Source organism: Mus musculus, chromosome 8 (genome assembly GCF_000001635.26).
Source record: "Mus musculus strain C57BL/6J chromosome 8, GRCm38.p6 C57BL/6J".
Classification (NCBI taxonomy): Eukaryota; Metazoa; Chordata; class Mammalia; order Rodentia; family Muridae; genus Mus; species Mus musculus.
The window spans coordinates 34,073,699-34,144,113 of record NC_000074.6 but is presented as its reverse complement, the minus strand read 5'-3'; the positions used below and the strand labels follow the sequence as shown (position 1 = coordinate 34,144,113).

Sequence of the window (70,415 nt, the reverse complement as noted above, 5' to 3'; positions counted from 1 at the left end):
CCTCTCCCTGCATTCCTTGACTATTGCCCAGTTGCCACCTCTTCAGAGACACCCCGTCAGTAACCTGCCTTCCCACCCCTTACCCTACCTGCTTGTGGTCATCACTGGACATTTGTTCTTTAAGTCTTTAACTTCCTTCAGAGTTCATGTTTACTGAGCAAACAGAATGTCCCATCTCACTTTCTCAGCAAGTCCTTTGTTAAGTGTTTATTGAGCACCTACTGTATGGCAGGCCCTACACAAAATCTGGAGGATACGGAATTCATCCTTTAAGGGTTTCTATCTTTGTGGGAGACCATAAGTAAGGTCCATGGACATAAATCGTGTTCTGGGAACAGAGAGCAGTTCAGAAAGTGAAAGTGCACAGTGAGCAGGCTGAAGGCACCTCAGGAGGACCCGCAGCAGCTTCACCGTTGACACAGCCTGGTTGCTTACATGCTGGCTTGCTTCCTTGCTTGCTTGTTTTTGAGACAGGGTCTCAAGTAACCCAGGCTAGCCTTAAACTCCAGTTCAGTATATAGCCAAAGCTGGCCTTAAACTCCTGATCCTCCCTGCTTCCACCTCCCAGCTGCTAGAATTCCCAGAGTGCACCGCCACACCCCACCCTTGTTGATCATTTTATGGACTAGCAAGATGGCCCATCAGCTTGTGCACACAGATAGCATACTGTAAATAAAATGTGATAACTTTAAAGAGCTATTTCATTCTCCCACTAGAACGTGAGCACCATAAAGGTAAAAGCTTTGATTTTCTTTCCTCCCCGTTGCTCAGTCTTCGGTAGCAGGAACCATGTGACACACATTCAGTGCTCAGTGTGTTGTGTGAATAAATAAACACAAGTGGGGGTTGAATCCAGAGCCTCAAGCACTGTCCCCCTGAGTTAGCCCTTAGCCCCTCCGTAACAGTAGTAACTACAGTGACAGAGTTGGTGTGGTTGTGAGGAGCGGGTGCTTGAGTTGCCGTCTGAAGAGAACGAGTCCTCGCTGGAAGAGAGACAGAGCAGGGTAGGAACACTGGAGCTCGAGGGAGCCGGTGAGATCCCTGCTGAGTCCTCGGTCTCTGCTGTGTGTTTGGCTTCAATCAGTATTTCCCGAATGAATGAATGAATGAATGAATGTCACCCTGCGGTAGGGTGACAAACGTGCACAGAAGCCCTGTAGGTGACACAGCTGCTGGCTTCCAGAGAAGGAAAGAGGGCGATGTAGGATGTCACAACTATTGCCTGTGCGGCGGAGTCAAGGGCTGTAGACAGGACTGAGAGAACCAGGAGGGAAGCTTCGTGTACTCCTGTGGTTACTGCATCCCCTGTAAGCCTCAAGTGCTCTGTTTGCTGTTTAAAATGAAATAAACATTCCCTTGACTTCCCCCCACTGTTCCTGGAAATATCAACTGTAATGACGTTAAGAAACAAGCATGCTGTGATCTTGGTGACCTGACTGACTCTTGTTGTATTCAGCACTCCAGCTGACACCGTGCTTGCCATGACAGTGTCAGCGGCCATCTTGTCAGTAGTAGTACTCAACGTCTGACTCCTGTGACACTAATTTTGGTTTCTGTTCTGTAGTTGGTTTTTTTTTTGTTTGTTTTTTTTTTAACCTGGTAAATTTTAGACCCTCACATAGCTTTGGGTTTTAACTTTTCTGTTAAGGTTATATACCATAGCAGGTATTTTTTTAAGCCGGCGAAGTGGCTCAGTGAGTAAGGAAAGATGTTTACCGCTAACTAAGCCTAATGATCCAAGCTCAGCCCCCAGAACTCACATGGGGGAAGAGAGCATCTCCTGCAAGCCATGATGCTCTGACCTCCTCCTGCACACACCTGAAGTCAATAAATCTAAATCATAAGTGTAACAAATCTTACCAACAAGGCTGTGTGGAAGTCGAACTGATCACGTTTCTATCGGTTGATATCTAGGTCATTGATTATATACATAATAAAGTTGTTTCTCAGTTTGAAGTATACCAGCCACGTCTGGGAAGCTTCCAAGGTGGATCTTGAGGTAGGAGGCATCTTCCTTCTGTGCTGTGGTAAGACAGTGGTACCAGGACCACACCAGGCTGCACTGTCACCCTACAGATCGCCTAGAATTTAGGGAATCGGGCGCAAAGCCACTGTGTCTCTGTAAACTGTTGAAAGACTAACAATAACTACAGGCAGGTCGATACTGTGAAGTCTCTTTCATTTCCTTAAAAAACAATCATAAGGCAGGTTGGGTATCTGAGTTTGCGGCTAACCTGATCTACATAGCAAAGTCCAGCTACACGGTGCGATCCTGTCTAAAAATATTTAAAACAAACAAACAAAAACATATCATAAATAAACTACACATAGTCTCGGGCAGCTTTCCGTTCAGTTTTGTGCTTTTGTGTTTCTGTTTCCATGAGACTTTTCTGCCCCTTCTCCCTTCCCCTCTTCATGGGAATATTGAGTGGTATTGCGTGTTGGTCCTGGAGGTCGGAAGACAATTTAGAGTGATCTTCTCCTGTCACTTCTATATGGATTCCAGGAATTGAAGTGGCTTTGGGGCATCAGCTTAGTGCTTGACTCGTGTATGGACTAAATACAGTGTTGGGGCGGGGGACATTAACTCTCTGTGCCTTAATAGTTCTGAGAAATGGAACCAGAAATGGTGCGTGTTAGCAGTCAGTCAAGACTGATGGGCGGGTTAAATGTTCCCTATTGGGAGCGATTGGGTGTGGTCAGCTTGTGGATTTCCTAGGATTTAGGAATATTGTACGTAATAGGTACTTGGGATGCAGAGCACATGTTCCAGAGAAGGTTTCACTGTGTATCCCTGGCTAGCCTGGAACTCGCTGTGTAGACCAGAGAAGCACCTGCCCCTGCCTCCCTAGAGATGGGATTAAAGGCGCACAACACCAGGCCTGGCTGACATCCCACACGTCAGAGCCTTTCCGGGGATTAAGGAGGGTGTTCAACCTCTAACACATGTTTTGGAGGTGCCATAGAAACTAATTCTGAAACTGTGTAGTTGGCAGTTTTGAAGACCGCTCACATTTGTTTTGCTTTTTGAGATGAGTCTTACCCTGTAGACTGATCTTTAGTTTGTATTAACCCTCCTGCCTCAGCCTCTGAGGGCTGAGATTAACAGGCTGCTACTCCCAATGTGGGATGATTCACTTCTAACAACTTGAATTTTGAGGGGAGGCGGAGTTTCTCACTTGTGGGATTCCAGGTCCCGCTCAGACTGCTGTGCGTGTGAACAGAGACGGCACTGTGGCGGCCTGACTGATCTCTGGGGGTTTTGTTTGTTTTGCAGCTTTAATTAGTTTGTCCTTTGGAGGAGCGATCGGGCTGATGTTCCTGATGCTTGGATGTGCCCTTCCGATATACAAGTACGTCATTTCCTTTTCTTTTTGAATGTTTAAAGGGAACATTCTTCTACTAAGGTTTTTAACATGCTCTGTTTCCTACTACTATACAAGAAGCGGAGAGAAAGGTTAATTCACCAACATAGACCTTTTCCGAAGATCATCACTTAAAGTTGATTTGTAAAGACACTAGGATGCTCAGGCAGAGAGCTTTTTGTGCCCTGCTTCTGCAATGAGCTGGTGGCAGAAACTCAGCCCTGCTGCCCATGATCCACCGAAGAAGCATCCTCTGCAGAAGGAAACCCCGGCAGCTTCCGAGCACAGCTGCAGGTGGTTGCTGTCCGTAGCCTGGGGAGAACTTTCTACTGAGACATCGTCTCGCTAGGTAGCCCAGGCTGGCCTCACACACAGTCAGCTCGCTCCAGCCTCTCAAGTTCTAGAATTCCAGGGATCCGTCACTGTGCCCAGTATAGAAAACCTTTTAAATTAATATTTAAGGAACTTTGTTTTCAATAGACAAATGGGTAGAAGTGGAGCACAAGTCGCAGAGAGAATTGTGCCGCTAATAAGCACGTGAAAACACACTGAATCCCACTCCACACTACCCGAAATCCACTGGTGAAGATAAAGGAGGTGGGCGGGTGCTGCTGGGTGCCGGCAGGTGGGGACTAAGTCAGGCTGGGGTTTATAAAGGGAGGAGTTGCCATTTCTTGGAACTAGATTGCTTGTGCCCTGTAGCTCCTCGACCTGGCCCTCCCCTTCTTAGAAATCCCCACACAAATCCACTTACAAAGGCTTACGATGGTACCGTAGTTGGGTAAGAGCATTGCTGTTCACAGTTGCCCAGGGAATAGTGAAATGGAAATAATAGCAAAATATGTAATATTTCATATATAACATATATTATAGCAAAGATGGAAAACTGATGATGACATCATAAATGCCCAAACCAAAGCTAAATTATGGAGCGAGAGATGGTGTAGTGGATCGAGCACTTGCAATAGAGACATGAGGACCTGAGTTCAAATCTCAAGACCCCATGTGGTGCAAAATGAAAACAAAAAGGAAAAGAATCTTTGAAAGAAAGAAAGAAAGAAAGAAAGAAAGAAAGAAAGAAAGAAAGAAAGAAAGAAAGAAAGAAAACATAACAGATAGCTCTAGCAAGTCTCCACTGTATACATAATTAAGCTTGTCAACCAAAAAAGACCATTCATTTCTTATAAGTTGTTTAATAGACTGTTGAAACCTTGACAGAGATATGGACAGAGCTTCCCAGTCCCCTTCACACAGCTTCCTCCGCTGAACTTGTCAAAGCCGGCAAGTGACGTCAGCACAGCACAGCTACCGACAGAGTAGAAACTATGGTTTTAATACCGTCTTCTGTTACATCCTACACGTAGATTTCAGTAAGAGCAATCGTGGATACTGTGACATTACTAGAAGGCAGGATGTAAAGGTTTTTGTGTAAATAGTCTTAAGTATGCCTTCTTATATGCTAAAGCAAATCTTGGGGGGAGGGGCCTCAATTTATAAAGCATTTTGTCAGTAGCCATTTTTAATATTGTGCCATAATTGAACACAGGACGAGCTGACTACGCTTCTCACGAGAGCTCGCGGCTTTGTTTCCAAGCGCAGCTTGTTTGCTACCTTGTGATAGTCCCCTGCTCTACAGCAGGAGCATGGTTAGGGTGTTGAAAGGTGACGCGTCTGACTGCTCTGCCACTGACTCCGCTCTCTTTTCCAGCCAATACTGGCCCCTCTTCGTTCTCTTCTTTTACATCCTCTCGCCCATCCCGTACTGCATAGCCAGAAGATTAGTGGATGACACGGACGCCATGAGCAACGCGTGTAAGGAGCTTGCCATATTCCTCACCACAGGCATCGTCGTCTCGGCTTTTGGACTCCCTGTTGTGTTTGCCAGAGCACATCTGGTAAGTGGCCATACTCTACGAATGCTTTTATAGCAGACTGTCCACTCTCTTCTGTTTTGCTATGTGAAAGAGAGGTGGCAGCATTAGGGTGGAGAGGACGGATTAAAGCCTCGGCTTTCCGTCTCTTCTTGCTGTCAGACTGAAACTGTTGGAAGACATGGCTGGGCTCCGCAGCAGAAAGGGCACAGTAACTGTGCTGTGCATCCTCCGGCCAGCCTGTCCTGTAAAGCCCGAACCGGTGGTTCTCAGCCTTCCTAGTGCTGGGACCCTCCAACACGGTTCCTTATGTTGTGGTGACCCCAACCATAAAAATAGTTTGTTGTTGCTACTTCATAACTGTAAGCTTGCTTATGATGATCATAATGTAGATATCTGACATGTAGGGTATCTGATATGCCACCTGGTTGAGAGCCTCTGACCTAAAGCACAGATGTGTGAGACACTTATCCTCTGAGCCTGGGAAAGTGTGAAAGAGGAGAAAGGGCAGACTTGTACCCAGAATCACCCTCAGCTCTGGAAAGGTGGGGAGAAGGGCTGAGACTAGCCACACGTCAAGTGTGGTACAGGCATTTGCCTCCTCTGCCCCCGTCAGAGAAAGTACAAGTATGTCTCCCTCACTGGTACTTAGAGTTCAACTTCTGCTCCAAACAAGATTTTAGACTCCCTAAGCAAAACTTCCTTTGTAAGTAGTAATTACACAATCCCATGCGGTGCTGGCGACACGGGGCAGGGTGCATCCTAAACACACAGGACCCTGGGGTGGGACTGCAGAGAGAGCCGAAGCAAGCTACAGTGGCCGTTCTCGAAGGCGAGCTTGTTCCTGAGTGATTTATCACCTCCTACGATCAATCAATAGTAAATAAAAACACATACAGGGTGTGGAGTGTTGTGCTGTGAAGGTCACCCAAGCCACATTGCTTAGGATGGTGATTGACTGATGCACAGAGATGGATTTGCTGTTCCTCGTTGCCTTCACGTCGCGTGTCTGCTGAATGTGTCTCTCTTCCTGCCGTAGATCGAGTGGGGAGCTTGCGCACTTGTTCTCACGGGAAACACAGTCATCTTCGCGACTATTCTAGGCTTCTTCCTGGTCTTTGGAAGCAACGACGACTTCAGCTGGCAGCAGTGGTGAGGAGCTGCTGAACTGTAGTCACGTTGGACTTCTGTCGTCTGCCGGCCACCCGTGCACAGGAGAAGGGGCCGTGATGCTGAGCTGTTGGCGAGCCTCTGGGGTGTCCTAGTTGCTTCCTTCTCACTGTTGTTCGCCTCCTGTTTCCATGGGGACTTGCTGAAGATTAAAAGGATTTTCTCATTTGGAAAAGCTTGGCTGGTTTCCCACTTCTCTAGACTGCTTTCCATGGTGTCCTGCTGAATCTAAAATCCTTACATGTTTTCCCTGTTCAGTTGTTTTAAAATCAGTATGCAATGTTACCCATTTTTAAGATGTAATAGCCATTTGCATTGGTTTAGGAATTCAGAACTTCTGGCTGTATTATGGGCTAAAGTATATATTTTCTCTAAAAATCAGTTAATCTCCATTATTAAAAAAAAAAGTATACATGAGTAAGTTTTCATTCAGTCAGGATGACATCACTCCAGGTGAATGCAAACCTTCAGAGCGTTGACATACCTTATCTACTATTTACTCAGTGAAAGATAGCTGCATTTATACCTCAGGGGGGCCGACTGATACTGCCCATGCCCTCCAGAAGGGTTGCTGGTTTTACTAGTGGACAGGTGTTTTGTGAATTGAAAACTATTTTGTGGAATTGCTATAAAAGAGTGCTTTTCTCCTCAACTGTTAGAAGAATTTATGTTAGACTTTAAGGTACAAGTGTAAAAACAAGTTCCGGGATCCAGTTTCTATCCGTGTGTGTTATGGTCAAAGCAAGCGAGTAGCTGTGTGGGAAAAAGCAACATTGGCTTCCCACTGTCTGCGTGCCGTTTCCATCCTTAGTGACAGGTCTGAGCTCTGTCACCTCTCATGGTTTGGAGGGTGAAAGGGACATGCATGGGACAGTTGTGTGTTTGCAGTGTAGATATTCAAAAGCTTCCCTCTGCTTCCTCCTTTTAACTTATTTGTACATTGTATATATTAAGTAAAAGAACTTTTCAAATATAGTTTAATAACGTTTAGAAATGTTTGACTACTAGGAAACCAATTGCTATGCCATACATGCAGAGTGCCCCTCCCCCACAAGGCCTTGACATGATTCACAAGTGACTTGTTAGTCTTGCAGGTAATCCAGGAACGTGCAGTTGTAGGACTTAGACCACCGTAAGAGTAGTCTCCCAACCTTACAGCGTATGTACTTGAAAAGCACTTAAGGCAGGTTTGCTGTAAACCTCTCAGTTGTCGCGGTTTGGTTTCATCGTGATGGATCCGCTGTCGTGAGTAAGGTATTTATTGTATGAATTCATACAGAGTAGCCAAATCCAGCTGTGTCACCTCTTCAAACACAGCCCTGACCAAAATCTTCTCAGTGACCAGGCATGACCAAATCGTAGCGGTCATTGGCATCTTCAGTTCTCAGTCCTTTCCTTACCCAAGAGCTGATTTTGAAAATGTTCTCATTGATCCAGCAGTATTTTTTGTGAGGACACTTGTATGTCTCTCCAGTGTGCTTATATAAAAAGAAGTGTTCTGCCTTTAGCTGAAAAAATGAGTAACCATGACAACTGTCTTTTGTTGTTGTTTTTTTTCCTACAGTTTATTTCTCAAAAAAACAAAACAAAACAAAAAAAAAACCTGGAACATGCACCAAGTTTGTTCAGCTTTTACTAAAGATGTCTACAGCCGCGGTTTTTATTTTGTTTCTGTTTGCCCTGACCCATGTTTTATTACTATGGTGGTGAGGTGGGAAGCGTTATGAAATGTCCAAATGCGGCCATGCCATTTGTGGGTTAGACCAGCAGTGGCTTGTTGAGTAATGATGACAGAGACTCGCCGGCGGTGTGCGCATGGTCAGAACCCTCTCTGGGATCAAGAATGGAGCAGGAGGTTTTGTCTCTGGTCCTCCCTGCCCTCTGCTCCTTCACAAGCGAAGTGCTGAGCGCTTGGCCATAGACTCCTTTCTAACAGCTGCATATTCTTTCTGGGTACTAACTAATCTTAGCAGCAGCATTGCGTGTCTGACATGACACTGGCTTGCCAATCCCATCTCTGGTTTCTAGGCTAGCTACTTAAGAGTATTTTCATGAGTATGCGCCAACACATTGTCGTCCTACCGTGGAGAGAGAGAAAACTTTTGATGACAAAACAATAAAGATTTTAAATATCCATTTTAGCTTGTGGGTGTTTTCATAATAAAAGTTAAGCCGCTGAAGTGCACTAAGAAGGGGACACTGAGCTATGTGGTGACAAACGCCCTCGCCTCAGAACATGAGAAGCCGAGGCAAGAGGATCAAGAGTCTAAGCCTACTTGGGGCTGCATGAGACCCTGTCTAAAGAATCAAATCTAGGAAGATGCTAGAAAGCAAGCACACTAGCAAGTCAAGTCTGCAGGAGGAAAGAGAAACCATGGCAACAGTACAGCTCTGAGGCTCTGATCCTGAGTGGTGATGCACAGGCCTGAACCAGGCCGCATTTACAGTGAGTTCCAAGAGTCTCGGAAATGTCAGCTGACCAGTGCCTCATCTTGCGAAGTTCAGGTTACTGTTGCTAGCCTGTGCTGTAGACCCCAGGATTTGTGGAGACAACTATTGGTGAGATGTTCAGATTCCTATTTCTTCCATACAGGCTTGTGTTGTCCCTTCGTGAGGTGCAGGGACCTGTCTGAAGAATTGTGTTGGCTCGGGGTGTGGCTGTGTGTAGGGCACTTCCTCACGTAACCCAATCCAAGGAAATTAAGTAAGTTGCATTGAAAATGGCAGCTGGCTCTGGCTTTGCTTTAACCATTCGACAAAAGGAGTAAGGAGAGCATATACGTGCTCTTTTTTGTAACAGTTTGCTTTCTTGTTGGTAATTAAGGAGTATGGGGGAGGCACTAACGACCTGATTTTACTCTGTGGGACCCCCAGAGATTAAACCAACTCCTCCAAGTTGTCCTCTGAGATCCACACCCCTGCTGTGGTGCACAGATATGTTCACACGCACAAAAAATAATTTGTAAAACATATCACAGGCCATCAGAATGGCACAGCTAGTGAAGACTGACAAGCTGAGTTCACTCTGCAAGACCAACATGGCGGGAATGAACTGGGGGCCGGAGAGATGGCTCAGAGTTTAGGAGCACTTACTGCTCCTGCAGAGGAGTTGGGTTCAGTTCCCAGCATTCATTCGATGGTTCATAATAATTCATACAGTCTATAAAAACAGCTCCCACCCCCTCTCTTGCTCCCATATGTTCCGGCACCCAAGCAACGTACACGCATAACTGCAGGCAAAACTCACACTCATAAACCTTAGACAAAAAAACCTCAGGGAGATAACCAACTCTCAAACTGTCTTCTGATTGCCAAACGTTTGCTATTATGACAATAACCCCACATACAACAATAATAAAATTTAAAAAGAATTCATCTCCCGTTTTTAAATGACCATAGCCTGTATTTGGGGAGAGATTATGTTTCCGGTGCCTTAAAATTAACCCTAGCACTCCTTAATTAAATTGGTTCCTAAGTTGCTAGTGTATACTTTGAAAGGAAGGGGAAACACTGTTGGGGGAAACTGGCGTAATCAAATGCTCTGACTCCGCTACAAAACACTGCACAGGTCCCGCTGCCACCCATGGGTTTGCGTCTCTCACCTCCCGTGCAAGCAAACTGCCTTGTGAACAGTGTGCTTCCTGCTGAAAGGGCTCTTACAAATGGAGTCCTTAACTGTCCAGATAATCTAAGATTGTGAGCAGTAAGAGCAGGCTGCAGAACACCAGCAGAAGCCTGTAATTACTCTTCCTACGCTTTAAGTAGGAGATGGATCTGTGCTTGGCCCTCACAGACCTTAATTTCTGGCTCACTAAGTAGCTCCTCGCCATTTGCCTTTAGTTACAAAGTGTTCAGGGTTGAAGGTTTAGTTTTTCCAATTACAGTAATTTGTGTGTGTGTGTGTGTGTGTGTGTGTGTGTGTGTTCGTGTGTTCGTGCGAGCCATGACGTCTAAGTGGAGGCCAGAGGACAACTTGGGAGAGTTGGTCTCTCCTTTCACCCTGAGGGTCCCAGGGACTGAACTCCAGTCATCAGGCATGGTAGGTAGCACTCCCACCAGCTCGATGGCTGTGAAGTTTATAACTATTTTAATTTTCCTCAAGAGTATTTATTTTAATTACACTCACGGGTATGTCAGTGTGAGGGATGGGGCTCACATGAACCATGAGTGTGGCTGCCTGCAGAGGCCTGAAGAAGGTATCAGCTTCCCTGGACCTGGACTTCTGAGGTGTTACAGGAGCTGGGAATTGAACTGGGTCTTCTTCAGGAAGAGTCTTCAGTCTTAGCCGCTGAGCCCATCTGTCCTGGCCTCTAAAAATTTTTTTTTCTTGGTTTGTTTTTGTTGTCCTGGGAATTGAACCCATAGCCTTATGCTTTTGCTAAGCAAGTACTCTGCCACTGAGCTAAGTCCCAAGTCCACTGAAATTTATTGGTATGAGAAAATAACTGTCCTGTTTTGCTTCCAGACTCCTGAAGATAATTTGAAACTATCCTTGGGTTTAGAACCACATAATCTAGTTTAAAAAAAAAAAAAACAACAACAACAACAACCAGATGGTTGTTAAACTTTTAAGTTCCATGGAAATATTGGGGTGGAATAAAATCCATACATGAGAGGTCAAGTCCACAAAACCTTTCTTTTTTCAGTTAACTCTGTGTTCTTGTTTGTGTTTAGTTGCCACACTACTAATGGGTGAGATGCTAATCTTAGAAGTCAGTAGCATAGTTAATGCCACGAGAGAGACACTTTGTTCCAGCTTAGAGTCGTAGAAGCTGTTACATAGGATGAAATAGGAACGAACAATCCTGGGTGCTTCCATGAATTTGGTGTTGTTAGGAGATTTATCTATTTCTATTCTCTGTGCACAGCTGTTTTGCCTGTGTGTCCCTCTGTATACCATGTGCCTGTAGTGCCTGTGGGGGCCAGAAAGAGACTGTCAGATCCCCTGAAACTGAAGTTACAGACTATTGTGAACCTCTATGTGGGTGCTGGGAACTGAATTTGGGTCCTTTTCAAGAACAGCATATTGTTTGTTTGTTTGTTTGTTTGTTTGTTTGTTTGTTTTTGAGACAGGGTCTCTGTATGTATCCCCACTGCCCTGGAACTCTGCATGTAGAATCTCCCTCACAAGTACTGGAGTTAACAGCCTGCACCAGCATGGCAGACTGACAGTAAGTACCCTCAACCACAGAGCCATCTCTCCAGCCCACCCTGCGACCATTAAGACCATTGCTCTTTAATAATTGAGTTACAATGTGCTTAGCATTTAATATGGAAACATGTTTCTCGTGGCAGATGACCACTGCATAATATCATGAAAATGTAGCCGTGGCATAAAATAATCATGGATTTCTGAACTGCCTCCCCCCAAATAGAACAGATGTTAAAGATCTGAGTCATTTTTTAAAAACTGCCCTCAGTTAAAGCAGCCTCTTGGGATTACATTAAGATAAGTAGACTGGCTTTTGTCATGATCTGATCATCTGCGAGAGGCTCAGTCAGTGAAGAGTTTGCTGTATTTTCATGGACTTGGGTGGACACCCAGAACCCACATAAAAACCCAGGTAGCCTGTGAGTGCCAGTACTTAGAGGCAGGTCCCAGCACTGGCTAGCCAGCCTAGTCAAAACTGAGTTCCAAGTTCAAGAAACTCTCATCTCAAAAAATAAGGTAGAGAGTGACTGAGGAAGAAACCTGAGATAGACCTGTGGCCTCTATGTGCCCAAGCACCCACACACAAACATGTTATTACATACATGGACACATAACAAGCATACATACAAAGCATCTGTGAGAGCTAGTTACCAACAGTGAGAACGGAGGACACTGGAGAGGGATGTGTTACTGAGCCATACATCCTATTAGAACTGGCATTTGTCACCAATATAATGGAAGAGTAATTCCTTTCAAGTCTATTGCTCAGAACAGTAATTGCCAAGTAGTCTGGGGTTGTTAATGTCTGTAATCCCAGGGCTGGGAAGGCTTCAGCAGGAAGATTCCAAATCTGAGGACAGCCTGAATTACAAGTAGCTGTGAAAAAATGTAACTATAAACTATAACCACCACCATGTCTAAACCCCTCTATCTCCTACAGATGCTATCGTCCGCCTTGCTGCAGACCTTCACCAGACAGAGCAATGGTCTTGACTGATGCTTTAACCTTTTATGTATTATCATTGTGTGTGTGTGTGTGTGTGTGTCTGTGTCTGTGTCTGTGTCTGTGTCTGTGTCTGTGTCTGTGTGGTCCGTATATACTACAGCACATATGTGTAAGCCAAAGGAGCCCTTTAGGGAGTCAGTTCTCAGTTTCTAACTTGAACTGTTTCTAGAATCAAATTCCTTACCCCCTTTCTCCCTCCCTCCTCTTTCTCTTCCTCCTCCTCCTCCTCCTCCTCCTCTGTTCCCCCTCCTCTTCTTCCTCCTCCTCTTCTTTCTCCTCCTGTTCCTCCTCCCTCTCTTTCTCTTCTTTCCAAATAGTTGTTTGTTTGCCAAATATGTTTTAAATTTTTATTTACTATTACTGTGTGTGTGCATAATGGGAGGAGGGTGCACATGCCACCTAGTTCATGTCTCCACAGAGGAGGATTTTGTGGTCATCGTTACTTCATCCCTTTGAGTGGGTTCCAGGAATCGAACTCTGGTCATCAGTCTTTCCAGGCAAGCACTTTTCACTAAGCCACCTTGTTGACCCACCAGAGTATTTTAACTTTTATTGACTGATTTTTAAAAACCGTTAACATTTCCTCAGAACATTTCTCTAATTGTCAGAAGTACTCAGAGGAAATTATATATTTTTATTATATATATTTTATATTATATATTTTATATTATATATATTTTATTATATATAATTTTATATATATACAGAGAGAGAGAGAGAAGTTTTAATGACATCCTGAAAGATTTTTCATAAGCTGAATGCATTCATATAGGCACCTCCCCAGAAGCACCTCCATACAAAATACTCATTTTTAATAATCTGTAACGGTCAACCAGAACTTACTTGATGTTATTGTTTTAAATGCTATTGTTAACTTCCCCAGGTGTCCTTATTTTCTGTAAATAACACTGCAAGGATGATTAAATTTCTTGCCACATAGCGTGTCCTACACTGTACACCCTCTCTCAGAGCCAGCCAAAGGATGGTCATTACAATGACAGGTCTGTAGATCCTTTAACATTCCTTGCCCATCACCCTTTTCCTCTCAACCACTTCCAACTGAGGGAAATCCTGTGCCCACTTTGGCTCTACTGGGCTGTTGAGCATTGAGAGAAAGTATAGAAAACATCTCTGCGTAAGACTAGACAGATCCACTCCATCTCTGCTCATCAGAGCCTTCATTAGTTGCTGGGTGATACTCTCTATGCTAAGATTTGTTGGATCAATGTGAGTTAGTTTCAAGGGCCTATACTTTTCTAGATGACCTATAAGTAACTCGCCCTCCTCTCTCTAACACCGTGTGTGTGTGTGTGTGTGTGTGTGTGTGTGTGTGTGTGTGTGTGTGTGTGTGTGTGTGTGTGTGTGTTGGAGACTGAACCCAGGGCCTGGCCCATGTTAAGCATGTGCTCCACGCCTGAACAGCAGCCAGTCCCTATACAATGTCTTTTATAGTGGAATAGACGTCATTTCCGGTAAGCAGATTCTTTTAGTTAGCACACAGACATTCTTATTTGCACAAGTGCATGTTTCTTTCAGCATATGCCAGGATGAATTATAACTAGTAAGCTGGACAAGCTGATGGCACACGTAAACTCAGCTCTCAGAAGATAATAACAGGAGGACTGTGGTTTGAGTCTAGACTGGGCTGCATGCTGTGATGCTTTCTCAAAATAGCCAAAAGGAGTAAAGAGAATATAAGTTGACAAAAACGATTTAAAGAAACACCCGGCTAACGAGATGATTCAGTAGGTAAAGTGCTTACGGTGCAAACATCAGGACCTGAGTTTGTCATTTGCTCCCACATGAAAGCAGGGCACATGAATTCCTGCACTGGGGAAGCAGAGGCAAGTGGATCCCTGGGTTTGCTGGCCAGCCATTCTAGCTGAGTCCCTGAGCTCCAGGTTCAGGGAGGGACCGCTTCTTAGATATAAGGCAGAGTGCCGGGCAGTGGTGGCGTGTGCCTTTAATCCCAGCACTTGGGAGGCAGAGGCAGGTGGATTTCTGAGTTCAAGGCCAGCCTGGTCCACAGAGTGAGTTCCAGGACAGCCAGGGCTATACAGAAAAACCCTGTCTCAAAAAAAACAAAAAAAAAAAAAAAAAAAGAAAGGAAGGAAGGAAGGAAAGAAGGAAGGAAGGAAGGTGTGACGGTTTGTATATCCTTGGACCAGGGAGTGTCACCATCTGAAGGTGTGGCCTTGTTGGAATAGGTGTGACCTGGTTGGAATGGGTGTGTCACTGTGGGTGTGGGTATAAGATCCTCACCCTAGTTGCCTGGAAGTCAGTCTTACACTAGCAGCCTTTGGATGAAGACATAGAACTCTCAGCTCCTTCTGTGCCATGCCTGCCTGGATACTCCATGCTCCCACCTTGATGATAATGGACTGAACCTCTGAACCTGTAAGCCAGCACCAATTAAATGTTGTTTTTTATAAGACTTGCCTTGGTCATGGTGTCTGTTCACAGCAGTAAAACCCTAACTAAGACAGAAGGAAAGAAAGAAAGAAGGCAGAGAACAATTGAAGAAAACACTCAGCACTCATACATATCCCTGTGTGTACACACACACTCATATACACACACATTCATATACACACATGCATACACACATAGGCACATATACACACATGCACATATACACATGTACACACATATACACATGCATACATACATATACACATATACACACATATACGCATATATACATGCATACATACAAACATACACACATGCACATATACACACATACACACATGCATACACATATACACATACGCATGTATACATGCATACATACAAACATATACACACATATACATACATACATACACACACATGCATACACATCACACATACACACAGGCATACATACACATGCATACACACACACATATACATACACATAATTTTTTTTTCTGTTTTTGTTTTCAAGTCAGAGTTTCTCTGTGTAGCTCTGGCTATCGTGGAACTCCCTCTGCAGACCAGGCTGGCCTTAATTGAGATCCACCTGACTCTGCCTCTCAAGTACTGGGATTCAAGGTGTGTGCTACCACCCCTGACAATTTGGTTTGTAGTTTTTGTTTGTTTTGCGTTTGTTGTTTTTTTTTTCCTTAAAGAAAAAGAGTTATTATATATAGTCCAGATGCCCACAGATGTGCCATTCCTTCTGGGCTAAGTTGGAGGTTCTGATGTGTGTTAAACATAAGGACAGTGTGTTGGGGAAAGGACAGTGTGTTGGGGAAAGGAAGGACAGCTGCCTTGCAGTTCCACAGAGACAGTGTTTGCCTCCTGTGTCTGTCTCTTCCTTTGTTATACCCTAACCCTCTAAGTTCGTAGTTTCCAAGTGTTACATGATGTCCTAGGATTTCTGTCACTGCGACAAAACACTCCCCACCCCACCCCCACCCCCACCCCAAAAACCTGGAGAGGAACTTTACTGACTGAGGGAAGCCAAGATTGGAAGTCAAGACAGGAATGGAGAGGCAGGAGATGAAGCAGAGACCATGAAGGAGTGCTACTTTCCAGGCTGTTCCCATGGCTTGTTCAGCCGGCTTTCTTATATAGCTCAGGGCCGTCTGACTTCCCCACACCAATCATTCCTCTAGAAAATGCAGCGCAGACATGGCCACACTCCATCCAGTCCGATAGGGATAACTCCTCAACTGAGATTCCCCTCTCTTCTCCAGGTGACTACTTTGTATCAAGTTGAGAAAACTAGTCAATACAGATTTGGATATATATATATATATATATATATATATATATATTCCAAATTTCCAACTCCAGACCTGCATGGATTAAATGCAGTAGTGATTGACTTCATGTCACAAATAATGCCTTGGTGTCACATTAGGAAAAGAAATAAATGCACTTCCTCTTGGAGTCGCTTAACCAAGCGGGAGTTGGATTTGGATACTCTGTTGCGCTCCATTTCTTCTGTCCTTTGTCTGCCCCATCAGCCTGTATCTGTGCCTGTCCCTGTGTGTTTGCCTATTTTGTCTGCTTCTGTTGTATGTCTGTGTGTCCAGCCCTAACAAAGGGCTTTGCATGTGTGGAAGGAATGTGACAATTTGCAGAAATCTCTAACAGAGCTTAGAAGAAGTCACTGGCTCCAACTTGTTGGGAACAACCAAAAGAAACTTACTCTAAGTACTACTGTTTCAGACTCCATTTAATCATAGGGAGAAACTAAACTAGGACCTACGGGAGCTGGGGACTTCCCAAAAGCTGAACAGCTTCTGTTGTAAGTTCACAGTTGTCTGAGTCCAGACATCTCAGGGTCAACTTTTCCATCTTGCAGGCAGGGTCAAAGTTCTTGTTCCCAGCCCCAGGAACCAACTCCTATCCCTACTGATGGACACTCCCTTGTTCAACTTATGTTAAAATATGATTGGTCAATACCAGAGCCCACACTACTTCCCCCTTGCTTTATGGTTTCATCCTTTAAATATGCTATACAAGGTCCCTTCAGGGTCATAATTAGCTCCTGAGTCTGTTCTTCAGCCCTGATAGATCAAGAGCAGCTTGATTACCATAAACTTTTGACATCTGCATTGACCTGATGTTTGAGTAATATTGGCTGTAGGTTGGATTTAAGCGGACCCCACAACAAAACTGATCTCAACTGAACCAGACAACAAACATCATTGTTTATCAACCAATATATGGATTATTTCAACCTTTATAGTACATTTTAGGAAGTTGCTTTCAATTTCTGTATTTACTGCTGTGGTACTTTGAATAAAAATGTTCCCCATAGGCCCATAGGGTGTGGAACTATTAGGAGGCATGGCCTTGTTGGAGTAAGTGTGGCCTTATTGTAGAAAGTGTGTCACTAGGGGTGGGCTTTGAGATTTCAGAAACTCAAGCCAGACCCAGTGTCATCTTGCTTCCTCTGCCTATGGATCCAGATATAGAACTCTCAACTCCTTCTCCAGCGCCATGTCTGCCTGCATGCCGCCATGCTTCCTGCCATGATGATAATGGACTAAACCTCTGAACCCATAATCCCACCCCCAATTAAATGCTTGTCTTTATAAGAGTTGCCATGGTTTTTCATAGCAATAGAAACCCTAAAGACAGCTGCTTTTAGCAAATGATATACATGCATTATCTGGGTCAAGGGCATGTAAGGGTACATAACATAAGATTACAACTTTTTATTAGCTTAGCTTGTAAAAGATGTTTACATAGGAAGTCCAAGGCAAGTAAGGTTTGTTCTCTGAAAGGCAGGTTAAATAAACAGCACAAGTACAGAGCAGGATAGCCGACTTTAGTCTTCAGTGACCTCAAGGTGTAGTATTAGCTCGGCTGTGAGGTCCAGCAGAAAGTCCAGTCTTGTAGGGTGCTAAGAGTTGTTTTCAGAACTGAGATGATTACATAGACTAAATTTTTCAAGCTATGGCAAGGGCTGAGTATCTAGTTTGTTATAGCATGGTTGAGTTTGTCAGTTTTGCTTCCTGTCAGGCATACTTTTTGTTTTCTGGTCTGAGTCTCTGTTTGACCCTCTGCAAGGTCAAAGGCTATGTAGTAGCCACCAGCCTCAGACTTGCAGATTTTCCTGTCTAGGATTCCAGAGTCCTGGGATTTCAGTGTTGTGCCACCTTGCCTGACTTATTAGGGTTGAATGTTTCCTAGAGGTATGTGTGTTGGAGGCCTGGTCCCCAGGGTGGCAGTGTTGACAGACAGCAAAACCTTTAAGAGATGGACCCCCAATGGAGTCCTGTCACTCAAAGAGTTGAAGATAGTTTTCATGAGATGTATTTTTCCTAAGAGGAGTGTTAAAGAAAATAATATTGGTCCAGACAGCTCTCTGGTTTACTCCAAGATTTGAGCCATTGTCCCTGTTCGCACTTCTGCTATGATGTGACAGCATCCACCATCAGGGATCAACAGAAGCCAAACCATCAGACTTTGCACTTCTAACTCTGAGACCTAAATAAACATCCTTTCCTTCATAAGTCTGCCTGTCTCTAACATTTCATTATGGCAATAAGAAGTCATTCATACCAGATTGCAATACTTCACATCCCAGAATCAACTGGGCCCAATGGGTACTAAGCATTTAATTTCTGTGCATATAACATCTTCATGCGGTTCACAGTAGTTTGATGTTTTGGTTTTGTTTTTTAAATCTGGTAGTGAGGCTCAAACCCCAGCCCTCCCATCTGCTGGGCAGACACTCACTGAATCACGCCCTCTACTCACACCTGATGTTTTTATATCCAGGCTCATTTCAACCTCACTTCCACATCTAGAGAAGTCCCTGTGCTTCTCCAATTTGTACCTCAGTAACAATAGAATAGCTTGTTAATGCACAAGTCTTAATTACTGTTCCCCTGCTGTAATGAGACACCACGGCCACAGAAACTTTTATAAAGGAAATCATTTAATTGGGGCTGACTTATAATTCCAGGGGTTTAGTCCATTATCATCATGGCAGGAAGCATGGCGGCATGCAGGCAGACATGGTGCTGGAGGAGCTAAGAGTTCTATATCCAGATCGGCAAGCTACAGGGAAAGACGCTAAACTAGGACTGGGCTTTTGAAACTTCAAAGCCTAGTGACACACTTCCTCCGATGAAGCCACACCTCCTAGTCCTTTCAAGTAGTGTCACCCTCTAAGCATTTAAATATATAAACATATGGGAGCCATTACTATTCAAACCACCACAGAAGAGAAACACATCTCTGTGGCCAGCCATCAGGTTTATCCATCCAATACTTAAAAACTTTCACTATGAATAGTTTTAAATACATTATTCATCAAGGCATCTTCTGGCATTTCCTAAGCAGTATTTAATGGCTAGGTGAGATGAAGGGCAGGGAAAGATTTCAGTTACGTTTGTCTTTTCTCTCCGCTAACAGAAAAAGCAAAAGACCGTACATCACAGGGAAGAGACTGTTGTAAGAACAGCACAGTTGGCAGAGAGAGGAAAGGCTCCGGCCCTCCACCGCCAGCATGATGTAGGCAATGATGAGTTGGGTATGAGCCCAAGTGAGGGCTCTATAAAGCAGCCGCAGGGGCCAGGATCTGATACATACGTTGGCAAAAGTGTGAATCAGATAATCGGCTTTCACCATTACAGACCAGCACAGGAAGCCGAACACCTGACCTGGGTGGAGCCCGTGCCACCAGGCAGAGAAGGCAAATGTCTGCAGCAGGGGCCAGCGCCGGCTCTTCCGGAAGACGAGCCTCCTGAGCCACAGAGCTGTGCTTCGGTTCCACTGCCTGGCGAACAGGGAGATCCTGTGGGTAGTTTCCAGGGTCCAAATGTCCACGTCGGGGACGTATCCCTCCTCTCCAGGCCCCTGGCCAGCCTCAGCGCCAAAGCCCGCCGCGTGGAGGAGAGAGTCGTCCAGGATCCAATGGGAGTAATAGGTGAGTTTAAAGAGCCAGGCTGTGGACCACATGAGGTAGATGCACTCCAGCCGCTGGCAGTCATCCAGTCCAGCTCCAGCACTCACCGCGCTCCTCAGCGCCACCTTGAGGCACTCCAGCCCGAGAATCTGCAGACCCCTCCAGGTCAGAGCCCGAAAAGAGATACTCGGATACAAAGAGCTTGATCTTTGAACGCAAGCCTGAAACCTCCGGAAGGAACACAGGGAGCCTCCCAGGAGAGCAGGGAAAAAGAGCAAGTAGCTGAAATGAGGTAGAGCATCCCACAGGTGCTCAGAGAAAGAACTCTTGCTCCTGATGCCCCGCCTCGGGGCCTCCACCTTCCCTTCACAAATGTCCAGTGAGAGGGATGTGACTCTCTGCGTCAAGAGCATGAGGGAAGAAAGAGTGATGTAGAACCTGAAAGACATTTAAATAAACATGTATGTGAAGCCACGCCATATTTATTGTCTCACACTTGTTCTCTCGCCTCCAACCTGCCCACAGATCTCATAGCAAATCACGCTCCACAAACACTCTTAGAATCTTTCAGAACCGTGCATTATTCCAGGGCAAAACCACTAATTATCCCAGGCCGGGTATCACACTCCTTTAATCCCAGCATCTCAGCATGCGGAGGCAAAGGCAGTTGGATCTCTGAGTTCGAGGCTAGCATGGTTTTCAGAGCAAGAACTACACAGTCAGAACTACACAGAGAAAACCTTACCCCAACCCATCTGACTCATATTTATGCTGTCATGTGGTTGCTGGGAATTGAACTCAGGACCTCTGGAAGAGCAGTCAGTGCTCTTAGCCATTGAGCTATCTCTCCACCTCCTGGTTATAATATTTTAGAATAGCTTATAAACGGCTGGAGAGATAGCTCAGTGGGCACTTGAGACTGACAACCACAGTTCAATTCCCAGGTCCCACGTGGTTAAAAAAAAAAAGAAAGAAAGAAAAGAAAAGAAAATGAAAATGAAAAAAACCACCTAACTCCCAAAAGTTGCTCTCTGAACTCCATAGGAGTACTGTGTTGTGTACAACAAATCAATCATAAATAAATTAATTAAAAATGTTCCTTTAAAAAGAGAACGGCTTACAAATATTAGGATCAGACCTGGTGTGGTGACACATACTACATTCAAGAGGCTGGGTCAGGAGGAGAGTGAGTTGGTTTGCCTATACTGTAGAGTAATTTCTAGACCATTCCATACATAAAAAAAATAAAAATCAATAAAAAGAAATTAAGACTGGAGACATGGAAGAAGTTTAGAAATAAAATAAATAAGAATTCGTAGTAAAAAGATGATTCCAGGAAGTTGAATTGTTAAACATAAGCCAGGCCCTGATTATAATATTCCGGTGCCTGGGGGTGCACACTGAAAACGCATCAGGGTGAGGAGGAGGAGTAGCACCTAAGCAGGTAACACTTGTTTTCCACCAGTCTTCTGAACTCTCTCCGTGACACCCTTGGAGACTCTGAGATTGCTGAGGACAGCCAGAGAAAATGACAATCACACTATGTATAATGAAGAAGCCAGCACTGTCCCCAGCCATGGCTGTGTCTCCTTCTGACTTAAGGTCATCAGATCCTCTTGCCTGACTTATCTTGAGAGCAGGGTCACCTCCAAATCCAACTTCCCCTCTGTTGCAGGCTGTGTCCCCCTCCCCCACCAAATTCACATCCTTAAGTTCCAAGCCCTAGTGACTCAGAGTGTGAGCATATTTAGAGACAGGGTCTTTAAAGAAGCAATTAAAGGGGCTGGAGAGGGGGCTGGTGAGATGGCTCAGTGGGTAAGAGCACCCGACTGCTCTTCTGAAGGTCCGGAGTTCAAACCCCAGCAACCACATGGTGGCTCACAACCATCTGTAATAAGATCTGACTCCCTTTTCTGGAGTGTCTGAAGACAGCTACAGTGTACTTACATATAATAAATAAATTTAAAAGGGGGGGGGCTGGAGAGATGGTTCAGTGGTTAAGAACACTGACTTCTCTTTCAGAGGTCCTGAGTTCAATTTCCAGCAACTACATGGTGGTTCCAACCATCTGCAATGGGATCAGATGCCCTCTTCTGGTGTGTCTGAAGACAGCTACAGTGTACTCATATACATTAAATCAATTTTTTTTAAAAAGAAGCAATTAAAGAGATGCCATACTGGGCAGACACTCATCCAACATGACTAAAGAGGTAGGACAATCACACATGTGTATGATCAGACACAGACACACACGTGCAATGACCATGTGACAACCCAGAGAAGGCAGCCATCGATTAGCCAAGATGAGAAGCCTCAAAGGCAGCAAGCAGCCACTGTGCCTGTACCATCACTAGCCGCCAAGCTGTGCAGTTCTGCTGCGTGTATCACCCAGTCAGTTGGCTTTGCCATGCCAGTTCTGGCTAGCTAGCAGATACTTTCATTGCACATCTGCACAGAGTTCCTCCCACTCAGAGCCTGTTCAACTGGCCCTTCCGGCCTCTGTCAGGACCTGGCTTCCTACTGCAGTCCTGATTTGTCATGTCCAGAACAGGAATCCTGCCTACTTACTATCTATTCTTTCCCAGAAAGACGAACCTTATGTCAATCTCTATCACGCACCCCAACGAGAGAGAGAGAGAGAGAGAGAGAGAGAGAGAGAGAATGTGTGTATGTGTGTGTGTGTTGTGTATGCATGTGTGAAGGCCAAAGGAGAACATGTATGTACTGCTCAATCGATGCCTGCCTTATTCCCTTGGTATAGAGTCTCTCATTGAACCTGGAACTATGCCAAGGAGTTAGCCCCAGTAATCTCCTGTCATCCCCCTCTCCCAACACATGCAGAGCTGGGGTTACAGCTGCACACATAGTCACATGGCTTTTCTCTGTGTTCCTGAGATTTGAACTCAGGTCCTCGGATTTACACAGCAAGCATTCCCACCCACTGAGCCATCGCTCCAGCGCACAAGTCTGAAGTCCTCGATGAACACTGTCTTATGTTTCTGTTTGTGGTTTTTGAGACAGGGTCTTTTGTATCCCGGTCTGGTCCTCAATTTGCTATGTAACTGAGGATCGACGCCAAAACCCTGATCCTCTTGCCTCTCCCTCCTTGTGGTGGGATTTTTAAAAGAAGAAGCAATTAAAGAGATGTCGTAATGGGCAGACACTCATCCAAACATGACTAAAGAGATAGGACAATCACACATGTGTGACGCCTTGCACAGGAAGCACCGCATCTGGTTTGTCATAATAACTTTTAAAAGACTCTAGGTGCACTGGGAGTGGCCAATCCACTGAGCTAATAGTAGGTTAGAATCAGACAGGTGACCCGCCCAGTACAGTCATGAGTGACACAGACAGCCGACAGCCACAGGGAGCCAGGAACATTAGATCTCAGAGTCCCGGGTATTTTCTTCGCTAGTCTCTGTCAATCCCACTGACTCACAACACAGTGTCTCTGGTCTGTAATTAGCTCTTGGTTTTTGTCCTTTGTTGCTTTCCAGATTGGGTAGAGGAAGCGATAAAGCAGCTGAGGCCCTGCCTGAATAAAGATAGCAGCCAGCAGCAGCCAGCCAGGTCCTCTGTGATGTGGCTGTGTCAAAGCTGCCAAGGCAGAGATGAGCATACTGTCGTCATGTCACTCCCAGGCACAACGACAGCTACGAGTGCCAGATACTGAGTTCTATAGACTGCAAACCAAATGGCGGTGGGTAGTTATGGAACTGCATTTCCATCAGCTCAAACACACCACAGCCTGTCAAGAAAGCTATTGCCGCTTTGTATTCTTTTTCTGGGAAAGGAAGCTGAGCCGCGGGAGAGATTTAGTAACTTATGCGCATGCTCCACAGATGTGTGCGGCTTAGAATCAGCTCAGCCCAACCACTCGGACAGGGGCCTTTACCTCACGGGTGGAGGCTCACCCAGGTAGTATTCGGTGTAGTGAAGACCCAGATGGCACAGGGTCTGCCAGCCCATCTGAAAGAAGAAGGTCAGCCTATGGACTTCCTGTGGACTGAGGAAGGAGACCAGAGCCACAGCGCAGAGCGCAGGGATGAAGATGAGCAGAGAGTAGGGACCCATGGCAGCAAAAGCCAGGACACCTCCTCCAGCCAGGAGAAAGAGGTACCTGAAAGAAAGGGACAACAAAGTGACATTTAGAACAGTGTGGCAAGGACCCTGGTGACTCTTGCATGACCATGGTACAAGTGGCTATAACCAGTAGGAGCTTGTGGTGGTTAGAATGAGGATGCCCGCCATAGGTTCATATGTTTGAATGCTTGGTCCACAGTTAGTGGAACTGTTTAGGAAGGATTAGGAGGTGTGGCCTTGTTGGAGGATATGTGATATTTGGGGGTGGGTTTTGAGGTTTCAAAAGCCCATCCTAAGTCCAATCTTCTCTCTCTCTCTCTCTCTCTCTCTCTCTCTCTCTCTCTCTCTCTCTCTCTCTCTCTGCCTGTGGATTAGGATCTAAGTTCTCAGCCTGATGCCTCTGCCTGCCACCATGCTTCCTGCCAAGATGATAATAGACTCGCCCTCTAAAACTGAATAAGGCCCCAGTTAGATGCGTTCTCTTCTAAGACTTGCCTTGGTCACTGTGACTCTTCACAGCAATAGAACAATAACGAGGACAGTCTCAAACAGCTTGGCAACGGGGCTCTTCAAGATCTGACTGAGTGTAAATGAGAGTAGAAGAGCCATCAACCCCACTTCCAAAGCACATACCCTTTCCTCCCTCCTCACGCACGGCGTGCACACCCAGTGTGTATTTCAGGGAGCTGGAGAGAGGAGACCCAGTGCGTCTCTTGGGCAAGTATCTGCACTCATGAGCAGCAAATCTTGATGTCAGCATTTCGTCCTCACTACTGTACTTCGACTCTTAGGACCTCATGATTTGCTGTTTTGTTTTTAAGTTTTTATGGTTTACCAACTCCGTTATGAAAATCTGCAATTCCTGCGGATCAGTCACTGCAGGATCTCTTGTTCTTCTCTCCAGCACAGAACTGGTCCCTTCTCTGCTTTCTTCACTCTGTCCTCAGCTCCCCTATTCCACTACCTTTCAGTCTTTCTTCATCTCATGCAATCCGTGGCTTCCTTCTTCATTGTGTAAGCCAAAGAACCATAAATGATATTGGTTGTCTTGCTATCACCAAATGAGATGTGAGAGAAATAAAGAAAACTTGCTGGACACAGAGTTCCATGTCTGCAATCCCAAAACACTCAGGAGACTGAGGCAGGAGAATTACAAATTCTACAGCTACCCTGGGCTATATAGCAAGTTCCAGACTAGCCTGACATATATAGTGAGACCATGTTTCAAAAAGACTGAAAGAAAAAAGAAAAGATTTTGTCTGGTATGGCTTTGTACATTTGCCCAAGTTTTCCCAGTTTTCTTTCTTTTTTTTTTTTTATTTATTACGTATTTTCCTCAATTACATTTCCAATACTATCCCAAAAGTCCTCCATACCCTCCCCCACACTTCCCTACCCACCCATTCCCATTTTTTGGCCCTGGCATTCCCCTGTACTGAGGCATATAAAGTTTGCGTGTCCAATGGGCCTCTCTTTCCAGTGATGGCCGACTAGGCCATCTTTTGATACATATGCAGCTAGAGTCAAGAGCTCCGGGGTACTGGTTAGTTCATAATGTTGTTCCACCTATAGGGTTGCAGATCCCTTTAGCTCCTTGGGTACTTTCTCTACCTCCTCCATTGGGAGCCCAATGTGATGCATCCAATAGCTGACTGTGCCAGTTTTCTTTCTTTAGTGTTACTGCCTTCCTAGGGTAAACAACATCTGTGACCGTTCATTGACACTGACGAAGTCACATGATCAACATGTCTTCCATCACAGTGATCAGTCTTCAAGCATCCAGGAAAGCAGAACACAATCATCTTCTTCAGCGTTGAAAGGTTCCATGCCCACATGGAAGCAGCAGTGTGTGCCCCGGTCCTCGCTCAGAAGCCCCAAAGAAGAAGGTGTGAAGAGTCTGGGAGAGACCATATTCTGTGGTCTTGGTTCTTCTTTATGCAGAATATGGAAGGTTTTCATCTCAGTTGTGCCAAGTTAGTAAAGCTGGAGGAAGGCGTGAGAATACGTGTCAGAGGGTCTAGGCTGGGTACAGCGAGGTGAGGGGACAAAGCTTGCATCTCTCTACTACTTGGAGCGTGGAGAAACTGTCACTGGGGATGCACATCTGGCTCTGGGTGGAGTGCCCAGCACGTGTTAGCAACAGTTACTGAGACCAGCAGATACCTCAGTGAGACACCCCAGCCCATACAATTCAAGCCCCGCCCTGGGCATTCGTGTGAGTCTGTTCTTGGGACCTCAGCCTTCACTTGCAACCTCTGCTGGCTTGAATGGGAATGACGCCCATAGGCGCATATATTTAAATGTTTGGTTCTCAGTGGGTGGGTGGTTTAGGGGAGATTAAGAGGTGTGGCCTTGCTGGAGGAGGGGTGTTACTCAGCCCCCCTGCAGATCAGGATGTGAGCTCTCAGCGACTGCACTAGCACAGTGCCTGCCTGCAACCACACGGCCAGACATAGTAGTCATGGACTAACCCTCCAAACCTGCAAGCGAACCCCCAATTAAATGCTTTCCTTTTAAAAGATGCCTTGGTCATGGTGTCTCTTCACAGCAGTGGAACGGTGATAAAGCCACTATATAAAAATAGAGAGGACATTTATTCCTTGTACTGCAGAAGTGCAAGCTAGGGACACACACAAAGGTAACAGAATTAAAGGATTAATAAACATCAAACAAATATCTACACATGTATACAGTGTAGGATGCATAATTTGCCCAGTGGTTTTGACTTCATTTCTAGGCTTTCTGCTAGTACAGAGGAGGCTGAGATCATACAATTAAGAGTGGAAGGCCAGCCTGGGGTATACGCTGAGACCCTATCTCAGAAACAAACAAGTAAATAATCGTGAGGGTTAGGGGTGTCATCCTGGTAGAACCCTTGATGGCATGTCAAGGCTCCTGGTTCATCCCCAGCACCAAAGTGAGCATAACTGCAAGAGACCAGAGACAGGCTCCTCCTCCTCCTCTTCCTCCTCCTCCTCCTTCCTCTTCTTCTTCTTCTTCTTCTTCTTCTTCTTCTTCACTTTATAGGTAAGGACAGGGTGCCTTAGGAAGCTATTCACATACACAGTTCAGCACATTAGAAGCAGACTCAGCTTTGAAGAGACCTTAGTGGAAGATGCTTCTGAAAAGTCAGCAGGCTGTGCCCAAAGCTGCCCCCTAACCTTTCTTATCGAGGAAACCTAGATTTTTATTTAGTGAAGGTGTGTGTGTTGTGTGTGTGTCCAAGAATTAAGACTTGGAGGGGGGGCAAAAAAAAAAAAAAGAATTAAGACTCAACAGTCTTAGGGATGGAGAAATGGCCCAGTGGTTAAGAGTGCTTATTGCTCTTGTGGAGTTCTGCTTTGATTCTAAGAGTCCGTATTGAGAAGACCACACCCATCTGCAACTTCAGTTCCAGAGGATCTGATGCCCTCCTGTGACTTCCATCAGCTCTTGTACACACATGGTGCACATGCACACACCCAGACACGTAAGACTCAGCCCTAGCGTAGCTGCACGGGGTTAGCCGTGACTTTTATGCTCACTTTGCTTTAATACTTCGTGAATCTTCCTATATAGAAAGCTTCTTTATAACCGTTCCCCTAAAGCCGGGGGTAGTGGTGCACACCTTCAATCCCAGGACTTGGAAGGCAGAGGCAGGCAGATCTCTGAGATCAAGACCAGACTGGTCCGCAGAGCCAGTTCTAAGACAGCCAGAACTATACATAGAAACCCTGTGTCAACAACAAAAAACAAAACAAGTAAAACAAATAAATAACTGTCCCCTATGGTCATCTCCCAGAAACAAGGGTAAGGGCCACCTACCAATTGTCAACACTGTATAATATATTCTAGTTTAATCAAACCTAGTAATTATAAATATCACCTACAGCTGCATTTTACTTAGGAAGATCCACTAGGTCTGAGAGATGGTGCTTAGCAGTAGAGTACATTTAAACATGTGTGAAAGCCCTGGGTTCAATTCTGGACCCCACAGACATGTGGACAGACATACACACACACACACACACACACACACACACACACACACACACACACACACGCACACACCTGAACACCACACACATGAGGACACATACACCCGCACACAGCTTCACTAAAAATCTTAGTTTCCTAAATAAGAAAAATTAGGAGGCAGCTTTGGGCAATAGCCTGCTGACTTTTCAAAAGGATATCTTCCACTAAGGCCTCTTCAAAACAGAGTCTGCTTCTAATGTGTTCACAAAGAAAGCATGTAACGCAGTTATCAGATCTTTAGTGGCAATGATTTTAGACCAAATAAGGTATAATCTACCAAGATTTGTTTTGAGTTATTTCTCAAAAACAAAACAAGCAAAGAAACAAAGACATCTTTAAAAACTCATACTCGGTTATAGATGTATAACTCACAAGCAAGGCTTTCCATACACTTTAATTTTATGGTAAGCAAAATTCTATAAAAACTAAGACTGCTACAAACTAAGTAGCATACCTTTCGGGACTCTGGCATCTCAACGCAAACATGAAGTTAATTTTGGAGTCTGCGGTACTCTAATCAGGTGGTTCTCAACCTGTGGGTCGCGACCCCTTGGAGTCAAGTATCAGCTGTCCTAGGTATCAGATATTTACATCACAAATCATAATACTAGCAAAATTAGAGTTAGGAAGTAGCAACAACAAAAATAATCTCCTGGTTGGGGGGTCACCATAACATGAGGAACTGTACTAAAGGATCACAGCATTGGGAAGGTTGAGAGCCATTGACAATCATTTTCAAGCAGTCAACCATGGGTGGAGGGATATAAGCTCACACACGCACGCATCACAAATGGAGGGTAGTTAAATGACCACTCTGCGCGTTCCACCCTATTACTGTAGCCCTAGATGGAAAGGCAGTATTAGCCATCCAGCCTACCTGGCCCGGGTGGAAAAGGTGTCCAAGATGCAGAGATAATTAAACAGAAGCGCAAAGGGGAATGCAGCCCCTTGATAAAATGATAAAGGATGCAGAAAAAAGAGCTGGAGCCAATCCATCCTGAATGTGAGGCCCACTGTCCTTCCTAGAGTCCCTAAGCGGTGCCCTTGTAAAAGGGAAGTCACAACTGGGCTCTCCGTAGCCTTTTTATAGGATGTAGAAAGGCCTGCCGGACAAAATGAAATGGAAGCACTGGAGATAAGCAATGTAAAGGTTGGCTTCCCAACAGAGGGGCGGAGCCATGGAAACCAAAGTATGCAGGCATTCTCTCCCCTCGCAGTGTTTACTGAAAAGTCACTCTCAGAGGCTGTACCTTGCAGGCAGTGTGGCATATTATCTTCTTTCCGGCCATTACACTCTTCTATATTTTCTTCACTAAGTTAATGAGAAAAATCAATGGTTGTGGACAGAAAGGCTTAGGACCAAAGGAAGGCAGAACCACAGGACAAAAAAATAAAACTCCTCTTCTCAACTACTTCTTTTTTTTCTTATTGTTTTTTGGGGGTGTTTATTTGTTTGTTTGTTTGTTTTGTTTTTCGAGACAGGGTTTCTTTGTGTAGCCCTGGCTGTCCTGGAACTCACTCTGTAAACCAGGCTGGCCTCAAACTCAAAAATCCGCCTGCCTCTGCCTCGTAAGTGCTGGGATAAAAGGCGTGTGCCCCCACCTGCCAGCTTCAACTACCTCTCTTAGAGTGACTTTTCTTCCAGAGCAACATCACCCCTCCCAAATCACGAACCTATTGCTGGGTTAGTTTATTTTCTGCCCTTTATAAGCAAAGCAAGAGATCTACAAAGGCCAGGACCCTGTTTCATTTATTACAACATCTCCAGCACACAGACTAGGGATAAAAATATGCTTTGTATTCAATAAACATTTATTGAAGTTAAGTGTCACGCAAGTGTGAAAGGAAACATTTTTATAAAATCTTTTCTTTGAGGGATAAGTAATGTAAAAGAGACTTCCTTAAAGCAAGAGTGAGAAGCCATCTCTCGGCTAGTTGAGACCTGTCTGCTTAGCCTGGACATCGCAAGGAGGTCCTTACCGAGCTGGGCTCAATACATTTGAGGAGGGTGCTGTCGCCCCCACGCTAGGCTCTCTGGTGCTGGAGAAAGAAAGAAACACCTCCAGAGTCTTACTCTCACGGATCTCAGTTCCAGGGAAGACAGTACAATAAATAAATTCAGCTTAATGAGAACTTATGAAGAAAAATAATCACAATAGAGGGGTGGTCTGCGTTTTATTACAGGATACCAGGTTCTGGATATCTGTGTCTCTCCTTGAAGCTTAATCCTCAAGGTGATGGTATTAAGGGGTGGGGCTTTGGAGATTTGACAAGGAACTCTCTGCCCTCCCGTATATGATTAGTGTCTTACAAAAGGGCTTACCAGAACTTATTTCCACTCCATGAGGCTGCAGTGACAGGCACCATCCATGAGGAACTAGCCCTCACCATAGAACTATAATACTCTGATCTCAAGCGTCCCAGCCTCTAAAATTGTGGGCCAAATTTCTATTATTCAGCTCCGACACAATGCCACATAAAACATGCTAGAGTTAGAGGGATCTGAGAACTTCACCTTTAACTCAGCACAACCGTGCCAGCAATTCACTCTGCCAATATTCACCTCTCAGTTTCTATTATGCCATTTGTATCGCTGCATACACATCTCATGGTGTCTTTGATCTTGTTTGTATTTTGCTCGGCCAGGCCTTAGGGCTGTTGCTTACGCTTCTCCATTGAATTTGCTGCTACAACACGTTCATTTTTTCAAAGACATGTGTGTGTGTGTGTGTGTGTGTGTGTGTGTGTGTGTGTGTGTGTGACCCACAGAGGCCAGAAGACCATATCAGTTCCCCTGGAGCTAGAGTTAAAAGCATCTGTGAGCCATCTGTCGTAAGCACTCTCCAGTATGACACATTCTTCACTCTTCAGCCATATCTCATATACACCCTCTCCTTCCTGTGCCTTCTTTCTCTCATTCTTACCTCCTCCTCTTACTTTATTTTTTTTTAATTAACTTGTTTATTTTATGAGTACACTGTCACTATCTTCAGACACACCAGAGGAGAGCATTGGGTCTCATGACAGATGGTTGTGAACTTTCAAATGGTTGCTGGGAATTGAACTCAGGACCTCTGGAAGAGCAGTCAGTGCTCTTAGCCACTGAGCCATCTCTCCAGGCCCTTCTTTTTGCTCCTTCATTATAACCTTTGATAGCATTAATTATTCCTAAAATCTGGGCATCCTGACAGTGTCTTCATTTCTTCTCCCAACTACTTTACCCACTTTGTGGGTTTTTTTTTCTTTTCAAAGTCATTGTAATACATAACCCCCCCCCCCCATTTCCCTCCTTTTCCTGATCTGATGAACTAAAACCTGAAGAAGCACCACACTATCCTTGGTGTTTCTCCTCTAACAGTTATGGGGTCACTCATTGTTAACTTGCTTGTATGGCAGCCCCATAGTGATGACAACCTAGCGTATCCCTCTCAGGGAATAATACAGAGCTCACAGCAGGCACCCTGAGCCCCTGGACTGGGGAATTACTTTCTAAGCTACACACTCAACACTACCACACCCAGGTCCTCCTTGAGCCCTGCAAGTATTTCAACTGAAAGCCCAGAGCCGGGAGCTAGAGAGATGTCTCTGTGGTTAATAGCACTTTCCAAATCACCAAGGTTCGATTCCCAGCACCCATATGGCATTTCACGACCACCTATAACTCAGCTCCAAGAATTAGACACTTCCTTCTGGACTCTCTGGGCACACAAATACACATAGCATTCATACACACACGCAGGCAATATATCCATACTCCTAAAAACTGTAAATAAATTAATTAATGATTAAAAACCAACCAACCAATCAACCAAGAGTCTGGCAAGATTGCTCAGTGGTTAAGAGCACTGGATGTTCTTCCAAAGGATCCAGGTTCTATTCTCTGCATCCACCTGGAGGTTCACAACTGTCTAAAACTCCAGTTCTAGGGAAAACTGACACCTTCTGGCCTCCAAGGTCACTGAAATACATGCAAGGCTCCTATATACATAATAAAAACGATAACACAATACAAACCAGTAAAGTCGAAAAATAATAAACCAAGCAACAAAACTATCATCAGATATACAAATCCCAACACAGTGACATAGTATGACACAGTTATGACAACAAAACTTCTCTAAAAGATGCTAACCCTCTAGTAAGAGCATTTAGTGAGAGTAAGTTGAACCCACCCAAAGAACTCAAACTAAGGATTGCAAACATGTTCAAAGGCACAGACAGCTGAATAAGGAAGGGATACAGGATAGAAGGATCCAATAATGAGACAGAAATACTGAAGAAAAACTACTCTGAGATGCTAGAAGTGAAAAACATAGTGAGTCTGTGGAGGCTTGAATGAAAAGTCACCTCTAGGTTAGCGGCGGCTGCAGCAAGAGCGTTTGGCGCGATGTCTCACACCATTTTGCTGGTACAGCCTACCAAGAGGCCAGAGGGCAGGACTTATGCTGACTATGAGTCTGTGAATGAGTGCATGGAAGGTGTTTGTAAAATGTATGAAGAACATCTGAAGAGGATGAATCCCAACAGCCCTTCCATCACATACGATATCAGCCAGTTGTTTGATTTTATTGACGATCTGGCAGACCTCAGCTGTCTGGTTTACCGAGCTGATACACAGACATACCAGCCGTATAACAAAGACTGGATCAAAGAGAAGATCTACGTGCTCCTCCGTCGGCAGGCCCAACAGGCTGGGAAGTAATTGAGTCGGAAGCATTGGGGCTGGGGGTGGACTTGGAACAGGTACATACAGCGTGCTGTAGCGAACCTTTTGTATGATAGCGATCCTGTTTCAACGTTGTTACACTCAAGCCAAGATTGAATGTCTGACATGAACCGTGAATGATCTTGTCACTCTGAAGCCACCGTGGCCCTTTGCTCCTTTACTTTCATTTTTTTACTTAAACATTTTTATGATAATACAAATAGAAAACATTTTTGCCATTTAAGGTTGGTTCCGGTCCTTGAAACTGTCGAGTCTGCTTTTAAGCAGTGAGCGCACTAACCCTTTGTGGGGGTGGGGTGGGGACAAGGTTAGTCATATAGCCTCTGGGAAAGTCTCAGTGAAAAATAAAGAAATGTTCTGTAGTTGTATTTTCAAAAAAAAAAAAAAAAAAAAAAAAAAAGAAAAGTCACCTCTATAGTCTCCGGTATTTGAACACTTGATCAGAATTTGGTGGTGTTGTGAGAGGAGGAATAGGAGGTGTGGCCTTAACGGTGGAAGGTGTGGCCTTAATGGTGGAAGGTGTCACAGAAGGTAGGCTTTGCCACATTCCTTGCTTTTTCTGTTCTGTGCTTGTGGTTCCAGTTGTGAGCTCTTAACTTCCTGTTCCTGCCCGTGTGTCCGCCAATTGCTGCCCTGCATCACCTCTGCAGTCACATACTCTTATTTTTCTGGATCCGTAAGCCAAAATAACCCTTTTCTTTCTAAAGGTGTGTTCTGTCTCTGTGAGTTCCAGGCCAGCCTGGTCTACACTGCCAATTCCAGGCCAGCCAGGGATGCATAGTGAGGCTCTTGTCTCAAAACAACAAAAACACCAACACAAATAGCCCCGTGGGAAACCTCAGAGACAGGACAGACCAAGGAGAGGACAGAATGTTTGATCTTAGAGACACCTGCAGGAACTAGAGCAATTCAGCAAGGACAACGGTGAAGAGATGGCTCAGAGGTGAAGACAGGCACTGACTGCTCTTCTAGAGGTCATGAGTTCAATTCCCAGCAACCACATAGTGGCTCCCAACCATCTGTAATGAGATCTGATGCCCTCTTCTGGTGTGTCTGAAGAGAGTGACAATATACTCGCATACATAAAATAAATAAACCTTTTAAAAAATAAGAAGAAAAGAAAAAAAAAAGTATAAATGGGAGTTCCAAGATCTACTCTAAAGTCTAAGACAAACTCTGTGGGCTACAGACATATGAAGTGAAGAATCTTATCCTAAAGGCTTAGAACACAGTTTCAAAAGAATTGTGACAGGAAAGGCCCCCACAGGTTTAGGGAGATTGAGGAAGTAGATACAGGAAGCACTAGACAGGAAGACCAGAAAAGAACCTCCCCTGTCATACTGTATTTAAAACACTAACATGGAGGACCATAAAAGAAAAAAAAAAGTGTATTTAAAGTGCAAGAGAGCATCACCACACCACATCACCTGAACAGGTGTGTCCCTCTGAATGAAGGTAGGCTGTTCAGCTGAAACTTTAAACGTCTTGCAAGAGCTCACAATGATGTATTTCAAAGTCTGAAAGTACTCTGGTACTGCACCCACTAAACCTACGTGTTCTAGCTAAAGGAAAAATAAACACTTTCTACTGCAAAAACAGACTCAAAGCTGGGCAGTGGTGGCGCACGCCTTTGATCCCAGCACTCCGGAGGCAGAGACAGGTAGATTTCTGAGTTCGAGACCAGCCTGGTCTACAGAGTTAGTTCCAGGATAGCCAGGGCTATACAGAGAAACCCTGTCTCAAAAACCAAAAACAAACAAACAAACAAACAAACAAAACCAGACTCAAAGAACACATTACCACTAAGCCAGGTCTACAGAAGACCTGAAGGAATCTTTCAGATTGAAGAGAGAAACAAGTCCCTCTGAGAAATCATAAAAAAGAATAAACCACACTAGAAAAACTGTTAAAACAATACAACAACCACTATAAAAACCAGGAAAATGGCAGGAGCCATAACTCTGAGTAACCAAGGGTGACCTTGAATTTGTGATCCTTCCTGGGCTGGGTTTATGGGTGGGTTCTGCCATGGCCAGTTTCGTGTGACTCTCTGGAATGAACTCTGGACTTCATGCATGCTAAGCAAGCACTGTACCAACTGAGCCAACAGCCCCAACACACCCCCTTTAAGATATTTCTTGGTGTGACTAGAAATTGCTTAATTAAGAAACAGATTGTCCCGGATAACCAGGAGTGGGCCAGATTCAATCAGTTTAAAGGGTTCAGAGCAACACTGAAACTTCCCCCCTGAAAAGAAGAAATTCCACCTGTGGGTAGCAGCTTGGCCTTCCAAATGAAAAAGTCCCAGCTTGATCTACGGGTTTCGAACTTGCACAGCAGATCCCTAACTAATTCCTAACAAAACCCTCGTAATTCATATCTCCTGCTGGTTTTGCTTCTCAGAATGAATCCTTATTATGCCACCTGGGTCCTACGTAGCAGTAGTTGGGAGATGGAAAGACAGCTTGGTTTCTTCAAAGTTTAATAGCGTGAGATGACAAAGCCTCAGAAGAGCCAAGCACACACACATACACACGCATACGCGCGCACGCGCGCGCTTGTAAAGAGACGTTTAAAAACTGGATTTGATGTTCAAAAGAGATTTTGACAGGCTTAGGGAGGAAGTTAAACGTAGAGTGAACTTAACGATAAGGATCAGGGCTGATGGGGTTAGGATAGACTTGGTAAACACTGTCAAGTGGAAAAAACGACTTTCCAGGAGGCAGAAGCGAAGCAAGCCAAGCCAACCCCGAAAAGCAAACCATCCTCAGCACGCAAGCGCGAACCTGGAAAGCAGAAGGCGGGTCTCTCAGGCCCCGCCTCTCCCAGGCCGTGCCAGGCTCTGCAATCCCATGCAGAGATCATCGCTCTAGCCAGGCTGCAAAAATCGATCTCAGCTCTTCCTGAGACCCGGGCTTGACGATGGCGGAGAAGACGCAAAAGAGGTACGTGTTAACACCTCCGCAGGGGCAGAACCCGTTTCTGGTCGCGGCGTGGGGGCACTGAGACGGTGTATAGGTGGATGGCTCCATAATCCCATACCTGGCGTCCGTGGGGTGTGGGGGCGGAGAGGGTTTGTTCCGTGACCCCCACCCATCCCAGCACGCCTGCGCAGACTCCATTGGGGCTGCGTGGGGGACTCAGGGAGGCTGAGGGAGGTTGTGCGGGCGAGAAGGCTGCTCAGCGGTGGCTGCACCGTCGGCCCTGCCTCTGATCAGGAAGAGGGAGGCCTGGAAGAAGACACTGATGCTGTCATCCTTATGTCAGTGCCTGAGAGCCCAGGGCCGGCAACTATGGCTTTTCCTGTCACAGTCTTCACCAGTGAGAGCCGTTGGTGGAAAGAGACCGCATGGATAACAGAAAAGCATAGGGATTCATTTGCCGTTGCCTCCTTTGTCCTGGGATTAATGTCTTGAGATATACATATACATATACAGCTGTATGTATATGCATGTATCGGTGTTAAGGTGTGTGCGTGTGAATGTTGTCTCTCAAGCCAGAAGAGGGCGTGGATCGCCCCGGAAGCAAGCATTCAGTTATCACAGGACAAAGATCTAGAGAGACAGGGTGTTTCTGGGCAACTTTCGGCTCAGAATCGAGAATACTGGTGTCAGAACAGTGACGCCCCAGGAATAAACTTTGCTCTAAGAACTTTGTGGTATGCATTATCATTTGATGGTCTGTAGAAATTCTAGGGTTAGTGTCCTGATGAGTTCTAACTGTCAGCTTGAAACAACTTAGAGTCATCTGGGAAGAGGGAACCTCAATTGAAGGATCGTCCATGTCGGGGTGAGTGTCTTGATCTGTGATTGAGATGGGAAGGCCCATCCCACTGTGGGCAGAGCCATCTCCAGTCGGGTAGGCCTGGGCCATTTAAGAAAGCTACTTAGCAAGTGGGCCAGTAAGCAGTCATAGTTCCTGCCCTGAGCTCCCTGGGCATGGTGAGCAGGAAGTGTAAGGCGAATAAACCGTCTCCTCCCCACGCTGCATTTGGTCATGGTCTTTATCACAGCGACAGAAAGCAAGACAGAACAGTTAGAATACTGTTAAGAAATAAAATCCAAAGCTGTTTTGTTAAGCATTTAAAAGTATATGTGATTTTGGCCTAATAGGCTGTGTGCCACTTAAGAAGTTCATAATACATTAAACATTCTTACCACTGACTTGCTATTTTTCCATGAATCTCTTAAAACCTTTTTCTTAGCTACAGAGTCAGCATAGCTGTATTAAAAACTTTTTTTCATATTATTTTTTGGTGGTGTGAATGACACAGTCTCCTATAGGCTCATGTGTTTGAGTACTTAGACCCCAGTTGATGGTGCTGTTTAGAAAGATGCTCATGCACACTCGCACTTGTGAGTGCATGTGTATGTGTGTGTATGTTTGTTCTTGCTTGCACATGCATGTGTGTTTCAAGCTGTGGTGTCTCAGCTTCCTGGTTTTCTGCCACCTGCTGCCTGGCTCCTCACAATGATGGACTCTTATCCCTCTGGAATCTTAAGCCACAATAAATTGTTGCCTTCTACAAATTGCTCTGGTTACGGTGTTTCATTTCCACAACAGAAAAGGAATCCCTTCACATTGATTGATTGATGGATAATTGAATGTGTTTATATGCGTGAGAGTACACACATGCAGTAGTATACTTATGGATACTTATGGACACTTATGGAAATTGATTCTCTCCTTCCACCGTGTAAGACCCAGGGATTGAACTCAGGTGGGCAGACTTGGCAGCAAGCACCTTCCTTTATCAGCCCCTTTCTCCACTGAGCCATCTGGCTGGCCCCAGCATACCTTCTGTAACATATTTACATTTTAATTTTATTTCCATGGGTTCCAAGGCTCTGAATGGGTCACTGGGCTTAACACAGCAGGGCTTTATCCATGGAGCCCTCTCACCCACCGTCCATACTTTCAGTGTTACTCAGGATGAGTGTTCTCTTTCTTCCTACAGTGTGAAGATTGCTCCCGGAGCAGTAGTGTGTGTAGAAAGCGAAATCAGAGGAGATGTAACCATAGGTAAGAAAATGGTTGATGTTTCTCGAGAGCTAATGCTGGGTAACCAACTTTAGCGCTTCTCCTTTCAGTCCAGTTGTTTGTGTCTGTTACGCTGAGGCTTACAATTTTTATTGGTTTTGTTGTTATTTGTTTTGTTTTGAGTTTTTCGAGACAGGATTTCTCTGTGTAGCCCTGGATGTCCTGGAATTCTGTAGACCAGGCTGGGCTCGAACTCAGAAATCCACCTGCCTCTGCCTCCCAAGTGCTGGGATTAAAGGCGTGTGCCACCACTGCCCAGCATTTATTTGTTTTTTGAGACAGGGTTCCTCTGTGTAGCCCTGGCTGTCCTGGAACTCACTCTGTAGACCAGGCTGGCCTTGAACCAAAGATTTACCTGCCTCTGCTTCTGCCTCCTCGGACTAAAGGCTTGAGCCACCACCACCCAACTTGAGTTAGCTTGTTTTAAAGAGCTTTCCTGAACATTCCACACAGCCATTCACCCATGTGTCTCATAACAAGGTAGCTGATGCTGGAGCCGCTACACTGGTCCCCATGACGTCAGGGTTCCCCGGCAAGGAGAGGAGAGTGACAGTTAGTAGTTGTATCGCAGGCAGAATGGGAGTGTGAAGTGAGAGCAAGAAAGTTTGCAGTTAGTACCCTCAGCTCTCACCGTGTAGTCTGGCCAGTAGTTCCATCACCAAGACGAAACCAGCCTGCACATGGTGGGTAACTTACATGCGAGTCCCCGGTGCCTCATCTACTACCCAGTCCTGTTTGTAAGATCTGTTTCCTGAGCACTGTGCCCCTGCAGATTTAACTGATGGGCACTCATCCTTAGTCACAGCTGCCTGTCACCTGCACAGACACAGCAGCACTTCTATTCCCACATACCAATGGTTTCTTGGTTTGGTTTGGTTTGGTTTTGGGTCTTGAGACAGGATCTCAGTATGGAGTCCTGGCTGGCCTCGAACTCACGAAGATCCAGCTGCCTCTGCTTCTGAGTATGGGATTAAAGTGTGCATCATGAGGCCTGACAATAGTTTCTTCAATGGGGGGGATGTGGAGAATGCCATTTTCCCTGGAATAAGTCGAGGCTTCCAGCCAGTGGCCTGTCTTACGAGACCAGTGAAGACCATGCCACTATGGCGGAACTTCGTTTAAAACGTGACCTGTTGAGTGACTATAAGCTGACAGGATGTGGAAGATGATTGGTTCTTTTCTGTGCTCTTAACTTTTGTCTTCACTGCAAACTTTGCATGAGGAGATCGCAAGCCATGATTTCTCCTGCATGTCACAGTGTCCTCCATTTCTCGCCACCTGCAGAGTGTATGTGGCTCTCATCACCACTCAGGAGGAACACAAGCTCACAGCTGTTCTGTAAGTAGAAGAAAAGGCAGACTAAAGTCATATGTGCCCTTAACTAGGAACACTTCCCTTGGGTTCCTTCCTCTTTCTCATTTTAAGTAGTTTATGATATGTGCTATATAGTACATCTATAGAGAGGATAGATATACCCACAGCATTAGCACACAGATGTATACTTGAAATGGCCTTACAGAAGCTTGCGGAAACTGTCAGAACACAAAAGGGAAGAATGGTTGTGATGGGCTCATCACAGCTTTAAAGGGATTCAGGCTGTGGCAGCTGGAAAGGCCTGAGGGTGAGAGCTCCCCTCAGGGTATAACACTGCCTTATCTGCACTCAGGAGACAAAGTGGCCAGGACTAGGAACGGCAAGGCTCAGCCTCTTACAGATTTCCCCAGACTGTAAGACAGTGCTGCCAGCGAGCCCATACAGGACTTTTCACACTCAGAGCCCACAATGGCCCCTGCCTAGGGCTCTGCTCTAGCACCTACCCCTCTTGTTCCTCTGGCTTTCTTGTCTTCCTCCCCTCCCTACATGCTGGAATTATGTAGGCAAAGATAGTATTTAGTTTATTATTTTAATAATTTCATTTTTTTCACGTGTATGGGTGTTTTTGCCTGCATGTATGTATCTATGTGTTTCAAATGCGCATAGTACTAGCTGAGGGCAAAGGAGAGCTCCCAGCTTCCCTACAACTGGAGTTATCAATAGCTGTGAGCGGCCGTGTGGGTGCTGGGAATTGAACCTGTGGAAGAACAGCCAGTGTTCTTAATCACTGAGCCATCTCTCCAGCCCCCACATGCACTTTCAGTCTGGCATTTGACCACTAGCTGATACTATACAGCTAGAATATTAAATCTGTAATGGTATGCCATTAAAGAGTTTTTTGTGATAGATTTATAACATACAGTCTCACTATATAACTCCTACCTCCTATGTGCTAGGATTAAAGGCATGTGCTACCGTGCCCAGCCTTATGAAGTGGTTAAAAAATTGTTTTACTAATCCTTTGAGAATTTCATAGAACATGTTTTGGTTATGTTCACACCTACTCCCTCAGAAGTGATAGAGAAAATCTTTAGGGAAAAAAAGCTGGAATGATTTGCTGTTTATCGACAGAGTGGCTTGCTTTATGCATAGTGTGTGTGTGTGTGTGTGTGTGTGTGTGTGTGTGTGTGTGTGTGTGTATTTCCTATACACATATAGTGATGCTCGGCATCAGATATGCACTAAGCATGCAGTGAACATGCTTACATTTATCTTAGAAACAGTTTCATTTTAAAAGCAAGGAAGGGGGCTGGAGAGATGGCTCAGCGGTTAAGAGCACTGACTGCTCTTCCAGAGGTCCTGGGTTCAATTCCCAGCAACCACATGATGGCTCACAACCATCTGTAATGGGATCCAATGCCCCCTTCTGGTGTGACTGAAGACAGCAGCAGTGTACTCATATAAATAAAAATAAATAAATCTTTAAAAATAAACAAGCAAGGAAAAGATGCAGGAGAGGGATGCAGTTATGCGGTGTTTGTCTCCCCGTTTTTATCTTATGATTGTTGTAAGTGTTTATCTCTCCTAACCCCAAACTTTATGCTTCTTTAATTGTGTATATAAAGAAGTGGTTTTTCCCAGACTTTGGGCTTAGATAATTATTTCTGTCACTGTTGCACTTAGCATAAAATATCTTCACTTTTTGGCAAGTATTTATTTTTCTGAAATAACACCTCGGATGTAAACCCTCCTCCTTTATAAACACTATTATAAAGTTTAATCAGAGCCAAGTTACCTGGTTCCAGCTCTCCGACCATGTCTTGCTTTTCCATGTCAAGCTTTTCTTTGGTTTTGCTCGGGTTCCTGGAGTAATAGTTGTAAATCATTCCTGTTGTCTATGCAGTTGGCAGTTGGAACTTGATAAACTACTCCCCAGAGAGTTGGGGAGCAGTAAACAGAAGTGTATGGGGTGCCCCACAGACGTGTGTGCTCCACAGAAGTATGTGAGGTGCTCCACAGGAGTGTGTGAGGTGCTCCAAGAAGTGTGTGAGTGCTCCACAGAAGTGTATGTGGGTGCTCCATCGAAGTGTGTGAGTGTTCCACAGAAGGGTGTGAGTGCTCCAAGAAGTGTGTGTGGGTGCTTCACAGAAATGTGTGAAGTGCTCCACAGGAGTGTGAGTGCTCCAAGAAGTGTGTGTGGGTGCTCCACAGAAATGTGTGAGGTGCTCCACAGGAGTGTGTGAGTGCTCCACAGAAGTGTATGTGGGTGCTCCATAGAAGTGTGTGAGTGCTCCACAGAAGGGTGTGAGTGCTCCAAGAAGTGTGTGTGGGTGTTCCACAGAAATGTGTGAGGTGCTCTACAGAAGTATGTGAGTGCTCCAAGAAGTGTGGGTGGGTACTCCACAGAAGTGTGTGAGGTGCTCCACAGGAGTGTGTGAGTGCTCCAAGAAGTGTGGGTGGGTACTCCACAGAAGTGTGTGAGGTGCTCCACAGGAGTGTGTGAGTGCTCCAAGAAGTGTGTGTGGGTGCTCAATCTAAGGACTGCCCATCTTTTTACACTTTTATTAGTTTGAAGAGGGCAGGGTTTTCTTTTCCTGTGTTTCAAGTTATTTGAACCTTACACTGGATCTGTGGTTTTCTAGAAATTGATTTATTTGTTCTAACAGTGAGGCTGACTAGAAGTATGAAGCCAGGTGTGTGTTCTGTCAGGGCTGCCTACATCCTACTGTCTCAGAATGGGGGTGTGTGGGTGGGGCTGTGACAGAGGGGCTGTTGCAGGGGGTAAATCATAGAAGTCCAGCCCTGGGGAGGCACACCGCCACTGGAAGGTGCTCAGACTGAGTCCTGCTCATTTTCATAGGATCAGACTTGTTTTCTATTAGACTGTTACAAAGTACTTTCTGTAAATCCTCCCTCTGAGAGTTGGCTGGCATGTAACGTGAGGAAGGCCCCAGGGGAGCCCCGGCCCACGAGCTTGTGAGGACAGACCCCCATGGCACAAGAGGAGCAGCCCGGGCACAGTGGGACACTCCCACCTGACCCTGTGAAGTCCAGGGTGGCCTTGAACTTCTCACCAGCAGAGCTCACCCCAACCCAGAGCCTCTGCTGGGGTCAAGGGAGTGGTGTAATTTTAAAAAGAAAGAGCTTGGGTTTATTTGTTGACATATGAAAATGTATGCAGAGCTTGCAAAGGTGAAGAGCGCCCTTTACCAAATGAGGGGAAAGAGGCATGATGCAGGAATGTCCTCTTGGCAGGGCTCTGGAAGCCCAGCCAGCGGTTTAGAAAAATAACTCATACGCCAGTTAAGGGAGCTCTGACTCCAGACACATTTGTCCAAACAAGGAGATAAGGCAGAGAGGCTTTCAGCACACTCAGTAAGAAAGTATACAAACCGCCCTGCCAGGAGCCGCGCCAAGAAGGTCCACGCGGAGTCAAGTGGGAAAGGGGACTTGGCATGGGGACTTGTTTTTAAAGAGCATTTTAGCTTTAAGACCCCTACACATGGCCTAAGTCAGACTCGTTCTAGGTAGAAGGTTTGTGGCACCCAGGAGGAGATTGTCTGGTAGGTGTCATGCCGCCCGCCGCTAAGGCTGCCCGGAAGGCCAGGCCCCCTGTCCCAGGCCTGCAGTGTGAAACTGCACACAGCTGTGCCTTCTTCCTGTTCTCCACACCACACTCTTAGCTGTCACATGTGCTCTGTGCTAGCCTCACTCGAGGGGCTGTGCAGTTTCTTGCGCACCCCCTCCCACTGCCTCCCCAACTTGCTTTCATCTCTCAACTCAAAGCAGATTGGCTTCCCTCTCTATTTCAGTCCCTGTGGGCCACAACCTGCAGTTGGGGCAGGATGCCAGCAGGTGGCAGTAGTGTCAAAACCAAAGGCCTCACCTAAGCTGTCCATGTGCTAGCTCCAAGAGAGCATCCCTGACATTTATACTCAGTTCTCCAGTTACCAGTTCTATTAGTAACTCACGATTAACAAATAATAATGACAGCAAGAAAACATCCGCTTAAACTGTTCAGATGCCGGGCAACAGAGAGTCAGAGGCAGATGCACCTCTGAATTTGGGGCAGCCAGGACTACATAGAGAGACCCTTACTCAAAAAAATACTCATTCTGATTTGATTTTGTTATGTAATAACTTTGTTTCATTTTACTTGTTTTGTTTTTGGTTTTTATGGTTTTTGTTTGTTTGTTTGTTTTGAGACAGAGTGTCATGTAGCCCAGGCTAGCCTCCAACTGGTTGTGAAGTCCAGGATGGCCTTGAACTTCAGATCTTCTTTCCCCCGCCTAAGTGTTGGGATTGCAGGTGGCACCACAATGCCAAACTGTGTTTTGTAAATAGAAGGGTGGTATGTGTGTGTGTGTGTGTGTGTGCGCACACACGTCAAGGCCAGGGACAACCTCAGGTGCCACTCAAGCATCCACCATCTGTGACGTTATAGAACTCAGCAAGTGTCTCCAGGGAGCCCTTTGTCATGGATTTTTAAAGAAAAAGTAGCATTGTCATTTGTTTTCAGAGGTACACGGAAGAGGAATGTTAAAAAAGAAAGACAGGCCACCAGTGCCAGGGGCTCCTAGTCTTCAGAATACATCCTTAGGTGGGCTTCTCACAAATTGTGCTTGTCACAGCTCCAACTTAAGGGTCAGCAGGAGGCCTGGTGCCTCTGGCTGCTTACCCAGCTCTGACCAGAGGTCTGCTGCCTGTCATGGCTCCAATGATCTCCATGTCCCACTTAATCCCTTACCAAGCAGAAGGCTCTCCTGTAGTTAAAAGCTGTTACCATGACACCTGAGGAAAGGAGAAAGCAGGCCCTGCTCTGTCCTCAGGCCTAAACTACCCACTTTGCTCAGTTTTCAGGAATTCTGAGCTCTTCGTGACACAGTAACCTTGTCGTTTTTAATGTCTTCCTGTATATATTGTGTGCATCCAAGAGCATGGTCAGGGGTCAGGGTCAGGAGTGGGTTCCAGCGTGTGGGTCTCGGGGATAGAATTTGGTTCACTAAGCTTGGCAGCAGTGGCTTTCCTTGCTGGGCTGTCCTGTCAGCCCCTGAATCTCTCCTTCAGAACTGCAGGTCAGATCCTGTGACATCTCTTTCAAACAGTGTTTCTTGTAACCCACGTTTCCCGTCCTGTTACAGATGTGGAAACAGCCCTTGAGAGAACATAAGCACACACATTGCCTATATGTGATAGAGACCAGAGTCTAGACTTTCTAGACTAGGATGGGTACAGGCTGGGGCTCTAATTACAAAGACCCTAACTTAGACTGTGGCCCTTGGAGTATTTTGAAACAAAATAGAAATCCGTATTGAGTGAGCTGTAGGTCTCCTTGGGCTTTTACCACTGGAGGGTGTAGAACTTGTTATCTCAGAAGAACCCAGGACTGGTGATGGCATTGCTGAGCACCTGGAGCCTGTGATGCCTAAGTGGCCATGCTGAGGAATGAGGTAGGTAAATGACAGTGTATTGATGAAATGTGAGATGCGCTGTAGCCATAAAGTGTTCGAATGCTTTTCTCCGAGTTTTATTTTCAAGCTTCTTACTGATTTTGTATGTGCTGGTGTTTATAGGTCTCAAGTATGCCACAGTGTTTAGTCTGTAGTAGCTTTTCCCTGCACTTAGACAGTCAGGCCCGTAAGGAGTAGGACTCACAGACAGGCCCCACCATTCTGTGCTTGCTTTATTTTAATTTTTAGTCGTGATTGTTTATTTATTTTATACTATTTGTGTGTGGGCATGTATCTATACTATACATATATGTGGGGGTGGGGTGGGTGTATTGAGAATATTCTCTCCCAAATAGCAAGGCTACTTGTACAGTCTCATACGCCTGTGTGCTTTGGGACTCCATGCCCTGTTTTGGGCCCCTACTCTCTTTATCAGTTCCCTTGGTTCTTTATCTCAGGAAAAGAATGAGCTGCACTGAGAGCCCATCCAGAGCCCCGCTGCTCACCTTGGAGGCTTCGGATCTGTTGGGGATTGGTTCTAATTGTGAATCTGTGTGTCCAAACGCTGAAGGTCCTTGTCCCCAATTGGTTTTTGACTGATCAGTAAAGAACCAATGGCCAAGCTTGGCAGGTAGACTGAGGTAAGACTTTTAGAGTTGTGTGGGCTAGGAGAAAACAAAGAACAAAGATGGCTATGACAGGGAAGAAGAAAGACCAGACCTAAAGGCCTGGACACGTGAGAATCAGGGAGAGTGGCCACATGAGCCACTTCCCCAATTGTGTTTGGGGTAGCAGAGATGAAATATAGGTTTTAAAAGATTTCAACACAGAAATACCAGAGGGGGGTGTTTGCTAGCAGCAGGAAGGATAAGAACTGCCCAGTCATTAAGCTAGTCAAGGCATATTAAAATTACCTGGTGTGTGTGTGTTTCATTCGAGAATCCAGATAGCTCTTGGGCGGGTATGTACATGTGATCGATCCGTCAGGAACATTAAGCAGTTTAACTATGGCTACGCGTATCTGTTTCATAGAATTGGGTGGGAGTTGGTGCACTAAGTAATCCCAGTTGTCAGGACAACTTCAAAGGGGCAGAGATAGCCTGTGTTCTGTGTTCGGGGCGTGTGTGTGTGTGTGTGTGTGTGTGTGTGTGTGTGTGTGTGTGTGTGTAAGAGACGTTGGCACTAGGAATCCCATGCAGGGCCTTGCACACACCACCTATGCTCACGCTCACCAACTGAGCTGCTCCTGCTCCCGCTCCCGCTCCTGCAGTCTGTTTATTCCTCTGTTGCCCTTTAACATAGAGTGTTGCATCTTGCCTTTTATAAGCAGATAGTGACTGTTTATATACCACAGATTAACAGTTTATAACACAGAATCCTGGAAAGTGACACCTCTGCCCCCTTGATCCTTCCGTCCACCTTCCTTTCTGAGGGAGTTACTTCTCATCACTGTGTACAAATAAAAATAGCGTTGAGTGACCCAGCACTCGGGCTAGGCAGAGTCCAACAGCAGGAGATAGAGTGGGATCCTTCTTTAGAAAACAAAACAAAAACAGAAAGAAAAAATAGCTTCAATCCTACGATAAGAGTAGGTGGGTGTGTGGGTGGAGGAAGGTGTTTTCTCATCAGTGGGAGGTGGGCGTGTGGCCACTTCCTCCAGAGCCACCCAGTTCTCAGAAGCTGTCCTCCTTGTGCCCTTAGATTGAGACTGAGCTGTCTCAGGTCAGTGTCACGGCTCAGCACCCACCTCTGGCTCCTCTTGCCTCCCTCCCCTTAGGTATGAGAACTGTGCTTATCATGCCCTGCCTGCTTGCAGTTGCTACACACACTCAGATGATACAAAGAGGCTGAAGGCGGGCGGACTCTGTGTTTCCTGACTTCTGTGCACCTGTTTTTCTTAATCACATAGAAGCGCTCGCTGCGTTATAAGCAGTGTCAGGCCCGTCTGAAAGCAAGGACAAGAATTAGTGTTATCTCTGCCCACGTACCACACACTGTCTCCACACTCTGAGGTCACAGGCGGTTGGATGGAGGCTGAGCTGTCCGCTCTGCCATGTGTGCCCTTTCACTTCCCTCGGCTGTAGGTCTGGCACTAACTGCTGCTGATAACAGCCGGAGATAGTACCTGTACGGTACTCAGCACGGTGCCTGGCACGGCCTTAGAAAAGGTTCCTCCCCAAGCTTCCCCCACCTCCCTCACCTCCCACCTCCTGCTGGAAGTGCAGCCTGCCCTGATCATCTCCTCTCCCCTGCTCTGCTGCACAGGCCCGAGGACGGTGATCCACCCTAAAGCACGAATTATCGCGGAGGCCGGGCCAATAATCATCGGTGAAGGAAACCTGATAGAAGAGCAGGCCCTCATCATAAATGCGTGAGTAAGACTGTGCTCCAAACTGGACGGCACGGGGAAGGTTTCCCAACATCGGCCGCTGCCCAGGAGCCTCTTACAGCTTAGCTCAGGAACGAGTATTCTTTCTGAGCAAGAGAAGGGGGAGGTTTGAGGCCTGGTTAGCATTAAGTACATGAGAGACACAGAAACCAAACCAGAAAACACTGAGAAAAACACACACACACACACACACACCAGCCCTGGGTCTGGTGATCTCCCAGTGGGATACTTGGATCCATCAGCAAACCTGTAATGGTTTCCTGATCCCATCCAACATCCCTGTGTTGTGCTTACCATACCTACTACTGTTTTGGTTGGATTTCTTTTGATGTCTGTATGTGAATTTAACTCTGTTTTGCCATATTCCACATGGGAAGCATCCAGAATTATATTCACAAGTATGGGATCCTTGTAGCAATTTGTAAACTTTAAAGAGAACAATGTGAGAAACTGTTAATGTATACCTTTGTGCACTGAGCTACAATACCCAGGATATTTTCGAAAGCATGTATAAATTTTTCTAGATAAAATTTTGGCAAGAAATTTAAGCTTTTACCTAATTTGTAGCAACAACGTATGGAATTTGTGTGGGAAAATATTTAGCTGTGATAAAAGGGCTGATTTGTCTGACACTTACACAGGACGTGTGGGAGTTTCTGACGGTGTGAATCCATCTTTCCCAGTATTACTATCCTCCATCTTTGGCACCTTGGTTGTGAGATCATTCATAGCAGCCTGTGAATCAGCAGAGATCAGCTGTCAGCTAAAGCTCTGCTCTAAGAGGACAGCTTTATCGTCCACATATGTCACTAAATACCCATCGCTCCGAAGAGCGGTTTCCATTTCGCAGTTGCAAATGGTTATTACAAATGGAAAAATTCCACGTTAGGCCTGATTTTGATCCTTCTCTAGCAGGCTAAAAGTATATTTATTGTTTGGGGGTTTGCTGTTGTGTTTTACATTGTCCTAGAGAACTGTCCTCTGAACATAATTTTTCTTTTATTGGATATTTTTTTTATTTACATTTCAAATGTGATCCCTTCTCCAGGTCTCCCCTCCAGAAACCCCCTCTCCCATCCCCCCTCCCCCTGCCTCTATAAGGGTGCTCCCCCACCCACCCACTCCCGCCTTCCCACCCTGGCATTCCCCTACACTGGGAAATGTCCTCTGAAGTTAGAATTTAAGAAATAAAGGAAGGCTAGAGAAGTGGCTTGACAGTTAGCACCTCTTGCTGTCCTTGTGGAGTCCTTGAGTTCCTGTCTCTTCACTCACACAGGGCAGCTCGCAGTGGCGTCAACTCCAGGAGGTCTGATAGATTCCCCGTCCCAGTTCTCTCTCTCTCTCTGAGACAGGATCTCTCTGTAGCCCTGGCTGTCCTGGAACTCACTTCGTAGACCAGGCTGGCCTCTAACTCAATCATCTGCCTCCCTCTGCCTTCCTAGGATTAAAGGTGTGACACCTTCTTCTGAGGTTGTTTCGTTCTTGTGACTTCTCACATTTCTGTAGTTATGTTCAACTTAGGACCTAGCCTTTCCCAGCACAGAGGGGATGTGGAGCAGTTATTCCCCTGGCTCAGGACCTAACCATGCATCTTAAGCTAGGATAGCCATGCATCTAAGCTAGGATAGCCATGCATCTAAGCTAGGATAGCCATGCATCTAAGCTAGGATAGCCATGCATCTGAGCTAGGATAGCCATGCATCTAAGCTAGGATAGCCATGCATCTGAGCTAGGATAGCCATGCATCTAAGCTAGGATAGCCATGCATCTGAGCTAGGATAGCCATGCATCTAAGCTAGGATAGCCATGCATCTAAGCTAGGATAGCCATGCATCTAAGCTAGGATAGCCATGCATCTGAGCTTGGTGCAGGTAAAACTGAGACAGCTGATTCAGATTCTGTTTTGTTTTGGTTTTTTGGTTTTTTTGGGGGGGGGGTTGGGGGGCTTGTTTGGTTGGTTGGTTGGTTTTGGTTTTTTCAGGACAGGGTTTCTCTGTGTAGTCTTGGCTGTCCTGGAACTCACTCTGTAGACCAGGCTGGCCTCGAACTCAGAAATCTGCCTGTCTCTGCCTCTGTCTCTGAGTGCTGGGATTAAAGGCGTGCGCCACCACGCCCGGCTTGATTCAGATTCTGAAAGGGGATGACAGCTGCTTACCGTGTCACTGGCCTTTGGTGATTCTCGTCTCTTCTCTTTATAGTCATCCGGATAACATCATCCCAGATACTGAAGATACAGAGCCCAAACCTATGATTATTGGCACCAACAACGTATTTGAAGTGGGCTGTCGTATCCTTTGCCTCAGATCACCTCCAGATTTGGTGCCTAGACTGCTCCCTGTATAGAAACTGACATACCTTATCTATCCCATAGGCTTAAAATATGTATAGACTGGGCCATCACGCTCTTTAAACAGGCTCATTGCTGTATGTTAAGAAATCTTTTCTAGGGGCTGGAGAGATGGCTCAGCAGTTAAGAGTACTAGCTGCTCTTCAGAGGACCGTAGTTCAGTTCTTAGTATCCACATGGGTGTTCACAACTGTCTGCAACTTCAATCTGAGGGGATCTAAATCCCTCACACATATCCATGTAGGCAAAACACCGATGAAATAAAAACAAATCATTAAAAGAATTTAAAAAAAAAAAAAGCTCTTTTCTAGGAAAGAGGAGTCGGGAGGAGGGAGATAATAATAAAGGCAATACGTCCTTTCTGGGACTGGGGCTGTAGTATAGAGCACATGACTGCCATGTGTTTAATTCCTGTCACTACAGAAACCAGGAAGGCACTCCTGGTCTGGCAAGTCACTCGGTAAGGTAAATACTCACACACACCAAACCATACACACTATATACACATACCACACTCATACATACCACACACACACATACCATACACCACACACCACATACCATACACCATACCACACACACACACATACCATACACCACACACCACATATGCATAACACACACACACACACACACACACACACACACACACACACACACACACGTCTTCAGCTCTTTGTAAGTCCTTTCCTAGGACCATAGCTCGCTGACAGGTAACCTTGGATGAGGGTGTCAGACACTGAGAACCTAATTCTAGCTTCAGTTTGATGTAAAAGCTGGCAAAGTGGCTCAGCACTTGCCACCAAGCCTGACTATGTGAGTTCAGTGTCTCTTCTCCCCCAACCCCCATGGTGGGAGAAGAGAACTGACTCCCTCAACTGTCCTCTGATCTCAACACACACCTGGCACACATGGATGCACAAATTCCCACATACGCACAATAAGTAAGTAAATGTAATAAGGTATTTAAAGGCACAGGGGTCATTTATTTGTGAGTGGAGATATTTGTGTTTGAGAATTAACGCTTTGTAAGCAGAGACTCTTGGCAAGGCAGAGTCTGTGCAACCCTTCCCACACCTCTGTCACAGTACACTGAGGACATTCCGTACACATGGGAAAAGTATTTGCACTTAACTGGGGCTTACAGATTCCCAAGCCATGAAAATGGGAGACAATAATGTCATTGAGTCAAAAGGTAAGCTGTGTCCAGGCAGCTCCGGGGTCAGAGTGATTCCTTCCTTTCTCATCCTGTCTCCTGGGAAACAACCTAAGTGCAAGCAAGGTGGCATGCTGGGGTTGGACCAAAGTCATTGTCAGGTTAATCCTTTGCCTGGGAAGAACCTAACCTAGTTATGTGGTTATCTGATAACGTGGCTAACTACATTAAGTGAAAAGGACAGCCGTGTACTGTTAAGTTGGGGCTGGATTAGAGCTCCATTGAAAGATCTGAGATGGCCCTCAGCCGACTGTGTCGGCGTTGCCATAGCTGATGGCATTCTTGCAGAATGAACTTGCCAGTGGCAGCTCTGCCAGGAATTGCTTTCTTTAATTTTGGGACTGCTTTGCTCTAGCCAGAGACAAATGTCATCTGCTTATCAGAATTAGAGCCAGGCAGGGCATCATGGGAGGTCCCCAGCACCGCTGGGACCAGCTCCCAGAGCTCGCCTCCCTGCCCTCAGAGGGAACACTGCTTTGTCTTTCCTGATCCTGACTGACAGGAGGGAAATGCTGCTTTTTTAATAACAAAAGTATACTTTCTATGAATTTGCTTACTAGTTTTTAGATGTCATTACTGCGTGTTATCTTCATTGTTGGCCTTTTCTGTATTTCTGAGTGTCAGACGTGTGCTCTTGGCACTATACATTCATTACCTTATTGGTCTTTAAAGGGAGCAGAACAGTAGGATGGATAGACTCCCCGCTCAGAGGTCTTTTACCCTGGTGAGCCCTATGCCACCCGGCCTGTTAGCAAGGGACCTGATAAATCCTCCGCACCCATGCACTGCCTGCTCAGGTCTGCGTCTGTGCACTCACTGTGAGACGTTTCCTCTCTGTATCTTCTTTAGACCCATTAGCATTTTTTATACCTAGATCATAGTGGGGAAGCATAAACACAGTGAGGAATGTCCATGCTTTCTTGATGTCTTAAGCTGTAACTGTCTTGGCTGCAGCCTACGTGGGCAGGAATGTCATCCTGACCAGCGGCTGCATCATTGGGGCTTGCTGCAGCCTCAACACCTTTGAAGCCATCCCTGAGAACACGGTGATCTACGGCGCGGACTGCCTGCGGCGGGTACAGACAGAGCGGCCACAGGTACTAAAACCTCTCTAACAGGAGCCCACCTAGGACCCTCACTTCCCAGAGTTCCATGTGACTACTGTCTCAGTGGGCAGCAAATGCTTAGGGGCCAAGAGTGTGGCTCAGTATGATTGGCATACAAGGGCCATCCCCAAGGCAAATGAATCAGACATCTGAGAAACACTCTTCAAATTTTGGATTTATTTGCAGTTCACAGTTCTTTAGATTAAAATCATATATATATTGTATATATGTCTCCTCTGTGCATGTGTGTGCATGCGTGTGCATGCGTGTGCATGTGTGATACTGACGGGCAGATAATGGAGGAGGAGGAGGACCTGGAGTTGTTTTTCCGTGCACCATTGACCCTCACACCGAAATGTTAATTCCTTGACTCGCTTCCAAATATAAGTCGGGGATGAGGCGCGGCCCTCCAAACGTCCCGTGGGTTCCTAGCGTCGTTTATGAAAGTGCCATGGCTTGATTATAAAGACAGCTTAGGAGGAAAGGAGAGATGCTTAGGTATTTATCAGGCTTACGAGCATCACCCCTTCCTACTCACTCAGATGGAGGCTAATGCTAGACTAGGAGATGGAGGCTCAGGCGCTGGACTCCCTAGACATGAGGCTCTCACACTGGGGTTTAAAGCTCGTGTCTTGGCATACTCAGTACTCAGTACTCAGTATAGATTTCTTAAGCTTCCTGTTCCTCTCCCTTCAAAGAAAATATTTTCAAGACATTTCATACTTGACCTTTCTTAACCATTGTTTTAATCATAAATTAAAACCAGTTCTTTCTAGATTACTCCACTTTTCCATTCTCAGGTTTAGTGTAGTCCCTTCTGGTCTAGAATTCACAGCCAAGAATGACCTTGAACTCCTGTCCTTCCACGTCCAACTCCCTAGGGGTTACTGACAGCACCACTCTGCCTGATTTGTGTGGTGCTGGGAAGCAAACCCAGGGTTTCCTGCATGCTGAGGCACATCCTACACCCCACGGAGCTGCCTCCCCACCCCCAAGACTACTCTTTTTTTTATTTTTTTGTAGTCTTGGCATTATTGTGAGATGGTATTCCTTAGACTAAAGGGGAAATTTAGGTTTTTAAATTATCCTTCTGAGTAATAGCAAAAGTGGTTAAAGGGGGGAAACAGTGAGGATTGGAGAGAGGCGGTAATCGTGGAGTGAGCAAGAGTGGCAGAAGTCTCTCAGGCAGCTTAGGTGTGCAGCCTGCTCCTGGATGTCACCTGTCGTGACAGGATGTCTTGATTAAGACAGCTTCCTCAGCCTCTGTCACAGTGTCCAGGGTGGAGTCCCTCCCATGAGTTTACAGTCAGGAGAGGGACAGTGCCTGCCTGGGGAGACAAACCCCAGCTGAGGGAGGGCCTCACAGGGTGTGCGGGAAGCACTTGCAACGAATGCTTAGAAGCCTGGATAAAAATCTGTAGGAATTTGAGTGTCTTTCTGGGTGTTTTATATGTAATATTGCCTGGCTCTGTTCTCGGACTTGCTGCATTCCATGACTGACTTAAGATGAGGGCCGACTGATAAAGAAGTAAATGAGTGGAGGAAATCACGCTGAGCCCCTTTTCCCCTGGTGTTGCTGACCTCTCTCTCTCTCTCTCTCTCTCTCTCTGTGTGTGTGTGTCTGTGTATATGCGCGTGTGTGTCTTTCTGTCCTTTCAGCCCCAGACTCTACAACTGGATTTCCTGATGAAGATCTTGCCCAATTACCACCACCTGAAGAAGACGATGAAAGGCAGCTCAACCCCAGTTAAGAACTGAGAAGATGTCAGTGGTGCTCGGTTCTGCCAGCTGTCAGCGGGCCCGGCTGTTAGCACCGTGCTGACTTTCCATTGGAGACTTGAGTTGGAGAGAGGTGGGTCCTATTGTAACAACCGCTATAATTTATATGGACTATATTGTCTCCCTGTCCTTGTTCTGATAATGTACAGACTCAGTTTTTCTTATGTTATACAAAATATTAGCCATGCATTTATTATGTAAAGGACTACCCATGATAACATGCCATATTATGTGTTTATATTCTAATGTAACCATATACCATAACTAAATAAAAGTTTGGCTACTTGCACTAATCTTCCCAAATAGCTGCCTCAATTTCCATTATTAATATTTCGGACTCTTCCAAGCTGAGGGTCTTTCTCTCCCCTTGTGCATTCATAGCTGTTTAAACAGGGGAGGGTCCGGAGAGATGCTTCAGTGGCTAAAGCATCCGCTGCTCTTCCAGGGGAGCCAGGCTTGATTCCCAGCATCCACAGGATGGCTCACACCATCTCTAACTCCAGTTCCAGGGGACCTGATGCTCCTCTCGTCTGACCCCTGAGGGAGGGCGCCAGAGTGAATAAATCTAATAAAATTATAAACCATGTGAGGGCTGGAAGATGGCTCATCCTTTAAAGGCGAGGCTCACAACTGAAAATGCTGGTGGGATTTCAGCAGCGACGGAGTGTAGCTCTCACTCTGTTGTAATGGGATGTAGATCTGTATGCTGCTTCTCTCAGTGAGTAATCGGGAAGAGAAGCCTTACATACATTCAGGAGTGAGCTCTGATTCAAATGGCAAGCAAGTGACCACTCGGCTCCGTGGATTCCTGAGTTTCTGAGGATAATAAAACTAAGATTGGGGTCTGCAGAGATGGCTCAGTGTGTAAAAGCAAAAGGCACTTGCCACCAGGCCTGGTGACCTCAGTTCTGTCCCCAGCACTCACATGGCAGGAGAGAGCCGGCTCCCGTAAGCCGTCCTCTGACCTCCACACATACTGCATGGCACAGGTACACATGCACATGGAATAAGTATGTATATAAATACTAAAATATTTTGAAACTTTTATGTTTATGACTCTATTTTGGCATGGTACTAATCACTATTGGTATGTATAATGTTGCTTATCTAATTACTACATTGAAGGTGAAAAATTAAGGACTGCACTGTAATTTGTTTTTCTTTTCAGTGTTGGGGCTTGAACCGAAGGCCTCATATGTGTTGAGCACATAGTCTACCACTGAGCCACACCTTCAGCCTCTCATATCTTAATAATCCAATACAGTGGTACATAGAATTAATAGAACACAACTTTTCAGCTTGTGAATTTGAGGACATTAATACCAAGATACTAAATCAGATGAATACTAAGATAGTAAAATACTAAGATAGTGTCTTGATACTTAATTTTCTTATGATATGACCTAGAACTGTTTTAATATTTCTGAAATTGGTGAAGACATATCCAGGACATGGAGCTGGAGAGATGGCTCAGCGGTTAAGAGCACTGACTGTTTTTCCAGAGGTCCTGAGTTCAAATTCCCAGCAACCACATGGTGCCTCACAACCATCTGTAATGGGATCTGATGCCCTCTTCTCGTGTGTCTGAAGACAGCTACAGTGTAGTCATACATTAAATAAATAAATCTTAAAAAAAAATCCAGGACTCAGACTGGAACACTCAGCTGTATTGCGCTGAACAAGCCATGGAAATAGGACAACATGGCGCTGGTGCCCCTGTGTGTGTGTGTGTGTGTGTGTGTGTGTGTGTGTGTGTGTGTGTGTGTGTGTGTGTGTGTGTGTGTGTGTGTGTTTGTGTATTACATATAGATATATATTTTTATGTATATAAGTACACTGTAGCTGTCTTAAGACATAGAGGACATCGGATCCCATTACAGATGGTTGTGAGTCACCATGTGGTTGCTGGGAATTGAACTCAGGACCTCTGGAAGAGTAGTCAGTGCTCTCAACCGCTGAACTGTCATTTGGTCTGCAGTCCTGATGGTGAAGTCAGAACTCTGTTGGTCATGGAAATTCTCTCAGCAAAACAACAAAATTACGGAACTGAGCCAGGTGGTGCAGCTGCTCCAAGTGCCTAGTGGGAAGATGAAACATCCAAGGTCTACCTGGGCTATGTCATGAGTTCTAGGCCAGCCTGGTCAACTTAGTGAGCCCGCATCTCCAACAGTAAAACCAGAGCTGACGCTGCAGCCTGGAGGTAGAGCATCTGCTGAAGATGTGTGAAGAGCAGCTTTCCATCCCAGTGCCTTTAAAAAATACTACCTTGAAACTCTCCACGGGCTCTAAAATGCTCCTGAGCAGGTTCTGCTGTGCCGTGTGTGCTCTCCTGAAACTCAGTTAGCGTGTGAGGGCAGCAGTGAGATGAGGCTGCCCATGGACTTAGCAACAAAGCCCCAGAGAGTTCAACTTAATGAGTTCACATGGAGTGAGGGCCAGGTAGTTGAAGGGGCAGTATGATGCTGAGGCCCTATTCCCCAATTGGTTCTTGATCTATCAATAAAGAAAGCAGGGCCATTGGCTAGGCAGAAGGTACAGACGGGTCTTCCTGGTCCCTGAAGGAAACTGGAGACAGATGCAAGGGAGGAGGAGGAATTCAACAAGTTTTGAAGAGAGAAGAACCAGGCAGCCATGTGAGGTCCTGGGAGGAGCCATGGGCTGTGGCTGCTCCTATAGGTGGGTGGTCAGAGATATTGAGCAGGGACAGGATTCAACTGACCAACCAAGGTTAGGGCAGGTGGGAGGAACGAAGCTAAGAGTAATGATAAAGGTATACTTTTCCGGACAGGAGATAGAAGCCCCCAGCAATTGTACCCAGAAGGCAAGTTGAAAATGAAGTACTGTGTGTGTCTTTTATCCGTGGATTCAAGGGAAGTTGGGAGGGGGCTCATAGCACAGCCAGGAGGGGTAGGGAAAAACTACATGCAACAGCATCCATACATAAGTGTCTGGCTTTATTTGGATGGATGGATGGATGGATGGATGGATGGATGGATGGATGGATGGATGGATGGGATTTAGTGAGAAGACCCTTGGCATTTCTCACATACTCTGTAGGTTATAAAGGAATATTAACCCACCTGAGGGCAGAAATGTGAACCGAAACAATTTACCAAAATGGATATTAGAGAAACAGAATATGGAGAATATACAGTGTTCTGCCTGTGTCTCCAACCCAGGAGCTGTAAGCCATTCAGTAACTAGAGTTCTCTCATTTCAGAAGAGCCGGCTGGGTTTAAGATAAGACGAACATACCTCAAATGCAGCTAGTTTTTGTTTTTGTTTCTAAACTGTTAACCGCAGGCTTAACTGGATTACCTTCTAGTTTCAAGCCCAGCTATGAACTTCATTCCAGACAAAGGAGGAGCTCTGGCCAGGAACACCAAGTCCAGTCTGCATACAGAAACTTCAGAGGGGCTTTCTGGCTTATACATTGATCTGGTGTGAATTTAGTGTCTGCGGATTTGCCCTTGGGGTGTAGTTTCCCAGTCTCTGGATATTTTGGTAAAATAACATTTGATCCTGCAAGACGAAGAACCAACATTCAGACATTCTGTTGCTTTCTTCCCTCTGCGGCGACCAGCCTTTTGTCGTGTGCTCACTTTGACACACCCCTGAGTCACCACACTTATCCTAGACAGTAAGCTTCATGGTAGAATAAGCCAACAGGCCCTGGCTGTGGTAGCAGCCAGGAGGGGAGAAAGAAACTGTCTCTTTCCCTGAATCTTGGGTCAGGTTTTGCCAGTTGAAGAGCTACACCTTGGGCCAGAAGAATCGAGGAGATGAAGAGGGCGTGGGGTGGGGTGGACATGCCGTAGGCTTCATTTCTTTGGGGCCGCCATCCTTCCTCCGTGGCTGTGTGTTGCCCACTGGAAACTGAGTGTCACCTCAGAGGTTTTTGTCTGCCCTCCAGCTCTTCTGCCCTCCTTGGAGTTTGTGGGCTGAGGCTGATGCCTCATTTCCATCTCAGGCTCAGAGGATCATTTCCATCTCTAGGTCTCGGGGGGCACAGGATGGAAGGTTCCAGAAGCTTGTGGAACTCAACACCAGGAACCAACCGAGATAAAGACTAAATATTTTTGTTTTACCCTTTAGAAATGCCCCTGAATATAACATAAATCTCATTAGGCTTCAGTTTACCTTGTCTAGTCCTGATAGGAATTATTACTAACAAAAGCCTTGAAGAATAATACTCAGCGGGAGGATGCTGAGGACACTAAACTGTTTCTGACACTGGTAAACACACCGAGTCAGCGCCAAGTTTAAAACAAACTGTGTCTGTTAGCTTTCACGGAGGAGCTGGAGAGGTGGTCTGGCAGGTATGATGGTGAACTGGCCTTCTAGAGGACCTGAATTCAGGTACCCAGCACCCACGTTAGGCCACTCACAACCTCCTCTGACTCCAACTCAGGGTGGATCTGGAGCCTCCAGCCTCCAAGGGCCACCTGCCACTCCTGTGCACACTCGCTGCCTCCTCCATACACATGAACACAAATAAGGAATCTTTTTTTAAGGTTTATTTATTTATTTTATTATGTGAGTACACTGTAGCTGTCTTCAGACACCCCAGAAGAGGGCATCAGATCCCCATTACAGATGGTTGTGAGCCACTATGTGGCTGCTAGGAATAGAACTCAGGACCTCTGGAAGAGCAGACGGTGCTCTTAACCACTGAGCCATCTCTCCAGCCCCCAAAATAATCTTTATGTTTGCACGGAACTCACTACACATACACACACACACACACAAGCTTGTTTATTCCATATTGACTCTGTTCTTTTAATCAGATAATAGCACCTCTATTTTGCAGACGTGGGGACTGAGGCATAAAAAGGGTTGGTAACTGCCCAAGTTTCCTAAGCTCATAAGTGACATTTGGACCCCACAAGAGGCGATCTACATCATCGGGTGTTACCTTTGCAAGTCTCCCCCAGCCTTCTAAAATCCAGATTCTGTAATTTAGTGAACTTCCTGGCTGCTAGGTAGAAAAAGACTTGCACTGAACGTCTTCAGTCTCTAAGATACTTCATCCACTTGAGAACAAAAATAGGAGAGATGTTTAAAAGAAAAAGCTACTTGATGTTTCTAATGGATTTGATAAGAATTAACCAAACTGGGGCTCTCTTGCTTGAGGCTCCCTGCCAAGGTACTGAAAGCTCTGAGCACAACTGGGCTGGTACTTTGCACCAAGTGTTTTGCTTTTTAGTTCTTGATTTCTACTGATTAGACCAATATAATTTCATTTACGAGGATTTAGAAGGTGAGGAAGAAATGTAATTTCACAATCCACCCTGGAACACCAGGGCTTTTCACTTTGAGGGCTCCTTTCAGCGTGCAGTCCAGCCAAGCATTAATGAACTGAAGAGCTTGGAGTTTCATCCAAAAGCTTAGATGTCCCAGCCACAGAGCGTCATCTGTTTTATCCCGGGAGACACTGGCAGGGGACTGTTGCCTCTTCCTGATGCTCAAAGGTGCTGGAGAGCCCTCATGGAGACTCACTCACTTCAGACTTTTGCTAACATAAACCAGGAGCGGCTTCTCTCCTGCCTCCTCTTCGGAGTTAATATATTAAAATATTTTAGAGTTAGCAGTCTCCTAACTAAAAGCATCCAACAGGAAGTACCCGGCCACACTGTCCTATGGGAAAGCATTACCAGTCCCACCGGAGACCTGGCCAAGAATGTTTTGATTGGCTACTCAACACTAGCATCCCTTCCAAAGGCCTGAGCGCTCCTTACCTTCACGTGATGTGAACAGTGCTAAGGTCTTAAAATTACATTCTCCTTTATGCCTATGTTTGGGGTTTTTGGTTGCTATTTGCTTTTGGATTTTTCAAGACATCCTCTCCCTGGGGATGGCTTCAAAGTTGCAATCCTCCTGCCCCTGTATGGGGAGTGCTGGGGTTACAGGTGTACACCACTAGGCTTGGTTTCCAGCTGTGAGGTCACATCAGCTCATCTTCACTCCCTGTGTGGCATAGACCTTTGAACTGCCTTTGCTCTCAAGACCCTTCGCCTTTTCAGAACTAGTGAGTCGCCTGCCTGCCCGATGGTGGGCGAACCGAATCCCTCTCTAGAACCTGAGCTTTCCAAAAGCTAATTCTGTTTGTTCCCAGCCTTGTTTATGCAAGTCGTACTCTGAAATTACATCATTTAATTCAATATCACCCAAACCAAACAACTATGAGTGTGAAGAGAGTTGTAATCTTTAGGAAAATAAGTTGAATGTTTGAGAGTTGATAAAGGCTTGATTTAAAAGAGAAAGGGGGAAAAAAAGCTGTAGAATTACATGTGCACAAAACATCCTGAAGGTTTGGGTGTGGGAGGAAAACCAAAATCTACAAAACTTCTCCTCTCAGTTTGCAAGTGTCTTGAGTCCTTGCTCCAGACACCTTCAGCTTGATAATGCTCCTCCTACCTGTGTTAGCAGGAGTCTTACACAGTCCTGGTTGGCAGCCTGCAGTCAGAGAAAAAGCTTATGTCTGTGGATGTCAAAGGAATGGTGGTGAAGTCAATGGATTTACTTTTTGATTTTGTATTTAAGACAAGATTTTGATGAGCTGCAGTATGGTTTATGAATTCCCCACTTTCAAAGACGACTCTGGCCAAATTCCGACTCTGACTACTTAGGGAAGTGGGGTTTCTCCAGCCCAGTGCCACAGGCTGGCCAGCACAAGAACGCAGTGAACTGCCTGGCCCCGAGCATGTCCTTGGTGCCTGCGAGTTATAGAGGGACAACTCCGTAATGCCAGCATGGGGAGGCTGAGACAGAGAGATCTCAAGACTGGGGCTACCCTGATGTACATCGTGGGTTGAGGATGGAAAGATAGAAAATAAAAAAGCATAGATACTTCAAGACATGACCAAATATGGACTTCTGGAAAAGCAATAATCCATCTTCTCCTTGTTTAAACTAGAACCAGAGGGGCTGCCTTTATTATAAGAAGCTTTGGGTCCAAACTGTTACAAAATGACAAACTTGCCTCCCTACTCGCTGACCAGTTTTCTGGTCCTATAAACACACTCTGCCCTGCACCTTCTGCGGCTGCCGAGCTGGTGCGCTAAGGAGGGACCCAGCGTGTACAGGAAATGGTGACGGCTTTGAGATCCGGCAATAAACACACGTAAAGAAAAAAAAAAAGTTTAGGAAATGATATGACTCAGGCATAGACTAGATATTAAAGATCCATCTGGCTTCTGAGAACTGCCTATTCATATCAGCACTGTCTTGGTAAGGTCCTTCCCTCCCTCCCTCCCTCCCTCCCTCCCACCCTCCCTCCCTCCTCCCTCCCTCCCTTCCTTCCTTTCTTTTATGGTTTGGTTTGGGTTTTTTGTTTGTTTGTTTTTTTTTTTTTTTTTTGTGGTGGGGAAGGTGTTTTGCTTTGTTTTGTATTCAGACAGGGTTTCTCTGTGTAGCCCTGGCTGTCCTGGAACTCCCTCTGTAGACCAGGCCAACACCTTGAAATCACAGAGATCCACCTGCCTCTGCCTCCCACATGCTGGGATTAAAGGTGTGCACCACCACCACCCAGCTTGGTAAAATATCATAAGATATTAGTGTCCCAGCTTTGAACTCAATTATGAGCTCAGTTCGTCACCTACATCGATCTTTAGCGACTCTGAAGTGGAAAGTTTCCTACACTGGTCACAGTCAAAGGGGCAGGAAAAACCTGACGAAGGATTCTTCCTCAAGCCGCTGGGGTCTTGCAAAACTATCGGAACATGTTGTGTGTACAAATGAACCTAAATAGATTAAAGAAGATGGGCCTCACGCACACTGGCAGGGTGGGAAGCCCGATCATCTGGAGACAAAATTATAACAAGTTAAACCTTCTAATTGGTATTTATTTTTATTGTTAAATTTAGCATCGGGCAACACTTAGTTCCATAAAATAAAATGTGCATTATTGTCGGTTGTACAAAGGGATTGATTTTGTAAGTTTTGTAAGGGAACAGGCTAAAGAAAGCAGAAAGAAAAAAAGAACAAATTGGTCATTTCAGTGTTATTACTAGTAATGGGGTGGGAGGTCACCATCAGGGTACATCTGGCTTTTTGGTTTTAAGGTTTTTTTGTTTTTTGTTTTTTCAATATTTGAGTTGAAACAGGGAACCTCAATAACATGTCAATTCAAGCTTAGGGACTAAAGCTGCCTTGGTGGTGGAACACTTTTCTCATTTTTGCAGGGCCCCAAGTCTGATCCTAACAACATCATTAAAAAATAATATAAAATAAAAAGGGTGGAACAGTGGTGGGACTCACATTTAATCCCGGCACTTTGGAGGCAGAAGCTGGTGGATCACTGTGAGTTCGAGGCCAGCCTGGTCTACAGAGTGAGTTCCAGGACAACCAGGGCTACACAGAGAAGCCATGTCTCAAAAAACCAAAATAAAATAAATAAATAGCAAAAAAAAAAAAAAAAAGGGACTGTTTGAGGTATTTGGCTACTACCTTTCTAAGCCTGACTTCTTCTGCGAAGGGCCGAGAAACAGCTTTATTCCAGCTTGCCAGAACTTCAATGTGAACGACACTTCCTGTTTGTCAGCTTCCTGTTGCTGTGACAAAATACCCTAGAACAGAGACTTTAAGAGGAGAAAAGGTCTACTTTGGATCATAGTTGTAACTGTGGTTCCTTGGCCTTGTTGCCCTCAGGGCTGTGGCAAAGCAGCGCGACAGCAGTGCTCAGCTCAATGACCTGTTCACCTCATAGGACCTGGAAGGAGAGACAGACAGACAGATAGAAAGAGGCAGAAACAAAGAGAAAGACAGAAACTAAGAATAGTCCTAGATTATGACAAGAGAGGTTGTATGTTAAATACATCTTTCCTCTTTCTTAGAAATAAAACTATATTTTCCTAGGCTTGCCAATGGCACCCCAGCCACTCAGGAGTCTGAGGGAGGTGAATCAGAGTTCAGGATGAGCCTGGACTACAGGGTAAGTGTTCAAGTCTAGCCTGGGCTACTTAGTTAGACTGTGTCTTCAAACAAAAAGGAAAAATCAGGCTGGGCATATTGCTCTGAGGTAGCAGTGTAGCTCTTACAGAGGTAGCTTGTAAGAAGCCCCAGGATTGGTCCTCAACCCACACACCTGTGGGTGGAGTTAAGAAGGAGGGAGGCAGGCAGGTGTGTGTGTGTGTGTGTGTGTGTGTGTGTGTGTTCGGTGCCTACCAGCATTTGGTCCTAATCAACCCAATGAACTTAATTTCTTAGATTTATTTTTGGCTTTAGTCATATTCATCTCTAAAATCTACTTCATGCCTGTTGGAATGTGTATTTAGCCAGAAAAGAAACATTAAAACTAATCACACACACACACAGAGTTGTGCTGTGATCATGAATAATAGAAAAGTCGAGAAAATGGCGTATTTGTAGATCCGCTACCTCACTGTTAAATCCTCCAGCCTCCTTCCTCATTCCTAGATTCTGGCATTCAAAATCTCTGGAGGAGATGGCTCAGTGGGTAAAGTACTCGCTGGGCAAGAATGAGGAGGGGAGTTCAGAGTCTCTAGCACCCATGGACATGCTAGGTGGCTCACCTATAAACCCAGCACTTAGGAGGAAGCCAGCTAACTAGACCATCCAGGAAGACGTTCTGAATCAGCACACACGAGCCACACATACATAGAATTCAAAACAAACAAACACAACCCAACAACAACAATAAAATCCTTCAGAGTTAATAATCATAAGAATTGACAGACGTGGTAAAAAGCTACTAGTACTCACAGGGGTAGAACTGGAATACACATGGTTCTCCCGGTGATGTCACTGCTGGCAAATGAAGTCATGGTAATCTTGTTCGCCTGCCTCAGACTACGTCAGTCAAGAAAACAAGTTTGGCAAAAGAGAATTTATCCATTAGGTGACCAAGTGTGGAGATAGAGCCTGTCTCAAGGCCACCTCCTCGAAGATGTGTTTTGGACAAGGTACTGAAGAGCTGCGACGTTAGGAAAGAGGTTAGGCGGGCACCAGTGTTCTGAGCATGCGCAATCTCACATTCTCTCCCATCAAGACCACCCAGTAAGGCTATTTATTCTCTGTACTACGGACACTGTTGAGTTTTGAAGTCGCCTCATATCAAGCAACTAAGTGACAAGGGTTAGATCTGGAGGCTCGATACTGGCTCGCCTTCAGTTTAAACCCTGTTACACATGATTGCTTATTCCTTTAATAAAGCCAAATATTCATTTCGCACGTGGTAGTTTGTAAAAGTGTTTCGCCATGAGGGAGGCAAGATTGTAAATGGTTGACAGCGGGCTGGATTCTTATGATGTCAAGAAGAGGGCTTTGGTCCTAAGGTCGTGACCTTCATCAATCAGCCCTGCACCCAATCTTTCAGCGAAAGAGCAGCAGATTTTTCCCCACCCCCACCCGCCGGAATGTCTCTAGAGTGAGATCAAAGCGACGCTCAGAAAAGCCGGCACACGGATATTTTCCTCAGCGCAGAGCAGCAAAGAGAGGTATTGGTTCATGGTCCAGAAGCTCTGATCCAAGGGATGAGCAGGAAGGATTAGAGAACATCCTACTCGATTTACCTTCTGACCCAGGACGCATGAGACCCTGGAGGTCAAGAAGTGGTCTCTCTAGAGCCTTGAGTTATGAACCGATAGTCAGCCAAGTGGGGTCTGGATGTTTTAAAGTTGGTACGTGGAGGCAGAAAGACCCCGGATGTAACTAAGCCATGTGCTGCGCGCTCCTGATGTTGACATACCCTCTCTTTGCTCCCAAATGACTCCATCCCCTTGGGATTTTCACCTGGTTTCCTTTGCAACTTTTCTCAGCCTGACCAATCATAAGGCAGCTTCCAGCCTCTGCTTAGCTCTTTCCTTCCCTTCCTACTTCAAATGCCACTGCCACCCGCTCTCAGCAGCGAGCTCCCTAAGTACTTGCTCTCCTTGGCTTGGCATCCTGGGTGTTACCTCTGCCTCGAGTTTAAATGCTAATTACCTATAGTATGGCTCTCCTGCTGGGCTCTCTCCTGACATCCACACCTGCCTCTCTGCCAGTCTTCCCAACAGTCCATCACTACATCCTGTTAGCTGACAGCTCAACTCAGCTTCTTGCATCTGAATGAACTAGACGTGGCCAAGTTGGGGGTGTTTAGAATGTGAGTCCCAGTCTTCACAGCGAACAGTGGTTGACGTGGGTGGCATCATTAGAGACCTTAGAAAACCCCAGCAGGACTCTCTATCTCCACTCCCAGACTTGATTTCTTTTCGTATGCCAACCCATCATTCCTACTTTCCGTCTTCTGCCAGAATCCTTCAGCAACTGCCTTTTTAAAAAAAGATTTATTTATTTATTCTATGTATATGAGCACACCATTGCTCTCTTCAGACCAGAAGAGGGCAGCAGATCCCATTACAGATGGTTGTGAGCCACCAGGTGGTTGCTGGAAATTGAACTCAGGACCTCTGGAAGAGCAGTTGTTGCTCTTAACCACTGAGCCATCTCTCCAGCCCAGCAACTGCCCCCCCTTGCCTAATAAGATACCTGAAAGTATTTTTATGAAAACAAAAAACAAAACAAAACAAAACAAAAGAGCATATTGTCTCTCGGGTATACCGGAACGCTACATAATAGGCAGCCACTAGCAAACTTTCTTTCACACTTCCTCCTCTTCTCTGATACTCAGTCCAGCTCACCCCTGCATCCAACTTCTCTCTTGAAGATGTTTCCTTTTCCCTAGTAATTATCCTGTGTTAACCACTTTTGTTGCTGTTGTTGTTGTTGCAACAAAATACCTGAATAATAGTAATAAGGGAGAAAGGGCTTATCTTGGCTCATGGGTCTGAGCTTCAGCCCTTGGGGAGGTGGAGAGACCACGTTGAGCCTGAGGTTCGATTAGAATATCTTAGCAGCAGAAAGATACAGCAAAGGCTGCTCAACTCACACTGGCCGAGAAGCAGAGAGGATGCCTGTGACCGTAGGTGCCTCCTTCTTATCCTTGCCCAGCCTGCCATGCGTTGCCATGTGAACTGGGCAGGTTTCCTCCCTTGGCCACCACACTCCTCTAGGAAGGTCCCTCCCACCCCCAGACACATGGAGAAATGTGACTAGTCCACTGGTCCTTCCCCTATACAATCAAGCCAGCAATTAATATCACCATCCCATCCCCCGATGTCTAATCACCCTCTTTTTTTTTTTTTTTTTTGGTTTTTTGAGACAGGGATTTTCTGTATAACCCTGGCTGTCCTGGAACTCACTCTGTAGACCAAGCTGGCCTCGAACTTAAAAATCTGCCTGCCTCTGCCTCCCAAGTGCTAGGATTAAAGGCATGTGCCACCACTGCCTGGCTAATCACCCTCTTACAATAGAAAACCAAGCGTGGTGGCGCACACCTTTGGCTCAGAGGCAGATGTAGGAGGGTCTGTTTGAGTTCAAGGCCAGCCTGGTTTATAGAGTGAGTTCCAGGACAGGCAGGGCTACATAGAGAAACCCTGTCTCAGGAAATAACAAGAACACAGCATGCCTAATCACACCTAACCGCATCCAGCTGCAGGGTCGAAAAGCACGTTCTGATGTGTGGTGTCCCTTTGCATAATGGTCAGTCTGCTCTCCTTCACAGGCTGCCATCTTGGCTCATTCTCCCCATAAGCGAGACTGCCAGCAAACCCAATCGCCCTTTCCCAAGCACACCCTCCAGGATTCCCACCACTGTCCCCTCATCTGGAAACCCTTGCTTTGCCTGTCCAACACCCCTTACCCTATAAAACTGTGCAGACACAGTTCCCGGTCCCTCTGTGGGCAGAGCTCTTTACCTATGCACCCACAGGCACTTTACATAGACCAGTACCAACTGCGCCCCCTAGTGTGCCTCCCTGATCAGGTGAGCTGCCAGCCTGTTGCTTTTCCTCACCAAAATAAAAAAGGGATTGATTCGCTAGGCACGCTGGAGTAGGGCTGTGATCCCAGGGCCCCAGGAGTCAGAGTCCCGACTGGGAAAAAAAAAAAAAAAAAAATTGTAGACTTTATAGGCCTTTGGTCAATTGTTTCATTATGCTTTATTACTGCCCTGACCACATAAGATACTACATACACCAGAATTTAATGTGATGGACGTTTATTGAAATGATGAAATGATGTCTGGAAACTTAAAGTCAGCTTGTGGGAAGGAATTCTTTCTGTGGAAAGCTACAACTGAGGTGGCCAGAATCCCACTATGAGGCCTATAATGGAGGGCTGAAGCAATGGTAGAAAGAAGGAAAGGGGGATTTATTTATTTTCATTTCAAAGAAGAGGAAGAAAAAGGAGGAGGAGGAAGGGAAGGGAGGAAGAGAGAGGGGGATGGAGGGGAAGAGGAAGAAGAAGAAGGAGAAGGAAGGAGAAGGAGAAGAAGAAATTAACCAATGTTGTAAACACTGCCAGATACCAGAGTTAGTTATGGATGAAGGCCTTGGTGCCTGAGTACGCAGTTGGAGTAGACCAGAAGGCTGGACAGAGTAAAGACCGGGCACAAGAGGAGGCCACAGCACAGGACACCTGGAAGCAGAGGGCTGAGTGCATAGGATGTGGCCTACGCAGTTGCTATTTATTAATATAATTATTGCAACGGCTCTGTGGGTCTTTAGGGATTTGAAATGATTTGGATGCCCTTGTAACAGACAAAGCCTTAGCAGTGGTATAGAGGTCGTCACGGAGCTTGTAAGTCACAGATCTGGAAGTAGGAGAGAGCACCCAGGACTACAAATGAAGATGCTCAGGCCCCTTGTGTAATAACTGGTATGCTTTGTAAAAGGCGGCATGGGGGTGCACCCCTCCCCCCAAGGTACCATAAAATGGGTCTAGTATAAAATGAAATTCATTTGGGGGTGGGGGGGTAGTAGAGGCAGAGAAAGAGAGGACAGAGAGAGAGAGAGACAGACAGACAGACAGAGAGGCTAGACAGGCTCTTACTGGCTGGTGCTAGGTAACTGTTGGGCGGGTCCTAGGAGAAATGCTAACAATAACGGCATATAAACCTGCTCACATCTTTCTGCATACATTAAGTCATCATAGGTTACTCATAAAAAGTGAGCAAAAAGCACGATATGGAACCTGTGTGAGTCTCTGTCACACTATTGCATAGGGGACACAACAGAACCGGTCTGCCTTTGTTGAATACACATACAGTTTGTTTCCCAAATATTTTTGACCCACGGCTAGCCAAATCTACAACTGTGGAACTCATTGCTAAGAGTAGGTTTAAGCGTGTTCTCCACGCGTACATACAAAAAGCTCATTCGTCTGTGTGCTAATCAACGGGGCATCGTTCTTTCACAAACTAAGTGTGGACATTTCAAAATACCACTCTGTTCATAGATAAATATACACTTTTCTGTTTGCCTACTAAAATAAGATGAGGTTGAGCACTGGAGTCTTCTTACAAATGAGATTAAGGAGATCAGAACACTTCCCAACGGACCCAGGGCCGGCAGGGGGCCCGGATTACAACAGCCACCGGAAGTCTTTGCAAGAGCCTTGAAGGCTGCCTTGTTCCTTCCCGACCAAACTGCTCTTCCTGGGGGACCACCTCTACCCATCCTTCCTGTCTCCGTCCCTCTAGGAAGCACTCGGGGGTCCCTTTGTGCACTCGGGGGAGTGCAGACCTTTCTTAGAGGTGAACCAAGACTAAAGGTGATCTGGCATGAGAACACCCAGCCCTCTACATTCCACAGCTCCCCGGCTCTGGTGACTGCTGCCTGGTTCCATTCACACGCTTAGTGCTCCCGGTCTCCTGCATTCACGCCTTTGGCTATCCAGGTACCTCCAAGGCTTTCATCAACCGGCTTGCGGGCTTCTAACTGTTGAGCGATTTTGAGAGAGGAAAGGATGCAAAACAGGAAAACATGATGGATGGGGACTGAACCATCCAAGGGAGAACCACCCTTTCCTTAAAGATCCAGTAACTGCAATCATTGAAGGAACTCCACGGCTACCTTGTAGAAGCTGCTGTGACCCGCTGAGAGAATTTGAGATGTTAACTGAACCCTATGAGTACAAGTTTGTCAGTGGTAATTAAAAATCTGCTTTCTCTGGAAGTATCCAGCTTTATTGTATGGGGGGGGGGGTTGTCTAGGTATTTTAATGCCAGCCAGGAGATGACAGACTGCTTTGGAACACCCTTCTTAGGAGCCTTGAGTTTACATGGAACCTACAAACTTAGTTTCAATGTAACATCTTTCAAACCAATTACAAGCACTTTAGCCAGAGACTGGCATCGATTTTTCCCTCCCTGAATCTTTTTTTTTTTTAAGAAACTTATTAGATCTAAAATAAAACCTAATTATAAATAGCCTGCTTAAAAATAAATAAATAAATAAACTCTCCTTAATCCCTGCCTGGGGGGGGGGGGGGAGATGCCCTCCTCATCTTCCCAAAAAAAGTCAGTATTTACACAAAGGTTTGCTGTGCCAGACTGAGTGCGCTGAGATGCCCTGGGCTCCATGCAGCTGCCCGCACGCTCCGAGCCCTGCATGACTTATTTGGCGCTAGCTAATCTCGGCTCCAGGCTTGCTTACATTTTTTTGGGTTACCCTTTTGCCTGGAATGCATCTCCGTGTTCTCATTAGAGCTGTCTGCCCAGCCAGGCCCTGCGCTCTTTTGTTGCTGTTACTTTCTGTACTGCCATTCGTAATCTTGACTGCCCGAAGCACAAAGCCAGGCCCTGGTGTGTTCCTTGTCAACCTGACACTTTCCCTTCCTGGGCCGGGGCCACAGAGAGGTTGAGACGACTCCCTCTCTCTCTGGTCCGGAAAGCTATGCCCAGTTGCAGCCTTTCTTATGGTATTTATAGGATGATGATGAGGACGACGACGAAGACGACGATGATTCTGAGCATAGGCAGGATGGCAAAACTTTCCACCTGGACTTGGTGACCCCAGTATGCCCGGCTGTTGGCCGATATGGCAAATTTCTTTTCTGCCATTCGCTTCGAAAGAAGGGGCTTTACGGTCCCTCCCATGGCCACTGTGGTCCCTAGTCTCCAGGGATGAGTCTCTCCAGTGTGCTTCCTCTTAAAGTTCATCATTTTAAAAATATTTTCCTAACTACAAAATATTTTGTTTTGCATAGAAATCTATACATGAAGTCATCAGAAAACACTCCTGACTCTCCAGAGACAAGCACTGTTTGATGGTGTAATTCTGATTTAAGAAGGGATTTCGTTGTGTTTCGTTCCTTACAGAAGTAAAGAACGTTTGATACAAGGTGAAAAACTTCTATGGGGTAATTTTCACCCTGAAACTGAAAAAGTCCCAGTTTAATCAGGAGAAACATCAGGCAAACTTAAACTGAGGCAAACTCTACAAAATATCTGTTACTCATCAAAATCATCGAGGTCATCAAAACCTGGGGAAAGCTCCGGAGGTGGTGACACACACCTCTAATTCCAGCACTTGGAGGCAGAGGCAGGGGCAGAAATCTCTCTGTGAGTTCAAGGCCAGTCTGGTTCATTCATTATTCTGAACACAGAATTTAGCATTGGTACAAACAGAATATTGGGTTTGAGAACTTTCTAAATCTTTGCAGCTTTTCAGTCCCCCTAAAACTGCTCTCAAACTTTGAAAGTGTTATTTCCTAAAAGCATGACATTATCAGTGAGAGGGGGGAAATGTAGGCCATTGAGACACATGTAGAACCAGAGTGGAACTGGCCCGGTCTTGGGGGACTATTTCCTCTTAGTGCATGTTTGAGCTCATGTTGCAAACACAATTTTTTTGTCTTAGCTTTTTGTTTGTTTGTTTAATGTTACACTATAAGTCTTCTCTGGGGCTCTTAAAAATTCTTCCTAAAGCCAGCTTTAGAGGTTTCATAGTGTCCTTTGCACTGTTCTCTTGCCAAAACAGTTGGCGAGCCAAGCCTGTGTTTCTGAGAGTTTTGTTCTAACCATGGACAGTTTAGAATGTTTCCTTCTGCAAAAAGCCTCTCTCCTTTTCCTCCAGGCAACAGGGAAGTCAACAGAATCTTCATCTGTGATCTCCTGGGGTCTTCCCGAACTTGTTTCATCACATTTATTTCAGGAGAGTTTGAGTTTAAAAGATTTTCTT

General features: G+C 45.7%; 3 protein-coding genes, 1 long non-coding RNA gene and 1 pseudogene across 11 annotated transcripts in view; 4 read left to right on the top strand and 1 right to left on the bottom strand.

Annotated features, from left to right (window-relative positions):
• The window catches only part of Leprotl1 (leptin receptor overlapping transcript-like 1), an 11,168-nt gene extending 2,626 nt beyond the window's left edge, over window positions 1-8,542 (top strand). Inside the window, exons 2-4 of the mRNA NM_026609.2 lie at window positions 3,278-3,353; window positions 5,074-5,260; window positions 6,276-8,542. Coding sequence (NP_080885.1) covers window positions 3,278-3,353; window positions 5,074-5,260; window positions 6,276-6,392 — 380 coding nt within the window. The 3' untranslated portion in view covers window positions 6,393-8,542. The remainder of the gene's footprint in view (window positions 1-3,277; window positions 3,354-5,073; window positions 5,261-6,275) is intronic.
• A 10,386-nt stretch (window positions 8,543-18,928) lies between these two features.
• Window positions 18,929-37,402, bottom strand: Mboat4 (membrane bound O-acyltransferase domain containing 4). Of its 2 annotated transcripts, none has more exons than NM_001126314.2 (3): window positions 28,902-29,084; window positions 23,820-24,044; window positions 18,929-20,359 (listed from the first exon to the last, which is right to left on the bottom strand). In NM_001126314.2, the coding sequence occupies exons 1-3, from the start codon at window positions 29,018-29,020 to the stop codon at window positions 19,396-19,398; spliced, it is 1,308 nt and encodes a 435-aa protein (NP_001119786.1). In that variant the 5' UTR covers window positions 29,021-29,084; the 3' UTR covers window positions 18,929-19,395. The 2 variants fall into 2 exon arrangements, with proteins under 2 accessions (NP_001119786.1, XP_006509169.1); XM_006509106.4 differs by lacking the exon at window positions 28,902-29,084 and adding an exon at window positions 35,793-37,402 and having other exon boundaries at window positions 18,932-20,359.
• Gm39158 lies at window positions 23,273-25,103 on the top strand. Its single transcript, XR_870315.2, has 3 exons — window positions 23,273-23,323; window positions 23,422-24,040; window positions 24,383-25,103. It is a non-coding gene; the product is annotated as a predicted gene, 39158 (long non-coding RNA).
• Gm10131 (predicted pseudogene 10131) lies at window positions 32,378-33,123 on the top strand (annotated as a pseudogene).
• Dctn6 (dynactin 6) lies at window positions 35,402-53,694 on the top strand. Of its 7 annotated transcripts, none has more exons than NM_001293759.1 (8): window positions 35,402-35,695; window positions 37,708-37,772; window positions 45,013-45,195; window positions 46,820-46,925; window positions 49,142-49,230; window positions 50,438-50,485; window positions 51,461-51,603; window positions 53,272-53,694. In NM_001293759.1, exons 5-8 carry the CDS (start codon window positions 49,191-49,193, stop codon window positions 53,368-53,370), a joined length of 330 nt encoding a protein of 109 aa, NP_001280688.1. In that variant the 5' UTR covers window positions 35,402-35,695; window positions 37,708-37,772; window positions 45,013-45,195; window positions 46,820-46,925; window positions 49,142-49,190; the 3' UTR covers window positions 53,371-53,694. The 7 variants fall into 7 exon arrangements, with proteins under 7 accessions (NP_001280688.1, NP_001280686.1, NP_035852.1 ...); NM_001293757.1 differs by lacking the exon at window positions 45,013-45,195 and adding an exon at window positions 39,016-39,128; XM_006509094.3 differs by lacking the exon at window positions 45,013-45,195 and adding an exon at window positions 39,075-39,128 and having other exon boundaries at window positions 35,578-35,695.
• Window positions 53,695-70,415: the final 16,721 nt, after the last annotated feature.

Excerpts from the sequence above, each read along its gene's own strand:
- Dctn6 (XM_006509094.3), top strand. The coding sequence starts at position 35,673 with ATGGCGGAGAAGACGCAAAAGAG. Across the intron at positions 35,696-37,707 it reads GCGGAGAAGACGCAAAAGAG|TGTGAAGATTGCTCCCGGAG; the intron begins GTACGTGTTAAC and ends TTCTTCCTACAG. Across the intron at positions 37,773-39,074 it reads CAGAGGAGATGTAACCATAG|AGTGTATGTGGCTCTCATCA; the intron begins GTAAGAAAATGG and ends CGCCACCTGCAG.
- Mboat4 (NM_001126314.2), bottom strand. The coding sequence starts at position 29,020 with ATGGATTGGCTCCAGCTCTTTTTTCTGCATCCTTTATCATTTTATCAA. Across the intron at positions 24,045-28,901 it reads ACCTTTTCCACCCGGGCCAG|GTACCTCTTTCTCCTGGCTG; the intron begins GTAGGCTGGATG and ends CCTTTCTTTCAG. Across the intron at positions 20,360-23,819 it reads GGTGAGCCTCCACCCGTGAG|GTTCTACATCACTCTTTCTT; the intron begins GTAAAGGCCCCT and ends AATGTCTTTCAG.